This window comes from Phacochoerus africanus, chromosome 3 (assembly GCF_016906955.1).
Source record: "Phacochoerus africanus isolate WHEZ1 chromosome 3, ROS_Pafr_v1, whole genome shotgun sequence".
Taxonomy (NCBI): domain Eukaryota; kingdom Metazoa; phylum Chordata; class Mammalia; order Artiodactyla; family Suidae; genus Phacochoerus; species Phacochoerus africanus.
The window spans coordinates 190110760-190182848 of record NC_062546.1 but is presented as its reverse complement, the minus strand read 5'-3'; the positions used below and the strand labels follow the sequence as shown (position 1 = coordinate 190182848).

At 43.0% G+C, this 72089-nt stretch overlaps 2 protein-coding genes across 3 annotated transcripts; both read right to left on the bottom strand.

Annotated features, from left to right (window-relative positions):
- Positions 1-22908: 22908 nt before the first annotated feature.
- Positions 22909-62971, bottom strand: MOGAT1 (monoacylglycerol O-acyltransferase 1). Of its 2 annotated transcripts, XM_047773626.1 has the most exons (7): positions 62689-62971; positions 43366-43544; positions 42541-42745; positions 36799-36973; positions 35270-35469; positions 27491-27610; positions 22909-24647 (listed from the first exon to the last, which is right to left on the bottom strand). In XM_047773626.1, the coding sequence occupies exons 1-7, from the start codon at positions 62780-62782 to the stop codon at positions 24550-24552; spliced, it is 1071 nt and encodes a 356-aa protein (XP_047629582.1). In that variant the 5' UTR covers positions 62783-62971; the 3' UTR covers positions 22909-24549. The 2 variants fall into 2 exon arrangements, with proteins under 2 accessions (XP_047629582.1, XP_047629583.1); XM_047773627.1 differs by lacking the exon at positions 22909-24647 and having other exon boundaries at positions 25220-27610.
- Positions 62972-64200: 1229 nt separating this feature from the next.
- Positions 64201-66153, bottom strand: LOC125122280 (glycerol kinase-like). Its single transcript, XM_047770493.1, has one exon. It carries the CDS (start codon positions 66031-66033, stop codon positions 64372-64374), a length of 1662 nt encoding a protein of 553 aa, XP_047626449.1. The 5' UTR covers positions 66034-66153; the 3' UTR covers positions 64201-64371.
- Positions 66154-72089: the final 5936 nt, after the last annotated feature.

The following is a 72089-nucleotide window of genomic DNA, read 5'->3' as shown; positions in this document are numbered from 1 at the left end:
CTTTGCTTGGCCAACAATTTTCTCTAGTGGCTTGAAGAGCCAAGAGTTCACAAGCACTTCTTAAGAAAAACAGGGACGGGAGCTCCCATTGTGGTGCAGGGGAAATGAATCCAACTAGGAACCATGAGGTTGCGGGTTCGATCCCTGGCTTCGCTCAGGGGATTGAGGATCCAGCGTTGCTGTGAGCTGTGGTGTGGGTTGCAGACGCGGCTCAGATCCTGTGTGGCTGTGGCTGTGGCGTAGACCAGCAGCTACAACTCTGAATGGACCCCTAGCCTGGGAACCTCCATATGCCGCAAGTGTGGCCCTATAAAACAAGAAAGAAAAAAAAAGAAAGAAAGAAAAAGAAAAACGGGGATGAACAATGAAATAAATGACTCTCCTAAAAATGGAAATAAGTGGTTGTTTCAAGTCAAGAGGTGGAAATGTAAAATGGTGTGACCACGATGAAAAGGAATTCTACACTTAGAATTATCATACAATCCAGCAATTCTGCTCCTAGATATGACCCCAAATAAATTGAAAGGACTCAGGTTTTGGTACGTCCATGTTCACAGTGGCATTATTCACAAGTGACCATTGATGGGTGAATGGATAAACAAAAATATTCTGTATACATATTATGGAACTTCATTCAATTATAAAAAGGAATGAAGTGCTGATACCTGCTACAGTATGGATGAACCTTGAAAACATGCAAAATGAATCAGGCAGACCCACAAGGACAAACACTCTATGATGTCACTTATATGAGGTACCTGGAATAGGCGAATTCATAGAGACAAAAAGCAAGTTAGAGGTTCCAGAAGCTGAGGAGAGAGGGAATGAGGAGTGAATTTTTTTTTTTTTTTTTGGTCTTTTTGCCTTTCCTAGGGCCACTTCTGCGGCATATGGAGGTTCCCAGGCTAGGGGTCAAATAGAAGCTATAGCTGCTGGCCTACACCAGAGCCACAGCAATGAGGGATCTGAGCCACGTCTGAAACCTACACCACAGCTCATGGCAATGCCGGATCCCTAACCCACTGAGCAAGGCCAGGGATCGAACCCGAAACCTCATGGTTCCTAGTCGGATTTGTTAACCACTGCGCCACAACAGGAACTCCTGAGGAGTGGCTATTTAATGAACACAGAGCTTCTATTTGGGGTAAGAAGAGTGGCGATTGTTGCACAACATTGTGGATGTGGTTAATACCACTGAACTGTACACTTAAAAATGGTTAAAATGGCAAATTTGTGTTCTGTGTATTTCACCACAATAATAAAAATACAGAGTGTTTTCTTTCTTCACGTTTTTCCTATATATCCCCTACCTCATACTCCTGCATGACAGAGTTTATGGAAAGAAGAACACAGACCTCCTGAATTTAAATGCTTTCAGAAGACTAGGCAGGTAACATAAATAACCAAAACCAGCTGAGTGTTTACATTCAGAAGGAGGAATTGTGGTAAACTAGAAACACATGCTCTTTCTTTTAGGCACACCCACAACTCACCCCCGACAGCTGTTGCCAAAGAGACGTGTGGGCTCAGACTGACAAGACTTTCCAATTTTTCAAGAGACCCTGGAAATCGGGATTTATATGGAAAAGTTTCCATTTTAAATCTCTGTGCCATTTAGAACTGGTCAGTGGGCAGATTTAGACGGAAGCTTCCTGTTTGCTATTTCTGGTCATCTGCCTACTGATCTGACCTGAGCTTCCAGCTGGTCTTGTGCCCCCATTTGATGGTTGTCTGAGTCAGGAAAGTGTATTTTTCTGAACTGGATATATAATCAGCATTAACATTTACCAAAAAGGAAGACAGGTAGGTAGCTCCTTATATTTGTCAAGAGCCCGCCCCTCATTCTCTTTTTCTTTTTTTAATTGACGTTTCTTACATGCACAGTTCTGTTTCACATTTCTTTAGCATGTGCAAGCCTGGCATGTGCTATTATAACCTCCTACCTTCTGAGTCCAAAGAGATGGTAAATGCAGAAAACCCTCACCAAAAAGGGAAATCAACTTTCTCCTAAACTGTCTGTTCCTTGATGATCTGACCTATTTTTTCCCATGCAAGCTTGTCACAGCAACTCATGCTACAAAGACAGCTGCAAATTCCATACTGTCTGGTTATCCAAGTCCAGCCAATGGCCGACTCATCTCCCACCTTCTTTATTGCTGGCAATTGGAGGAGCACTTGCAACAAATGGTTTGACTGACCAGTGGGCCCACAGTCACAGGCAGCCTTCCAGGTTTAAGGGAACTGATGTGATGAGAATGAGAAGGAACTGTTATTTAGAAAGTAAATAAATAAAGGAAACAATTCAAGTTACTGCTACATCAAAATCTGGGCGATTTCCATAAAAAGATGTGGGTTGTGTTTTCCACTAGAAAATCTAATATTCGTGCCTTACCGATTGAGAAAAGAAATGCTTTTCTGGGCAGGGTCTAGAAAAAGGGTGTTACATTAGGAAATACATAAGAACTCGAGTTCCCACTCTGGCGCAGTGGGTTAAGAAATCGACTGCAGTGGCTAGGATCACTTTGGAGGTGCAGGTTCGAACCCTGGCCAGAACAGTGGGTTAAAGGATCTGGCATTGCCGCAGCTGTGGGATTCACAGCTGAGGCTCGGAGTCAATGCCCGGCCCAGGAACTAATATATGCCATGGGAGCAGCCATTAAATAAAAAAAGAAGAAGAAGAAGTTCCCGTTGTGGTGCAGTGGTTAAGGAATCCAACTAGGAACTATGAGGTTGCGGGTTCGATCCCCGCCCTTGCTCAGTGGGTCAAGGATCCGGCGTTGCCATGAGCTGTGGTGTAAGTTGCAGATGAGGCTCGGATCCCGCATTGCTGTGGCTCTGGTGTAGGCCGGTGGCAGCTCGGATTAGACCCCTAGCCTGGGAATCTCCATATGCCATGGGAGTGGCCCTAGAAAAGTCGAAAAGACAAAAAAAAAGAAAACCTGAAACATGCCATGTATCAGATAATCTTGAAAAAAAACCATTTATGAGGCTTTAGAAGTTAGCAAAATGGGGGACAGGAAATACGTCTGGGAAAAAAATGTGTCACTAACGAAATGATTTTTAAAAGGAGAGGAAGGATCTTTGACACCCAGAGGAGCCATAGTAGGGGAAAGGCCCAGTGTCTATATTTTGAGGGCCTGAATGGTGGAATGCCTGCCCCATTACACAAATTTTTTTGTATATAAGTAAGATATTCCTTCGGAGAAGTAATAGGTGGTTAGGCTGTTATTTCTGCTTTCAGCAAATTGGTAGATGTCTACGGAGGTGGAAGGGACAGAAATGCCACATAGACGCAAAGTCTGGGAGCAAATATCACATTCTTTCTTAGAATGTTTCTTGAAGAAGTGCTTCAGCCAAATGAAGGAATTAACAAAGCATAGAATCCAAAAAAATAGCGAGTCCAATTACAGAAAGTGGTGAGAGATGGCTTTAGAAGGAGAGCTGAGCAGCTGGCCTATTAGTCCTGATTGGAACAGAAGGATGGAGGGAGGCCATGAAGGAGGCACTTGAAGGGGGGGGCGGTCCTCAACCTTATATCTAATTGGTAGAAAAGTATGGGGGGGGGATTGTGTTTGTGATTCAGGCAAACAGTGCAGGATTTAAAGAAAGAATAAAACAGACACCATTAGAAACTCCAGGAAAGATTAAAAAGTGGGCGAAAGAAAATGTAATCAGTGTAATCAGAGCGATGTGCTGACTCTGCAGTGAACGTTTTTAAACAGACATCATCATTTAAACCCTACTGGTGGAGTTCCTGTTGTAATTCAGCGGTAATGAACCTAACTAGCATCAGTGAGGACGCAGGTTCGATCCCTGGCCTTGCTCAGTGGGTTAAGAATCCAGTGTTGCCATGATCTATGGTGTAGGTCACAGACACAGCTTGGATCCTGCATTGCTGTGGCTGTGGTATAGGCTGGCGGCTAGAGCTCTGATTGGACCCCTAGCCTGGAAACCTCCATATGCTATGGGTGCAGCCCTAAAAAGCCAAAAAAAAAAAAAAAAAAGAAGAAGAAGAAGCAGGTGGAAGGACGAAGGACAGCTAAAAGAAAGGTTAGGGGGTTTTAATGCCCTCTTTTGATAATGAGGGAATCACAGGATCTGGCTGAGTGGAGTAAGAAATAATGGTGCTTACATATTCTTCAAACCATAAATGTAACTTGTTGACAGACCATAAGAAGTGATACCATTTTATATGTTGAGAGAATGGGGAAATGGAGAATCAGGAACAGAGCCCGGGAGTTCCTACTTCGGTGCAACAGGATCAGCTGCATCTCTGCAGCACCAGGACTTGGGTTCCATCTCTGGCCTGCGCGGTGGATTGAAGGATCCAGGGCAGGTGGCAACTGCGGCTCGGATCTGACGCCAAAAAGGAAAAAAAAAGGAAAAAAAAGGACCAGAGTCCAGTAGATAGTGACTGAAACTGATGAGTCAAAAGAGCAGAATTTGGGGTTCCTATTGTGGCTCAGTGGTTATCGAATCTGGCTAGTACCCATAAGGACACGTGTTCAATCCCTGGCCTCGCTCATTGGGTTGGGGATCCACCATTGCCATGAGCTGCTGCATAGGTCACAGATTTGGCTTGGATCCAGCATTGCTGTGGCTATGGTGTAGGCCAGCAGCTATAGCTCCAATTCAACTCCTAGCATGGGAATCTCCACATGCCATGGGTGCGGCCCTAAAAAGACAAAAAAAAAAAAAAAAAAAAAGGCAGAATCCCAGAATTCTCCTGTGACAGAGCAGATTGGGGATCCAGAGTTGTCACTGCATTGGCTCAGGTCGCCACTGTGGTTCCATTTGATCCCTGGCCCAGAAATTTCTACATGCTTTTGGCGCAGCCCCCCCCCCCCCCCCCCCCCCCCCCAAAAAAAACAAAACAATCCTATCACTTAGCAGTTTTGGAGATATCTACCAGAAGAAATGACTAAGAGAGGAAAAAGTGATTGCCTCTGGGAACAAGGTAAGGAGGGGCCGGCATAGATCAAAAGGCTATGATTTTTCACCATAAATATTTACTTCTATTTGATTTGGAAAATACAATTGTATACCCAAATGGTTTTGATTTAAAAAATCATATATTAAAAAATCTGTAATATGAACAAGGCCAGCAGGAATGTTTCCTTCTCATCACACCCCTTGCTTCCTTAAAATTCACCTCAAAATATAATAGAGCTTTTTACAAGTATGCTACCAGTTATGTAAAAAGTTGGAGTGTGTGCATGTTGTGATGGTTAATTTTGTATGTAAATTTGACTGGACTAAGGGATGCCCACACAGCTAGTGTGTCCATGAGGGTGTTTCTGGACGAGACCAGCATTTGAAATGATGAACTGAGTAAAGCAGGTGGCCCTCTCCACGGGGGTGGCATCATCTAAGGCACTGAGGGTTCAAATAGAACAAGAAGGCAGAGACAGAGCAGGCACACACACTCTCTCTCTCTCTCTCTCCTCTCTCTCTCTCTCTCTCTCTCTCTCTGCTTGAGCTGAAACAGCCATCTCTTCTAGTTCTTGGACTTGGCCACTCCTAGTTCTCGCACCATCGGTCCCCCAGTTCAGGCCTTCAGTCTTAGACTGATTTCTACCACCAGCTTTCCTGGTTCTCCAGGAAAATGCTGCTCTACGAGGAATTTACCTGCAATATGGGAGTCCTAGAGGGAGTATGACACACGGGGATGGTGTTGATGGAGGAGGCACAGAGTCCTAAGGAAATCTGAGTGTCCCTGGAACTGTCACTAATTCGTCTGGTGACCTTGGTCAAAAGTCACTCAATGGCTCTAGGTTTTCACTTTCCTGTAAAATAAGAGAATGAGGCTAGATGCACAGTTCTTAATATTTTTGGCATTAAAGACATCTTTGAAAATCTGATGAAATAAATCTAGAGATGCATACCATCAAGAAGAATGCACATTGCACCTAAATATTTTGAAAGGGATAAAAATATGAAATTACAGGAGGTTACAGACTCTCCTCCTCATTTCACATTCTAAAGATGCTGGATTTGTTCTCCTTGCCTCGGGGCCTTTGTTTTACAGATCAGAGTGATGTGTAGAAGGGAGAATCAGAGGTAAGAAGAGAGGCTGGATTGATTTACCTAAGGGCCAGGGCACTAATGTAGAAGGTTGTTTAGAATAGATCTGGGGTAGACAAATTGTACTTTATCAAAATTAAAAATCTTGGTCCTTTCAAGGACATCATCACGAAAATGAAAAGTCAAACTTACAGAATGCAAGAAGGTATTTGCAACTCATATATCCGGCAACGGACTTATGTTCAGAATATATGAAGAACTCTTAGAATTCAACAGCAAAAAAACAAATAATCCAACTTACAAATAGGCAAAAGACGTAATCAGACATATCGCAATGTGCTATGTCAGTAACATCATGGGAAAAGATGCTCAGTGTCATAAGTCTCCTTAGTCATTAAGGAAAAGCAAATCAAAACTACCATCAGATACTACTTCACCCCCACCTGGATGGCTATAGTAAGAAAGATGAACAACAGCACCTGTTGGTGAGGATGTGGAGATGGGAAGGAACTTTGGAGATGGTCTAATAATGACTTCATTCCCTTCATTGCACAAAGGAGGAAATCGATATTCAGGGACTCAGCTGATGTAGCCAATTTACTGAGTCATCATTTACTAGTCCCAGAGCTGGGGTCACAGTCCAGGTGCCCTAAGTCTGGGTCCATGCAGAAGCCTTCATTGAAAAATAATTGGTATGTTAATGGAAGTTTGTCCATTTACTAAGTCAAGGACCTAAAGTTCTCTCTGAAACAATACACAGCTTCTTTGTTCTGCCTCTACCAGTTAACGATAGTGAAACAGCATTTTGTTTGGTGATTTTTTTTTTTTCATTTATTCGGGTTCTCAATGCAACAGAACACTGTTTCTTAATTGTTTTATCAGTTAACAGTAAGGATTGATTTTTTTTTTTCATTCATTCAGCACAATGCAGGCGCAATTAGAAACAGGAACATCATTCAGATAGAACCCAGACCTCAAAAACATCCAAAGGAGAAAATAAGACTTGTTCACAAATGGAGTTCCCGTCGTGGTGCAGTGGTTAACGAATCTGACTAGGAAGCATGAGGTTGTGGGTTCGGTCCCTGCCCTTGCTCAGTGGGTTAACGATCCGGCGTTTCCGTGAGCTGTGGTGTAGGTTGCAGACGCGGCTCGGATCCTCAGATCCCGCGTTGCTGTGGCTCTGGCGTAGCCGGTGGCTACAGCTCCGATTCGACCCCTAGCCTGGGAACCTCCATATGCCGTGGGAGCGGCCCAAAGAAATAGCAAAAGGACAAAAAAAAAAAAAGACTTGTTCACAAATAATTAGGAGTTCAGGCAGATTTTGCTAACTACATCAGATGCTACCATGTGTCAGGGGGTCTCAAAGGAAAGCAGGAAAATATACTCTGACTTTGCACATCTTCAGAGAAGTAACTTCTGGAGTTTGAGGAAGTCGTTCAAGTCTTCGGACAACAAAAAACACATAAACTTGGAAGGACAATCAGCAATTTCTTAAAAGTACCCCCAACAAACTGTCTTTAACCATTGGACATTGGCTGATGAAACTTTTAGAATATTAACCAACACTCAGGGCGAATGTCTATAATTGCACCCAGTCGACTTCAGTTGTGTCAACACCTAGAATCAGACTAATGTACTTAAAAAATTCAGTTCATTCTAAACTTTAGCCTTCATATTTTAAGTTGGCCACTATAACTGTGTAAGGGCCTTTTCAAATGATAGCATTACATATGTTTAATGAGACTTGAGAGTTTGAAATGGAATAAATGTCTTTAAAAACCCTAGGGTTGGAGTCCCATTGTGGCTCAGTGGTAATGAATCCAACTAGGGTTCGATCCCTGGCCTTGCTCAGTGGGTTAAGGATCTGGTGTTGCTGTGAGGTTGCTGGTGTAGGCTGCAGATGCAGTTTGGATCCTGCATTGCCATAGCTGTGGTGTAGGCTGGCAGCTATAGGTCCAATTTCGACCCCTAGCCTGGGAACTGCCATATGCTGTGTGTGCTGCCCTAAAAAAAAATTAAAAATAAAAAATAAAAACCCTCAGGTTTTTTAGTTCATAATTTATTTACTTTATGTGTTTATTTAGCCACACCGTGGCATGTGAAAATTCCCAGGCCAGGGATTGAATGCAAGCCACAGTGGTGACAATGTCAGATCTTAAACTTTGGGCCACCAGGGAACTCCCAGGGTTTTGTTTTTTTTATTTTAATTTTTTTTTTTTTTTGGCTTTTGTCCTTTTAGGGCTGTACCCTCGGCATATGGAGGTTCCCAGGCTAGGGGTCTAACTGGAACTATAGCTGCTGGTCTATGCCAGAGCCAGAGCAACGCCAGATCCGAGCTGCGTCTGAGACCTACACCACAGCTCGCAGCAATGCCAGATCCTTAACCCACCGAGCGAGGCCAGGGATCAAACCCACAACTTCATGGTTCCTAGTCGGATTCATTTCTTCTGCGCCACGACAGGAACGCTCCAGTTTATTTAGATGGAGTACAATGCACCCTTTTCGGTGTAGCTCCATGAGTTTTCACAAATGGGAGGCTTTTATTGTGATTCTTACAGCTGGTTATCAGCACAGGGAAGACTAACAAACCTGAACAGAGAGAAACAGACCAGGAATCAGTGATAACATAAAGCCAACATCTCCACAGGTACTGTGTGCTCAGGCAGCGGAGTGTGCCCTTTTGATGAATCGTGGCTCCTTTTCCCATAGAAAATGCTCTTATAATCTCTACAGATGAGAAAACTGAAGCTTTGGGGAAACTAAGTGTTTTGACGGAGGTCATATACCCAGGAAGTGGCAAACCCCCAGGAGGGAAGAATTCCCTGCCTCTTTCACCAAGCAGTTTTGAGATTTGGGGAAACCGATTCAGCCTTTTGGGGGCTCTGTTTTTCTCATTTGCATAAATAGAAGGTTCTCCTCGCTCTCTGTTCCCCTAGAAGACTGATTCCCTTTCAAAGCTCACCAGCTTGGTTCACAAGTGGAAATAAAACATGTGACCAGCCGCAGCAGCCCCAGGGCTGAGCGTCTCAGACAAACAGCCCTAGAAGTTAAAGAAACAAGTAAGCCAGGCCACACACCCTTGGCTAGAGCCCGGCCTGCACCCACACAAACCCTTCCCTGCTTTCAGCAGCTGGCACGGGGGTGAGGACAATGCCATCTAGTGGAGTTCAGGAGGCCAGAGCAACAACCAGGGAGGAAGTCCATTCGGCCTCGGTCCAGCAGGGCAATGTGGGCACTGTCTTCTGTCCTGGCTTCTCTGGCCTCATCACATCTTCACAGACCATGAATAAAGGGCCTGCAGTTGGCCGAGCCACCCTCATTCTCTCCACTTTGTTCCGTGGTTGCCAAGCCAGCCTCCAGCACGTCAGCCCATCAGCTGCATCCTCCCACCTCCCTCTCAGCAGTAAAAGGTGCTTATTGTCCTGTTGCCCCTCCAGGGGACGTGGCAACGTGAGAATGGAGCTGGGAATAATAAATGTGCAGCAGAAGAGTGAGTGTGGAGACTTGCTTCCAAATTCTGCTGTGAACTAGGGCGCTCCCTTATCTATTATCTTTTTTTTCAATTGTGACTGAAGTCAAGAAGTAAACTGTGTCTTCTGTACAGTAATTTCTTTCTCTTGGGGGTGCTGATGCTGAAGGACCTGGGGAGGAGTACTGCTTCCTTCTGACCATTCAACACCCTGTCCTTCACGCTTGAGAGCAGCCTTTATCCACGTGGAACAAAACAGCATCACGCTAGGCACCAGCCTAACAGGCTGAACCCTTTTCTCCTTTTTGTCTATTTCTGGCTTGTGTTTCAGGAAACTTCAGGTCACAGAGTCTTCTTTTAGGCCTTAGGTACAACTGCTGATTGTCTCTCATGGGTAGCCACAGAGAAAGATGAAAATGACCCAACCCTAGCAGTGGGTAATTTTAAAAACTTGATTTTATAGGATAAAGTTCTTTTCATAGAATGTCTGTTTTTTTTGTTTGTTTGTTTGTTTGTTTTGTCAATTTCTAGGGCCACTCCCGTGGCCTATGGAGGTTCCCAGGCTAAGGGTCTAATCGGAGCTGTAGCCACCAGCCTACTCCACAGCCACAGCCACGTGGGATCCGAGTCCCATCTGCAACCTACACCATAGCTCACGGCAACGCCAGATCCTTAACCCACTGAGCAAGGCCAGGGATCGAACCTGCAACCTCATGGTTCCTAGTCGGATTTGTTAACCACTGTGCCACGACGGGAACACCTGATTTTTTTTTTTTTTTAATCCCCAAATATCTAACGTACCCAGGGATTCTCTTCCTACATTTGGAGGAGGAGATTAATAATCAATTCAGAAGGCTCCTGCAAAGACCAAGAGAGAGGATGCACCTAAAGACCAGGTGTGAGTTCCAAAGCATGCCTTCTGGGCACATTTCGATTGATGACAATGAGAGTAAAGATGATATTTGTACAGTGCATTGCGAGTAAATGGACAAGGCAGCCAGATGGAGTTCTCACTGCCCCAGGGGCTTCAGCAGCCCTAAAGTTCCCTACTGCTCCATATTTAGAATGGATAAGCAATGAGGTACTGCTGTATAGCACAGGGAACTCTATCCAATCTCATGATAGAACATGATGGACTATGAGAAAAAAGTACGTACGACTGGATCGTTTTGCTGTAGAAATTGACACAACATTATGAATCAACTATAATTTCAAAAAATTCAAAAAAAAGATTCCTACGGGAGTTCCCATCATGGCACAGTGGAAACGAATCCGACTAGGAACCATGAGGTCACGGGTTTGATCCCTGGCCTCACTCGGTAGGTTAAGGATCTGGTGTTGCCGTGAGCTGTGGTGTAGGTCGCAGACATGGCTCAGATCTGGCATTGCTGTGGCTCTGGCATAGCCTGGCAGCTATAGCTCCGATTAGACCCCTAGCCTGGGAACCTCCGTATACTGCGGGTACGGCCCTAAAAAGTCAAAAAAGACAAAAGACAAAAAAAAAAGATTCCTACTACTCCAGACCCCAAAGCAACCCCCAGGGATGAGGGAATCGATAACTGATCACACCTTCAATATCTGTCTCAAGGCACAAATCTTGAGGAACTGTTTTGGATTTTCAGATACTTGTCCAAATGTAATAGAGTGATGATACTGCTATTGCTGAGTGACATTTTACCTTCCTTCTCTCAGTTGCTACAGAGGACACTGCCTAATCAGTGAGATCACAATATTATTTGTAAACAAACAAACAAACAAAACACAATGACATGTTTGGGCCAATGGTGAAAGTAAAAATGCGTTTTTGTTTTTTGTTTTTTTTGGTCTTTTTAGGGTTGTACCCACAGCATATGGAAGTTCACAGGCTAGGGGTCAAATGAGAGCTGCAGCTGCTGGCCTACACCACAGCCACAGCAACACAGGATCCAAGCCAAGTCTGTAACCTACACTGCAGCTCACAGAACGCCAGATCCTTAATCTACTGAGTGAGGCCAGGGATCGAACCCTCATCCTCATGGTTTCTAGTCAGGTTCGTTACCACTGAGCCACGACGGTAACTCCGAGAAAAGTTGTTAACAAGAAACCCCCAGAAAACCAGATTCACCTTGGCTTTTTTGTTCTTGATAACAGGGAGACCTGAGTTAGACAGTCCCTGGTCTTGGTTTGGGATGGGTTGATGCCACGCTTTGGAGCAGTGCCTTTGGAAATCCCTGTGGCCTTGCCTTGTGGTGGCAAGATGACCACAGAGAGCTCGAAAATGACGTCACCCTCTTCTAGACCAACTCGCAAAATCTCTCTCCCAGGACCCCAACTCCTCATCAGGAGGGTCAAAACTCGCCAGAGGTCCTTTAGCAGACTCTCTTATACCGCACTGGCCAGAACTGGGACACACAGGCCCTCCTAGCTGAGAGGAAGACTGAGAAAGTAAGTGCCCTTCCTGCTTCAGGGGACGCCACGCAGGGAGAGGGGGCTTTGAGAAGCCAGTTGGTGGCATCTGGCTTGCTGCTAAGGCAAGGCATTTCCGGTTATAATTCAAAGGGAGAAGCAAGACTTCATTTCTCAATATTATCCAAACAAACAGATTTTATTGAAATAAACAATTTTTTTTAAAAATAATGGCATCTGTAATGTCTACAACATCTGCTGACCCTGTCTCTATTTGGCAGCTTGGTCTGTAATGGCTTGCTCAGATTTCTTAAAATAAGAGTTCTCACTTTATGTCCTGAAAGTTCCAGGGTTCTTTCAAATGCTTTCATGTCTTCAACCCATGAGCTCCCTTGTAAATAGTTTTTTCCCCCTGGTCCATCTGTGCTGCACTTCTCACTAATTACCTAACACTGAGACTTCTAGTACATTTATATCACATCTCGTTGGGAAGGAGTCTTTGAGATACGAGATATTACCATTTTTAAATATTTTAAACTATAAAATATTTTAAAATAATATTAAACATGTTAAAACTCGTTTTTTCATGTTATATGCATGGATTCATATATCAAATAACTATTGGCTTACAATAAAAAGCAGCATTCTTTTTTTTTTTTTTTTTAGGGCCACACCTGCGGCATATGGAGGTATGTGGATGTTTCCAGGCTAGGGGTCGAATCAGAGCTACAGCTGCCAGCCTACACCACAGCCACAGCAACTCAGGATCCGAACTGCATCTGCAACCTACACCACAGCTCTCATGGGAACACTGGATCCTTAACCCACTGAGCAAGGCCAGGGATCAGACCCGCATCCTCATGGATCCTAGCTGGGCTCGTTAACTCCCCAAAGAAGCATTCTTCAGCTCCATTTTCACCACCCTCAAGTCCCACTTCAAGGCAGTAGTTTTCTACTTATTTAGCTTTCTGTATGTGTTTATGTCTATATTCTAAATTACATGCTTAAATTGCTATTTCTTGACATTTTTATGTTAGATTCCATCTGTTGGCTCTCTTTGCAAATAGGAGAATCTGGCTCCCTCATACACTCCTGCACCTGTTTTTCTCCTCCTATCATCCCTGTATGGTTATATCACTTTCTTTTTTCTTTTTCTAATTTTTTAAAATTTTTAAAAATTAAAATGCAGTTGGAGTTCCTGTCGTGGCGCAGAGGTAACGAAACCGACTAGGAAACATGAGGTTTCAGGTTCGATCCCTGGCCTTGCTCAGTGGGTTAAGGATCTGGCGTTGCAGTGAGCTGTGGTGTAGGTCGCAGATGCAGCTTGGATCCCGAATTGCTGTGGCTGTGGCAGAGGCTGGCAGCAACAGCTCCGATTAGACCCCTAGCCTGGGAACCTCCATATGCCACGGGTATGGCCCTAAAAAGACAAAAAAAATTTAATTAAAATGCAGTTGATTTATAGGAGTTGCTGTCGTGGCTCAGCAGTAACAAACTCAACTAGGATCCATGAGGATGCTGGTTTGAACCCTGGCCTTGCTCAGTGGGTTAAAGATCTGGCATTGCCCTGAGCTGTGGTGTAGGTTGCAGATGCGGCTCAGATCCTGAATTGCTATGGCTGTGCTGACAGCCGGCAGCTGTAGCTCCAATTCTACCCCTGGCCTGGGAACTTCCATATGCCATGGGTGTGGCCCTAAAAAGCAAAATAATAATAATAACAATATAATACAGTTGATTTACAATGCTGTGCCAATTTCTTCTGTACAGCAAAGTAACCCATCCATACGTATATACACATTCTTTTTCTCATATTATCCTCCATCTTGTTCTATCACAAGAGACTAGATATAATTCCCTATGCAGTGGGACCTCATCACTTTCTTTTTTCTTAATGTTTTTTTACAAGCATTCTGTTCTTGTTTTATTGTTGCAAATTCTCCTCTTGTCTCTCTAAAGCTATAAACTACCGTTAAGTTTTCCCCCACTGTCTCCATCTGTCCCGTGTTCCTCGTTTGTTATATTCGCTCCCGTTGAAGGCTTTTTTTGTTTGTTTGTTTTTTTGTCAGTCACAGGAAAGCTCAATTTGTGTGCAACACCCTATTCAGCTTTCTCGAACTGTCTTGCCATTCTTGGATGTCCATTACTATCACTGAAACGCTGACCAGCAGCTCTACATAAATAAGAGTTTATTCATTGGTCCATCCCATTATATTTTGGCAGATGGGGAGCCATAAGGATTGGAATCTATAGGTCTTCTCTCTTGGGTTGGTTGACTTCCCAAAAGAGGAATTCTCCACTCTCCTGTGGGGGACAATATAAACCCGGCCGCACAGGATTATGGGAACCTAGTACGGGAAGGGGGCTATGGGAAGTATCATTCTATATAAAGATTGTCACTCAGTGTGCTTTTAGGGCACCTCACCACCCCAACTCCCTCCGTTGAGCCTGGTTTCCCAAAACTCAGAGTTCCCCTAGAATTTCCAAGAGCAAAGTTGTGCTATATTCAGGGGATGTAGAGGCTGCAGGGAATCTGGGAGTGGCCCCTTCAAGAGACTTTCAATTGATTTTTTTTTGTCCTCTTCACATCTGACTTTTCATAGCTGGTGCCTTTCATGGTTTGGCCTTTTCTGCAATGGGAATCAGCTTTCCTCATACCGGCCATTCCCCATCACCCTCTCTGGCATTAAATTTCTGATTTTTTTTCTGCTCTGCCAAGTCAGTTACCACTTGTCCATCTGTTTTCCATTTTGCAAAATAGTGTTGACATCACTTTCTCCTCTCACTCCTCCCTTGTTCTCTTGGACTTTTTGACTTTTCACCATTTTATTTTATTTATTCTTATTTCAGAGCAGTTTCATGTTTCACTGAAATAAATGTTTTATTTTTAGGTGTCTGATATTAGCTGGACATATGCCCACTTAGCTATTTATGTACATATGTGAGTGTGTGTATTAAGAGACAAGACAAAAATATATTCATAGCTTAGGTGATAGAAGGACTATACTTTCCAGCTTCCCTTGCAACCTGCTATGCCAATATAATGCAAGTGGAAGTCATGTGTGCTCTTTTGAGCCATGGCCTTAACAGACTCTGTGCTTCTCTGCTCTTGGTTTTCCCATGGGCTAGAGTGTAAATGTGGCAGCTTCAACTCTTGGATTCTGATTCAGACAGTCCTGGGTAAGGAATGGAAATCTTTTTTTTTTTAATTACCTAGAATTTTTCTGATACATTGCCAAGTTTGTGAATCACTGACCTTGCCCCATTGACTACAAAACATTTTCTTTACATTCTCAAGTTCTCCCATTCCTCATTCCTTTTCCTTGAGTCTCCTCATCCTCTTCTCGATCCCTTTGTTAAAAGTCCAATGTCCATGCCTTCAACTGTCTTTCCAGAATCCATTCACTCTGATTTTCCTTTGGGGACCCATTCATCCTCTACTCTCTGACCATGTGATTCAGGCAAACCAGCCAGTTCCACAAGACCCCCGACTCTAGGGAGGGACACTCAACCACACAGCCCAAGCCAGGCCAGTCAGCATATTCCAACCTCTTGACCATAGTGATGTGTTCAGGAGTGAACACATGATCCAAGTAAGTTCAATGGAACTCCAATCCTGGGAAAAGGAGCAGCTCTTTTTCATCTGGGAATGCTGACCTGGTAGGAAGTGTGCCTGAATCTGCTGGTGCCCTTTTTATCACCGAGAAGGGAGTCTGAGCATGAAGTCCACACAGTGGGGAGAAGACGGGAGAGATGGAGCAAGACTAGTTTTTTTTTTTTGGTTTTGGTTTTGTTTCTTTTTAGGGTTGCACCTGCAGCATATGGAAGTTCCCAGACTAGGGGTGGAATCAGAGCTGCAGCTGAGGCCTACACCACACCCACAGCAATGCCAGATCCAAGCTGCATCTGCAACCTACACCACAGCTTGCAGATCCTTAACCCACTGAGCAATGTTAGGGCTCAAAACCACATCTTCAGGGAGATGACATCAGGACCCTAACTCACTGAGCTACAACAGGAAATCCTTTTTTTTTTTTGCAAGACTAGTTCTGATGACATCACTTGAGCCATAGAGTGATGGATTCATCCCTGAATCCCTAGACTCTCCAGCTACATAACACATTTCTTTTTTTAAGAAGGACACATCCTATTACATGTATATATGTATAATATATCTCTAGGTTATTCATAGTATACATATTATATTAGAATTATATCCTATTAAAAATATATGTACATGTTTTAATACTTATGTAGAAATATACCTTCACACAATATAATTATAAAATTAACTATGAAGTTCAAAAGAGAATAGAAAGTGTCTAAGAAAATGAATGTGTAAGATTTTAGAGATTCTTTCAAATAATCATTACATCAGTGTATCTAACACATCATTTTCCTGTTTTAAACAGTATCTAGGGTAATTTTAGCTCTGAATTTTTATGAGGTTGATGCAAACAGACCTTTGAGCAATTATGCAAATGCCTTTGTGAGAGTGTCAATAATTTTCTGGTTACAGTTCTAGATTTTTCTAGCATCTTCTCACATAGAGTCCAATTCAGTTTTGCAGTCACTACAGGGCAACTTAAGACAAAATGCGTAAAATACATAAGGTCTTCTGACCCAGGAGAGCAGCAGTACAGATTTTCTGAGTTAAAGGTATCTGGTCAACTTTACTTTGTTCATGACAAAGAACGTGACTGGAAAGCAGGCGTTTCTTATTGCTCTCAGGGAAATTAAAGTTGGCTTGATAGATTGAGCATGTCATCACTTTGCAATAATCTATATTCGAAGTGCAGAGCCTAACTGCCAAAGCACATGGGAGGCCTTCCAAAGCCATTCACACCCTCCTCTGACATAGGGGACTCAGATCCTGTTTTTGCAGAGCCTGGGAGCCAGTTGTCTACAGCTGAAGAAAGATCGAGAGGAAAATGATATTTCATGAGATCACCTGAAATTCAAAATTCACTGTGCATAAATAAAGTTATTTGGAACACAGCCACCTTCATTTGCATATACATTATCATCTGTGGCTGCTTTTGCATTACATAGCAGAATTGAGTAGTTGTAGACAGAGACCAATGCCTCTCAGTCTTTATATTTGCCAACCCCGGCTACAGAGAGTAGAAAATCAATACTCACTTTCCCAGCCATATTTGTCAGGGAAGGGGGAAACAAGGGACCTGGTTCTGGCCAAGAAAACATCAAAGCTTGCAAGAGAGATTGTGAGGAAGATAGTGTAGGTCCTAATAAAAAGAAGAGAGATGTGATGTGATGTCCGGAGCTGTGGTGACATTTCTGTCACCAGGATGAAACAAGCATGAGGTTGACTGCATTTCTATCGGATATATCACTTGTTTGGTCAAAGACCTAAGGCTTTCTTGGGTCTCTGGAGTTGGAATTGATTTGATGAAGTCTACAGTTTTTTTCTAACTGTAAGTCTCAACAATGGTCACTGGGGAAAGAATAACTTAGACAGATGCTTCCCGTAAGAAACTTTCCTGTTTCTTTAGGAATTTGATTGTGGTCATGTAACCTAGCCTCCAATTGAGGGGAGTTCAACTTTGCAATTGCGGCTCGGATCTGGTCCCTGGACTGGGAACTCCATATTCTGTGGGGCAACCCAAAAAAAAAAAAAAAAAAAGGAGTTCATTGCGGCTCAGTGGGTTAAGAACCTGACTAGTATCTATGAGGATTTGGGTTCGATTCCTGGCCTTGCTCAGTGGGTTAAGGATCCAGCATTGCCATGAGCTGTGGCTAGGATCCCACGTTGCTGTGCCTGTGGTGTAGGCTGGTAGCAGCAGCTCTGATTCAACCTCTAGCTTGGGAACTTCCACATGCCACAGGTGCAACCCTAAAAAAAAAAAAAAAAGAAAGAAAGAAAAGAAAAAGCTGCTCTCTGGAACATTAAAAAATACATGCACAAATAAACAAACAAAAACAAAGCCAAAAACAACAAAAAACAAGCACAACAAAAATGCTTCCTGCCACCCCTTCTACAGGTAGAGGTAGCCTCTAGCTCTGCCTTTCCACCTTGGGTGGCCAGTCGTCTCACTTTGCTTAAGACTGAGGGGTTCCTGGGACGGGAACTTTCACTGCTAAAACCAGGAAAGTCTTGGACAAGCTGTGACAAGCTGACCACCCTATCCTGACACCTCTGTCTGAGCATCCCGTTTGTGCTCATCTAGCACTTCCTCAGCCTTGCAAGCCCAAGTTGATTCCATTTCCTCGCTGACTCCTCCCAGATCCTTTAGCCAGAATGCCTCTCTCTGCACAGCCAAAGCTCTGCTCTTATGACATCTGCTTCCCTCTCTCTCCTATGAAATACTTTCCAATTACGGCCCCAGTGAGGGCAGAACACACTTCTTGTGCCTTGGTTCTTTTCCCTGAGTCAGTGCTTGATCAAAATTGTCTAACTGCTTGGGAAAATGTTCAGAACTGGGCCCTAAGCATCTTCCTCCACACTGCACGTCAACTTCTTGCATTTACTGGCAGAAATGCACCTTGCAGCCTGGGCCTTCGCGCTTCCACCAGAATCTTTGAATTGCTGGGAGATGTAGGAAATTCCAATTGACTTTAGTAACCACAAACAAAGCTGAAAGCAATTCTTTAGTGGATTCTTGCCAAATAATTCTGGCAGAGAATAACCCTGATGGAACTCAGTGAATTAGCAGAAAACACATTACATACCCCAGATAGAGGATCAGACTGAATTTACTACCTCCCTCTGTTTCGCAAAAACTAGAGCCCAGAGCAAAGAGAAATCACAGACAGGATGGAAGAAAAAATTTCTCTTTTGAAATAATAGCCCTGGGGCAGTTTCTAAGCCTATCAAGATGTGGAAAGGAAAATATTATCTGCAATAAAGTCAGGTCAAGAGGATGGGGTAACAGCTTCAGAGCAATTAGAAAGTTCAATATCAATAGTTCCTTATGAAAAGAGATCTCTGTGGCCACAAATGACCGCTTGGGCACATTGCTTTTGCCAAGGCTCTGTCATAGAAACATCTACACTCAGTGACTGTAGCCAAATTATCCTGATGGTTTGTTTCACAGAACTCTCAGCAATAAATATAAATATATCATTCTAATGGTCACATTGCCAATGCATATTTAAACATCATCTTATCACTCTGTTATCACTTGACTGCTTGATCTTTGGGCTAGTTGCTAATATCATCTGTCAAGTTGGCATGTTATTAGAGGACAAATGGGCTTTCAGAGTCTCCCATATTTTCAGATAAGATTTTCAGCTGTCTAGATGTCTAGGTGAGGCAGGAATCACTCCTTCACATTACCAGGAAGGAGCTGAGGAGAGGACAGATCTTCCTTCAGTGGGGCACCACTTCTTTTTTTATTTTTTTGGCTACACCTGTGGCATAAGAAGTCCCCAGGCCAGGGATCAAATCTGAGTCACAGCTTTGGCAATGCTGGATCCTTAACCCACTGCACCACAGCAGGAACTCCAGTGGAGCACCATTTCTTTCTTTCTCTCTCTTTTTTTTTTTTTTTTTTGTCTTTTTAGAGCCCACACCCGCAATATATGGATGTTCCCAGGCTAGGGGTTTAATCGGAGCTATAGCTGCTGGTCTGCGCCACAGCCACAGCAACACCAGATCCGAGCTGCGTCTGTGACCTGCACCACAGCTCAGGACAATGCTGGATCCTTAATCCACTGAGCGAGGCCAGGGATCAAACCCACATCCTCATGGATACGAGTTGGGTTCATTTCCACTGTGTCACAATGGGAACTCCAGGAGCACCATTTCTGAGATAAGATTTCACTCTAGCAGCACTGGATGTGTTCTTGTCACCTGTCACTAACATGAAAATCCTCCAGGACAAGGACACACCATGGAAGGGAATATGAACAGTCCTTTCGTGTAAAATGTCCATGTAGCCCCCTTGCTTCCTTATTAACTACTCCCTACTTTCACAGTCCTTGACCTGACCTCTGACAGAAAGTAAGTTTCTTGGTTGCTTCTTGGAATTCAACTTGCCCCCTCACTTCCTCTTTTCTTTTTCCTAAATTATGGACAAAGTAGAAGCCAAAGTTTTTTTATTTTTCTTTTTTTTGTGTGTGTCGTGCCCACAGAATGTGGCAGTTCCCAAGCCAGTGACTGAACATGCGCCACAGGAGCAACCCAAGCTGCTGCAGTGACAATGCCAGATCCTTAACCTGCTGAGCCACGGGGGAACTCCTAAAAGCCAACGTTTTGACAAAACCTGAACAACAAAAGAAGACAGGAAAGGGGAGCTATGTGGGTGGGTATGTGATCAAGATTGTCCCTGGTTCCAAGGGCCACCCCTCCCTCTGCAGTACTTTTCTTTTTGTTTTTTTTAGGGCGGCACCTACTGCATATGGAAGTTCCTGGGCTAGCAGTCGAATCGGAGCTGCGGCCCCCAGCCTAAACCACAGCCACAGCAATGCAGGATCCAAGCCACATCTGTGACCTACACCACAGCTCATGGCAACGCTGGATCCTTAACCCAATGAACAAGCCCAGGGATGGAACCCTCATCCTCATGGATTCATTACCACTGAGCCACAATGGGAATTCCCAAGCCGCAGTTCTTTTGGGACAAAAATAGTACCAATCCATAGGGCTATTTTAAGAGCTAAATGCCATGATGTACACAAAGTACGTAGCCCTGAATCTGGCACACTGGAGGTGGTCAATAAATATTGATTATCATTACATGACGTATTTACTAGTCTTTAGCTACAGTATAAACAAAGTGCTGGGAAAAAATTAAGTCAAATGGTATTTTACACAATAAAACAGTGTGGTAGTTCTCTTGTGGCACAGCAGGTTAAGGATCCAGTGTTGTCACTGCAGGGGCTTAGGTCACTGTTGTGGCATGGATTCGATCCCTGGCCCAGGAGTTTCTGCATGCCATGGGCGTGGCCAAAAAACCCCAAAACTCCCCCCAAATCAGCATGTTCTTTATCCAATGAAACACTTTAAAAGAGTACTGAAAACATCTATTTTGATAATGAAGCCAGAAACACCAATGGGTTTCAAAAATCAAGGCATGAACTGTCATCCAAAGTGCTGGCATCAAAGGGAGGCAATTTCATCTTTGACACATAAAAAAGGGAGATTTAGTTTTTAACTTCTTCCTTTATTTTGGCAAGTGTCTGAGTGACTTGAGTTTATAAAATACCTTTTGATTTGATTTGATTTGATTGATTTTTGTTGTCTTTTCTAGGTCCACACCTATGGCATATGGAGGTTCCCAGGCCAGGGGTCTAATCGGAGCTGTAGCTGCCAGCCTACACCACAGCAGTGCAGGATCCGAGCGGCATCTGTGACCTTCACCACAGCTCACGGCAACACTGGATCCTTAACCCACTGAGCGAGGCAAGGGATCGAACCCGCAACCTCACAGTTCATAGTCGGATTCATTACCCACTGAACCACGATGGGAACTCCAAAACATTTTTATTGAGATATAATTCACATACCATAAAACTCACCCTAAATGTAGACTTTAGGGGTTTTTCAAATATTCAGAGAGTTGTCCTATAGTCACCACAATCCAATTTTACTTTTATTTTTTTAGGGCCACATCCACATGGCATGTGGAGATTTCCCAGGCTAGGAGTTGAATCAGAGCTGCAGCTGCTGGCCTACACCACAGCCACAGCAATGCCGGACCCGAGCCGCCACTGTAACCTACACCACAGCTCCGGGCAATGCCGATCCTTAACCCACTGAGCGAGGGCAGGGATCACACCTGCCACCGCATGGTTCCTAGTCGGATTTGTTAACCGCTGAGCCACCACAAGAACTCCCGCCACAAGCCAATTCAAGAACATAGGCCTCATCACAAAAGAAACCCCGTACCCACTAGCAGGGATTCCCTTGGTGAGGAATCTGGAGATTTTTTGATCAGTGTTTGAATATTCCTGGATTTGAGAGTTTCACACCAACTCCAACCACATGCGATGACAGCAACTTCCTGACTTCTTGCCTCTTCCTGTCCTCTGTTCTTGCTTCACCCTGCACACCTGCACTTTCCTGTCAGCCCTGCCCCTGCTTTCTGCTCTTTTACCCATCAAGCGAATTTAAAGGTTTGACCCTTCGGTATGAGAATTGGCGATGCTCACAGTTTCGCTGCAATTCTCTTGTTTGTATTGACCCCAAGTCCAAGTTAATTCAGCCTTGTCAAGGTATCGGAAAAGGAAAACCATTCGATCCAGGGTGAAATATCACACCCACGCATTGATAACTCGGGCGCAGAACACATTTATTGGTCAAAACTTTACAAACCGAGAGCTTTCAAAAAGTGCACAGCCACACATACAATATAGAAAACAGAAAACTTCACCACCATCTCCTACGAAGAGGTTAACAAGTAACAAACGGTTATTCCTTAGTTTTGAATACTACAAAGGAGGAAAGCTCTTGGAGAATTTTCTATTTTTACTTAGAGATGTATGTTATTTCCTTAGAAAAATACCAAAAAAGTCAGATAATCATTTGAACTCACTGCATGTCTTGGAGGAACACGAGTGAGGAGGGTACAGGAAAAGGAAAAGTCACCAGGTAAATCTCCAGCCAGATGTCATTACCATGGCAGAAAAAGCCAGGCAGTGACCATAGAGACAGAGCCAGAAGAAATCTTGGAGATGGTTCACTCCTAACTCTATTTACGTAGGAAGCCCCTAAGTCCAGGTCACTGGGCCAGTTAGGGCAAGTCCAGAGGCTGAAGGATGATTTGAACACAGAAGCCTGAGAAGTAGAAAAGACTCGAGTTTTCTCTGGTAGTGTCAACATGACTGCACCCCCATAAAAGAGGGTTTAAAATCCAACCAGAGGAGTTCTTGTCATGGTTCAGCAGTAATGAACCCATCCATGAGGATGTAAGTTCGATCCCTGGTCTCCTTCAGTGGGTTAAGGATCCAGCTTCGCCATGAGCTGTAGTATGTTGCAGATGCGACTTGGATCCAGCATTGCTGTGGCTGTGGCGTAGGCAGGCAGCTGCAGCTCCAATTAGATCCCTAGCCTGGGAATTTCCATATGCCACATGTGTGGCCCTAAAAAGACCAACAACAACAACAAAAAAAGAAGAAATCCTACCAGGCTCCAAGTTGGTCTGCAAATGGAATAGGAAAGAAACACACACTCCTTGGGAATAAAACAAAGGGAAGATTTATCTTTATTCTCAAGAGAGCCTAAGATCATTCTTAACCAGAATCTAAGAGCTATTTAAAAAAAATTTTTAAAGCAGCTATGACAATGCAACTGAATAAGGCTGGATCCAGAATGACTCTGGACTTGGGGCTGTCCATAGGTGACAGAATCTCTGCTTGCACCTTTGTATGAGTAGTAGGGTTACTTTGGTGACATTAATGATGGCAACACAGCTGAAAGGAAAGACTCTGGCAAGGTCTGCCACTCTCCCTAGGCAGGAGGCACCTTGCCCTACCCTGCTGCTCTGATATATAAGGCTTCAGTGGCTAAGCTTGTTGTTGGAAACTTGGACTTTGCCCAGGATGTATCCCCAAAATAGCTCTTGCATAAGGGAAAATCAACAATGCCGTGTACTGATCTCAAGAAAGAAAAATGGCCTCAATCTCAATAAGACACAGTTTGCTGCAGAGTTGTTAAATCCCTTGCCTTAGGTGTTGTTTTTTATTGTACTCTATTTTTTGATACTTTCGCTTTATAGGAGGATTGTTGGTTGATTAATCAACAGTCATGGGAGAGCAGGACCTCCTGTTTAATCTATAACACGGAGTTAGTTCCAATCCATATTAAACCTCACTGGGGTTCAACCGCTTCATCAGCAGAAGGAATAACTGACAGGCTATGACATCCCTTCTGACTCTCAAATTTGGCTTCCATGGCACCGTCCATCAAACTGCCAGGTTAGTGCCACAGGCATTCATGGAGAGGCATGAAAGTCTATCCTCTCGGGGCCAGGATCAAAACTCACACAAGACAGTGAGTGATTCTGCCAGGAGGAACTCACCATCCCATGACTGATCTATGGATTGAGATCAACTTTCTTCTTATATAAGATAGTAAGGCACCAAGCTGAAGGTGTTTGGGAAGGAGTCATTAAAATAACTAAAATATAAGGCATTAGAGAAATCCCTTTGTTTCAAGCATCAAGAACTGCTGCTGTGTTTGCTACCCTAGAGAAACCGGAGTAACTAGCTGGTTGTTTTGAAGGTGCCTGGATTTTCTCCTCTAAAAAGATATTCAAATTCTATTTGAAGGAACTCTCCCAGCCCCACAAATAGACATTTTATCACTTAGTTTTAAAAACAAATGTGAGAACTAGCAACCTTGGGCTGTTGGCAAAAACCAACCAAATGACAAAGCCCATCAACACTGTCTCTTATTTTAGAGGAAAAGAAGACAGAGGTGAACACACCCCAAACTTATTTTCGTATTTATCACAAACTTGGTGATCTGCACCAGTGAGGTAGTTTGGAATCAAGGTAAAGTTGTGGAAATAAGGACAATGAATCCAGATTCCACTTCCTGAGCTTCCCAGGACAGAAGTGTAACTTGAGGAAAGTAGGGGTTTTACACATAACCCGACACTCACAATAAAGGCATAGATGTCCCTGAAGTAGACAGACTTTGATTGTTTTCACGGTCATGGTGAAGAGTTTGTGTAAATCACAAAGCATCCCTCATCCTGGTTCCCCGTGGGTCAGAGCAAAACTGGCTGGCTTTCCCAAGCACCAAAGCTGCAGCTTTCTTGTGAGTGTGATAGACCTGGCAGGGTAGAGACAACTTCAAGATTTCTAGCTGCAAGACAAAGGAAATGACTCAGCCTGCACCCAGTGTGCAAAGGAAACGCAGGAGAAAGAAATGTCCAAATCCGACAGCATAAATGCGCAATTTCTCTCCCGGCCCAGCTTCTCTCCCGGTGTTCTGAGGTTATTTTTGTTGTTGTTTTGGTGTCATTGTTTTACTGTTTAAATTTTATATGCAATTACAGATTAGATGAGAACCTTTAAAATGGAGAGCTCCATCAAAATATACTACTAAATGCAATTCATGACTCACGTTTATGTTGCAGCAAAAATTCAGAACATTCATTTGCAACCTGTAGGACTATATGGAACTGATGCTTTGAGTTTATGAAAGGACTTCTAGGGAGTTCCCGTCATGGTTCAGTGGTTAACAAATCCAACTAGGAACCATGAGCTTGAGGGTTCAATCCCTGGCCTCGCTCAGTGGGTTAAGGATCTGGTGTTGCCATGAGCTGTGGTGTAGGTTGCAGATGTGGTTCAGATCCCAAGTTGCTGTGGCTCTGGCGAAGGCCAGCAGCTGTAGCTCTGATTAGACCCCTAGCCTGGGAACCACCATATGCCTCGGGTGCAGCCCTAGAAGATACAAAAAAAAGAAAAAAAATGTATGAAAGGAGTTCTGGCCTGGCTGGATTTAGACCTTTGGAGACCCTAAGAAAGGAAGAGGTAAACTCCCTAATACGTACTTAAAAATAAGATTTTGTGCAGGCCAAGAATTAAAGTTGCTGATGTCTAGATTTTGCAATGGCAAAATTCTAGATAAATTCATCAGAGCAGAACTTTTCGCATTTTTCAGTGCCTCTGCTTTACCCTATATGGGCTTTCACTGTTTTCTAGGTGATGCAGTGGAAGTTAGTGGTCAGTCAGGCCCTGACAGTACTGAGTGTGAGATTAAAAGTCATACATACCTTTGCGAAACTGCGAAAAGACTGTGTCATGAGATTTTCATAAACTGCTCCAAAGGAATGAAAATCATGGGTTTTATAATAATATAAAGGCCTTTAGTTGCTGTGGTTATCTGGGCCACAGAGTCTTCTGAAATACTGACTTGTGACCAGCTAGGGTGTAATTTTATGTAAGTGGAGCTTCTTTTACATTTGTTTGGTATTGAGTAATACTCCAAAGGATTTATAGTCAAATTAGCCACATCTACCAAAATGTGTCCTATTTCCTGCTTTGACAAAAAAAAAAAAAAAAAAAAATTTGATGTCTTTTTAAGGCCATGGGTCAATGGACTCCTGGACTGCTCTACCACATGAAGCCAGAGGGATGCTGGCCAAAAAGTCCTATATGGAACAATTGAGAAGGTTCACTTTTTTGTGTGTGAAATCCTTTTCTACTCAAGACGTTACCCAGCATGAGTCTGTTTTACTGTTGCTAAACCCTATTTGCGCTCTAGCCCATGGCTTGATGTTTTAAAAATCAGTGGCTTTAACACATATTACCAATAAGTTATAACAACTGAAGGTAGTTGCCCCCAGATATGGAGAATGGAGGAGGTGAGAGGTAACAGGCAGCGGTGGAGATGATTGGGAAACTAGACATTCTCTTACTTATTGAATAATTAATTACCTAAGGCTTAGAGACTGAGTCTCAGCAACCTCCTTCTGACTTGCTCCTGAGAAACTAACCTGCGGCATTGTCAAGTACTGGCATGGGACCATCAGCCCTAGCAAATTATCTCCTGAAAATGGGTCTTTTCCTAGAATTGGTGGCATCCTATAGCATAGCTTTAAAGACACATCACCTTCTGGCAAAGCTTATGTGTTCACCTAGGAATACATTCATGAAACAAGGACTTATTTCATGCCTACCAAGCATCATGAGCTGACCCAGGCCCTGGGGGACATCAGGGAACAGAAGGGAAGGCTCACGCTCTCTTGGACCTAACGTTCTGGTTCCCAGGAGAATCATGTAACCTGTGTCAGCTATGAACCAGTCACCTGTCCCTAGAGAGGGCACTTTCTTTCAGAGCTCACCTTACCAGAAGAGGCCTTAAGGGAAGAAAATTAAGACCACTTCCATTACCGTGAAAATCTTTTGGAATTACAAAAAGTCTTAAAACATGTCAAAAGTATGTCCTCCAAGAGACCTCTTTGCCTGTAGTAAGTGAATGTATTTCTAAGAAAATGACACGGATGAGTATTTCTAAATATGATTAGAAGAGAGAAGACATATTCTTCTCCACATGGGTCTCCATATGGTAGATTCAGTCCATTTCCAAAATGGCAAAAAAAAACCCTCTTTAATATTGTGTAAAATGCATTGGTTGCTATGACCTAAAGGACCAAATGAACTAAGTCTTAAAGTCATATTACTGGCTAACGAGTGGACTGTGCAAGCAGGAAAAGAAAAAAAAAAAAAAATGCCTCTAGCTCTACATGGCAAATTATTTTACATACTGTTTCGTAAATGTTCCAGCTGTGCTAAACAACAGCTGTCGTACTCAGCAAAACCACATTAAATTATTGTGATATTTAGTAAAAGAGTCTAATTCTTTTTTGAAGCTGCCATTTTTTAAAGCATATGTATAATTATAAGCCTTTTCTTAACTTGTAAAACAAGTTTTATCTTCCTCCAGAAAGAAGACTTTTGAAAAGGCTGTAATCATCTCCAACTTTACCATACAGTCGCCCACCAGATTTTTAGTTACCACAGACAAAAACCAACATCTGCCACCATACAAAATACCTCTCAGTTACAAATCTGATTCCACAGTCAAAGAAAAAAAGTAACTTATTTAAATTATTTGTTCTTGCAACGCGATGTTCTCTAGCCCTCTTGTATGCGTCTAAGAGGAGAGTTATCTAAAAATGAGAGTTTCATGCTCTGGAATACCGTATTTCCCTTTGTGCGCCTCAAATAATTTCCTTAGCTCCTCCATGTAGGTCTGATGCAACTCTTCAATCTGCTCTGAGGTTGGGTGCAGGGTCTGAGGAACTGGGATGGGGCGGCCCACTGCAAAAAACAGAGAATACATCATGCAGAAGAAACCAAAGCCACTCCACCACAGACTCCTGTCTCTAATGGACAGCCCTAGAAAGATCTGCCCAATCAGAACACGTCAGGCCTGCCAGCGCCCCTCCTTTTTCATTTTACTGGCTGCCTGCAGTGGTCACACCACCCCTTTTGATAACAAATAAAGAGCGTTCCTTCTCAGCAGACGCTGGATTGTCAGGACCCTGGTGGTTTTGACTTTGAGTCAAATGAACTACTGTGCTGACTGCAGCTGTAAGAGGACAGAGCTGTGTGTGTGCACGTCACCAGCTCGCTCCCTCGGGTACAGCTGACAGCCAGACCACAGTGCCCTATTATCACTACCCGGGAAATCTTGAATCATGAGATCCTGGCTCTTTGTAATGTCATCCTAAAAAAAATGAAAAGAATATGTATCTTCACTGCTAAGTGTCTGTACTAGAAAACACACTTAATTCATAAGGATGCCACTGTTTGGAACAGTGGAAAACAAAAGCAACCAAAAGTTTCAATAGAAAGATTATTAAGTGAACCACAGACCATTCATTCAATGGAATCCTTGGCAACAAATTTTTTTTAAATAATATTTTTCAACTATGTATGGTGACATATAAAATAGACTTAAGGTGGTGATCATTTTACCATATGTACAAATATCAACTCAACACTTGAAACTAAGCTGCTATATGCAACTATATCTCAGCTGAAAAAATGAAATAATCATGTGTACACATACATAGATGGCTAAAATGTAGCAGGTAGGGGGGAAGTTGTAAAATAATATAGTACGATTCTATTTATTTAAAAAAATTCCAGAAGTTCCTGTCGTGGCACAGTGGTTGACGAATCTGACTAGGAACCATGAGGTTGCAGGTTCGATCCCTGGCCTCGATCAGTGGGTTAAGGATCTGGTGTTGCCCTGAGCTGTGGTGTAGGTCGATGACGCAGCTCGGATCCCAAGTTGCTGTGGCTGTGGTGTAGGCCGGTGCCTACAGCTCCGATTAGACCCCTAGCCTGGGAACCTCTATATAGCGAGGGAGCAGCTCAAAAAAAGGGCAAAACGACCAAAAAAAAAAAAAAATTCCATTTCTAGGTGCATTAGAAACTTTTAGTGTAGCAAGAAAGTCTGCCAAGAAAGACTGATAACCATTACCTGTTACCTGGAGGGAGGGAGGGAGGGAGAAAGAGATGGGGGAGCTTACATTTTATCTGCATTGTATGAATTTTCTATAAGAGAAGGCATTGGTGTTACCCGTATAATTAACAATGAAGCAATTTTTTAAAACCTAGAAACTCCTACATGTCTTTTAAGGCATTTATATAATAAATAACTTTTAGCTCACTCGTCTCAGATTTTAATAAAAGACTAGATACAGTGGCTCCAGCATCTGCTTTCCTGGGTCCTCTGTGATACTCATTGCGCCCTCTGCTGGGCTGATGCTGATACTGACGCCAAGAGTTGAACATGTACCTGATGTTCAATGACCCTCTGGGCAGAAAAATGCTTCTTATTACCTTTGATTAGCTTGGGCGTGAGGTCAAATGGGGCTGCAGGTAACAGAACAGTGCTCCCAGGGTTTCCACTGGCTACCCTGGGACTCCCCCTGCTACATCCAAGGCCCAGTCCACGCCAATAACAAAAGGTGGTTATTTAAGAGGAAACCAGAGGAAGAAGGAAGTGTGACAACAGTATGGGAAGTGAGGGAGCACAGAGAAGGGCGTGATATACACACATAAAACACACACACGGAGTTCCCGTCGTGGCGCAGTGGTTAACGAATCCGACTAGGAACCATGAGGTTGCGGGTTCGGTCCCTGCCCTTGCTCAGTGGGTTAACGATCCGGTGTTGCCGTGAGCTGTGGTGTAGGTTGCAGACGCGGCTCGGATCCCGCGTTGCTGTGGCTCTGGCGTAGGCCGGTGGCTACAGCTCCGATTCAACCCCTAGCCTGGGAACCTCCATATGCCGCGGGAGCGGCCCAAGAAATAGCAACAACAACAAAAAAAGACAAAAAAAAAACACACACACATATCATAAGGTGTTATATATGTGTGTCTAAATACACAAAGTTATACATGATCTAGGATATAAATCTCCTCATCGCAACGTTAATAGTCTCAAATTCCTAACTTTTTAACCAGATTTAGCCTCAAGAAGCTTATGTGCAGTTTTCCTTGATAGCCTGAATGTCAAACTTAGATATAGTAGACATGCGTCCTTTGTAATTCAACATAACCATCTTGCTTTCAGTTGTGGTTGAAATACAGGCTAAGAGAGGCTGATGTGACGGGGGCTCATGTTGCACAAGAAGCACAGGACTGGAACTGACCAGATCCAGCGCTAACTCACCAGCAAGTACCCCAAGCTAGGAACTACGTTTCCTCTCTGGCCTTAATTTTCACCTGTACAGGATAACAGCATAACTGATCCTGAAGCTTCCTTCTAGCTCTGAACTTCATCATTGTTTGAGGGGAAAAAAAACAAACAAACAGCAATTTACATGCAATTGAGAAAGCTACCTGCAGACCTACTAACAAGTTCATGGTTTTATAGAAATAGCTTCTGTTTTCTTCGTGAAATCTTCCCAAGGAGAGGTCAGGTACAACTATTCCTGGTGGGAGCTGGGACTTACAAAGAGATAACAGCAGTCTAAGAAGATGAAGCATTTTGTTCCTGGCTTACTTCAGTTAGGATTTGTGAAGTCTGGATTTTTTGTTTTAATGGCCATACATGGGCCATATGGAAGTTCCCCGGCCAGGGACTGGATCCAAGCCACAGCTGTGACCTACTCCATACCTGCAGCAGCACAGGATCCTTTAACCCACTGTGCAGGGACAGGGATCAAATCTGTGCCTCCGCAGCTGCCTGAGCTGCTACAGTTGGATTCTTAAGCCAGTGCCACAGCAGGAACTCCAATTCTGAATTGTTAATTGAGTCTTATTTCCTATGAGCTTTCCTCCAGTTAATTTCAATCCTGTTGCTTTCCTAGTGATGGTTTTATTATATTTCAGAGAGTTCTTCTAGAGAGCTCAAACATACTTATATGTATTGAATTTATCACCATAAGACTTTTCCCTTTAAACTGTGAGAAAGACACAGTTATACTTGTCTTGTTTCTAAAATACATGCACATAGGAGTTCCCGTCATGGCTCAGTGGTTAATGAATCTGACTAGGAACCATGAGGTTGCGGGTTCGATCCTTGGCCTTGCTCAGTGGGTTAAGGATCCAGCATTGCCGTGAGCTGTGGTGTAGGTCGAAGATGCAGCTCAGATCTTGTGTTGCTCTGGCTCTGGCGTAGGCCATCGGCTATAGCTCCGATTCAACCCCTAGCCTGGGAACCTCCATATGCTGTGGGAGCGGCCCAAGAAAATGGCAAAAAGACAAAAAATAATAAAAATAAAATAAAAAATAAAATACATGCATACACACACACACACACACACACACACACACACACGGAGGAAATTAAAGATTCCATCACTCCTGCCCTCATTAATAAGTGAACCCCAAACTGGACTTCCCATTGTAGTGCAACAAACCCAACTAGTATCCATGAGGTGTGGGAATCCCTGGCCTTGCTCAGTGGGTTAAGCATCCAGCCTTGCCATGAGCTGTGGTGTAGGTCGCAGATGCTGCTGGAACTCCACGTTGCTGTGGCATAGGCCAGCAGCTGCAACTCCAACTCAAAAACAAGCCCGGGAACTTCCATGTGCCATGGGTACAGCCCTAAAAAGATGAAAATAAAATAAAATAAATGAACCCCCAACTGGATTAGAGATTAAGAAACCTTTCTCAATTACCTTTTAGGGATAGAGACAGAGGTAACAAAACAAAAACTTGCAAATCTGCCAAGAGTCCCCAGAGTCCTAGAAGATCAGGATTCCTTCTCTCTGCGACAGGATTTTTAACTACTCAGAAGAAGAAAGTTGTTTTCAACCTAAGACTAAGCCACAAACTGCAGCATGACTGCTTTTTATAACACAAAGGAAAAAAAACAGCTGCATCGGGCTGCTCTTGGAGGTAGAACTCCTTGCCTTGGAAAAATCAGCTAATATCCACTTGCGGTAGAGTTGCGAATCTCAGCTCTTGTTTATGTTTCAGTGCTTTTTATAGCTGGCATGCTCCTTTGTTCCTTTCTCTAATTCCATCCAGCAATTCAAAATGAATGATGTCACTATCGCCTTACACAACAGTCTTGCTCTATTTTGCAGTGCTGTGCTGTATTTACCTATGATGAAGAATGAGCAGCTTTGGGAACTATTGTATTTCCAGCTGGAGAAGAGCTTGGAGATGGGCATTACTTTCTTCTTGTGGAGGCAAGGAGTAGATCTTTCACAATAAGTCTTTGTTCTAGCTTTCCATAATCATGAAAAGTCTGCATAGTTCTCTAACGATCTCACACAGAACTTACTTTTTCTCTACATCCTGCATGGCTGTACACTAGAGATACCAGGCAGAGAGCTGGGCAGAGGGGAGTGGCAAAGGGTCAAGACCTGGGTTCAAGGGCAACCTCTGGCTTATGGTGGAATCTCAGAAGATGCCCAATGTAAGCATGTGTGTATAGATACGTGTGTGTATGTCTGCATGTATGTGTTCACGCGCGTGCATGCACACACACACACACACACACACACTCTCATGAATATTTACTGAGCACTTAATAACCACATTTAATGTGGTGTTATACCAGACACCACACTAAAATCCCCTTAATATTATTATCCCCTTTTATCCCTACTTTACAATTAAAATTTAAACTAGGTTCCCCTTCCTTCCTTTCTATTCCAGAAAATCCCTTAGCCTGCTTTTCCCCCACCAGGAATAGGATGATTTGAAACAAAATGGACTACTTTTGTCCTCAAGTGGTTCCAAACCGGTTTTATTTAAAGAAGGTACATTCCCTTCTCTAACTTTTTGATCAAAAAAAAAATTCTTTTTTTCAGTAATTCCCATTCTGGCTCAGCAGGTTATGAACCTGACTGGTATCCATGAGGATGTGCGTTCGATCCCTGACTTGGCTCAGTGGGTTAAGGATCCTGTGTTGCCACAAGCTGGGTGGAGGTCACAGATGTGGCTCGGTACCCATGTTGCTGTGCTGTAGCGTAGGCTGGCAGCTGCAGCTCCAGTGTGATCCCTAGCTTAGGGACTTCCATATGCTGCAGCAGCAGAACTAAGAAAAAAAAAATTCAAACCTACAGAAAAAATAATGCAATAGGTACTTGTATGCCCTTCCCCTACACTCACCAATTTTAAACATTTTGCACACAAATGCACACATACAACATGTATATGGCTAATACACATTAGTATTATTTTTATTTATTTACTTATTGCCTTTTTAGAGCTGCACCTGCGGCACATGGAAACTCCCAGGCTAGGGGTAGAATTGGAGGTACAGCTCCAGGCCTATGCCACAGCCACAGCCACATGGGATCCGAGCCATGTCTACAACCTACACCACAGCTCAACAGTAATGCCAGATCCCCAACCCACTCACCGAATGAGGCCAGGGATTGAACCCGCATCCTCATGGACACTAGTCAGATTCGTTTCCGCTGTACCACAACAGGAACTCTGTATTATTTTTATAGAACCATTTGAAAGCAGACATCATTGATTTGATCATGTTCTCATCCCTAAATATTTTAGCATGTATACCCAAGAACAAAAACCCTGTCCTATATAACACACCATCATAGTCACTTCCAAGGACTTTAACCTCCATGCAACATTATTTTGTACTTCATCTACATTCAACTTAATCAGCTGTCTCAATAATATCCTTTATAGCTGTTTCCTCCCAATCCACCACAGTTGTTTTTTTAATTTAATTTTTTTTTTTTTTTGGTCTTTTTAAGGCTGCACCCACAGCACACGGAGTTTCCCAGGCTAGGGGTCCAGTTGGAGCTGGAGCCGCTGGGCTATGCCACAGCCACAGCAACACGGGATCCAAGCCCCATCTGCAACCTACACCACAGCTCGCAGCAATGGCGTATCCTTAACCCACTGAGCAAGACCCACATCCTTATGGATACTAGTTTGGGTTCATTAACTGGTAACTACGATGGGAACTTCTTAAAAATGAAAAACAATTTTTTTAAAATTTTTATGGCCCTGCACATGGCATATGGAAGTTCCTAGGCCAGAGATCAAATCCAAGCTGCAGCTGCAACCTACACGACAGCTGCAGCAACACCAGATCCTTAGCCCACTGTGCTGGGCCAGGGATTGAACCTGTGCTTCTGCAGTGACCCAAGCCTCTTCAGTCAAATTCTTAATCCAAGGCACCACAGCAGAAACTCCAAGTATTCTCTCCTTATGGTCTTTGACAACATTGATTTTTCTGAAGAATCCAGGCCACGAGTTTTCTACAATGTCACTCAACCAGAATTTGTCTGATTATTTCCTCATGGTTTGATTCAGATTAACATTTTAGCAAGAATGTTTACAAAGAGAAATTGAAACACTATTGGATATCCCTTAACAACCTGCTCAGGAAGCATTCTACTCTGTTTACTAACCCTCACTCGCCTAGCACCTGGGAGGTACAGACAGCTTTCCCACGTATCGTGTCATCTAAGCCCCAGGGTCACCCTGAAAAGATGGGACAGTTTGAACAGTCTCCTCTTGAAGTTGTAAAATCTGAGGCTCAGAGAAGATAAATGAAGCATTCAAAATCATCCCAAAGCCACACCACTTCCTTCTGTACATTTGGCTAGTATGTAATAAACATCTTCTTAATGTCAGTATTGATTTCTGTGCACAGCTGATACATGAGTGTTAGTGGCAGCCGTCATGTCAGGTGTTATAGGGATTGTTTGCATTTTTTCAGTGTCGCCATAAGAATAAAAATGAAATAAACACTTCTGTCACATCCATAATCAAAAGATAAGCTCAGACTATTCACAATAGCCAAGACATGGAAGCATCCTAAATGTCCGTCGACAGACGAATGAATTAAGATGTGGTACATATACTCAATGGAATACTACTCAGCCATAAAAAAGAACAAAGTAATGCCATTTGTAGCAACATGGATGAAACTAGAGATTCTCATACTAAGTGAAGTAAGTCAGAAAGAGAAAGATAAATACCATACGATATCATTTATATGTGGAATCTAAAATACGGCACAAATGAGCATAGCTCCAGTGGCATAACTGGTTAGTGTGCAGTACTTACAAAACATGGCACAAATGAGACTATCTATAAAACAGAAACAGACTCACAGACATAGAAAGCAGACTTGTGGTTGCCAAGGGGTGTGAGGGAGGGAGTGGGATGGACTGGGAGTTTGGGGTTGGTCGATGCAAACTATTATACATAGGATGGATAAGCAATGAGGTCCTGCTGTATAGCCCAGGGAACTATATCCAGACGCTTGGAATTGATCATGATGGAAGACAAAATTGGATTCTATCTTTAGCTCTATAACAATATTTTTAAAAGTAATCAATTCCCATTCAAGTGGAAAATACAGTCATTTCATAAATAAAAGGTATGTTGTACGTGAAGCTCAAATAACATCTATAGGACTACAGGAAGTCCTTACTCAAAGCTACTTTAGTAACAATAAACATTACTCAAAATAAGGTAATCCTTTTACTCAATTTAACAAGCCTCTAGTCTGCTGTACATACCAACAGTATGGATGGGTTTCCTATAGGGCATCAGGCCAAAATTGTATTGAAAAATTCCTCTGGCATGGAACAGTGGCAAAGCAAACCCCATGATCTTCTGTAGTTTCTCCTGCACAGTTCGAAGCCAGGAGCCTTCAGGGTTGCTAATTTGTTTAAACAGCTCATTTTCACCAAAAGAAAACACGGGCACCAAATAAGCACTGCAAATGACAAGGGGGAAGAATGAGAATTTTGTTTTTGTTTTTGTCTTTTTGCCTTTTCTGGGGCCGCACCCTCAGCATATGGAGGTTCCCAGGCTAGGGGTCGAATCGGAGCCATAGCCACCAGCCTACACCAGAGCCACAGCAACACCAGATCCAAGTGAGCACCACAGCTCACGGCAACGCTGGGTCCTTAACCCACTGAGCAAGGCCAGGGATTGAACCCGCAACCTCATGGTTCCTAGTCAGATTTGTTAACCACTGAGCCACGACAGGAACTCCCAAGAATGAGAATTTTCTTTTCTTTTTTTTTTTTTTTTTTATTTGGGCCGCTCCCGCGGCATATGGAGGTTCCCAGGCTAGGGGTCGAATCGGAGCTGTAGCCACTGTCCTACGCCAGAGCCACAGCAACTCGGGATCCGAGCCGCATCTGCAACCTACACCACAGCTCACGGCAATGCCGGATCCTTAACCCACTAAGCAAGGGCAGGGACTGAACCCGCAACCTCATGGTTCCTAGTCGGATTCATTAACCACTGCGCCGCGACAGGAACTCCAGAATTTTCAATGAAAAGGATTTAAATATTCCATTCAGCCCAGCTGACTTTCCCAACAGATTCCTAACAATTTTTTTAATGTTCCCAAGCCCCCATATCACTAAGTTCATGTTCCATACATGGAAACTGACTTACACCTGAAGTACTTCAGTCTTAGCAATTTGTGGAATTTTATTCTATAGAAAAATCAAGATTCCAGGAAGCTTCTGTTTCATCTCTGGCTTTGGTCATGGTTCACTGGTTCATTTGGCTGGAAATTTACACTGAGTATATAAAATTTTGCCTTTTTTGTTTTGTCTTGGTTTTTTTCTTTTTAGGGCCACACCCATAGCGCATGGAAGCTCCCAGGCTAGGGGATGAATCAGAGCTGCAGCTGCCAGCCTACACCACAGCCATAGTGATGCAGGATCCGAGCCGCGTCTGCAACCCACACCACAGCTCACTGCAATACAGGATCTCTGACCCACTGAGCAAGGCCAGGGATTGAACACGCATCCTCATAGATCCTAGTTGGGTTCATTACTGCTGAGGCACAATAGGAACTCCTTGTCTTGCTTTTAAAGACAAGTTGAATAGCTGGATCCCATGACATTGAACTAGGTTAGTGGGAAGGCTGGACTCCATTCCCCATAAATATTCATATCTATTTTCTTTGGAAAGCCAATTAGGATGTCTGTCTTTACATGCCAGAAAAATTACTTTACTTCTTTGTGTTCATGTAATAATGTGTTAACTTCCCTGACCCAGTTCCCTGAAGTGAAAAGCCACTTACCCATGGGTCAAGGCCATTTTCACAAATCCCTTCCGCTGGCGGATGAACAGAGTGAACTTTCCGGGATGGGCATCCAGGGATTCTTCTGCTCCCCCAAGCACGATGACAGAAATGTTCCCACCTCCTTCCTTTCGTAGCACGTGGGACACGCTTTTCTTAGAAACTGAGACTGGCCCTCGGTGAATAAAACAGAAGGTGTTAACTAACGACCCTTTAAAATATTTACCATAATATTCTATGGCACCGGCAAATATTTAACAAAATGTCTATGCTGCTTATATTTGGAGCATTTTGCAGGTTTATCATTTTTTCACAGCCAAATCTTTGGTAATCAATTCTATTAATAAGATCTAACATTTTGGCAGGTGATGGGTTAGGTCTTTAAAATATCACTTGATCATTTCTAGGTCTACTACTTGTTTGGGTAGGTTGTGTACTGCTCAATTCTATAGACTCCATTCACACTGTATCATGGGTAAAAAGTGCCCCCAGAGTTGTTCAGTGCACAACCTGCACAGCTGTATGTGGGGGTCTTGATCATACCCGGGCAGATCCTTGCTCAGAACCCAAAAGTACATCCTCCAAGAGGCGGCACTGGATCTTCTGAACACACAATGGCTAGTTTTCAAATAGCCTATATGGATTCTTATTTCCCAAATGTGGATTTATAATGCAAATGGTTTCAAAAACGTAGACATTTGACAAATAACCTACACCAATTGCCAGATCTGTGCACAGTTCCAAAATGTCTACTTTGACTTTGGTAAATTTTTTATTTAAGACATAGTTACATAATTGTTCAGTCTTTGTATCAGACTTTCCCATGTAAAAATAACTTTAAAGACTCCTTTTCAGATTTTAATTGTACTCTGTACCCTTGAAGAAAAATACTACGAACTCCTGAAGGAAAAGTATAAAGATGGAAACAAACCATGTATAATCTATATTTCAGAGATAACTGCTTTCTAATGTTTTATTACTTTCTTCCTTTCTTGATTTTATCCATTTTTTAGTCATTAAGAAAGGTGTTAGCTTTATCAAGACATAGCACCTCATCTCTCAAAGGAAATTACTGGAGGGACATAAAATTAGGACAAGATTCTGAATGATCAGCCATTCTCTTAAGAGAAGACGCAGGAGATCTCTGATGGCTCAGAAGATTAAAGATTTGGTGTTGTCACTGCTGTGGCTCAGGTTCTCTTCCTGGCCTGGAAACTTCTGCATGCCATGGGCATGGCCAAAAAATAATAGTAATAAAAATATCATTTAGGGAGTTCCCATTGTGGCTCAGCAGGTTATGAACCCAACTAGTATCCATGAGGATGTAGGTTCAATCCCTGGCCTTGCTCAGTGGGTTAAGGATCCCGAGTTGCTGTGAGCTATGGTGTAGGTTGCAGATGTGGGCTCAGATCTGGCATTGCTATGGCTGTGGCATAGGCCAGCAGCTGCAGTTCCGATTTGACCTCTAACCTGGGAACTTCCATATGCTCAGGTGCAGGCCTAAAAAGAAAAAAATTAATTAATTAATAAATTAAGTACATCCTTTGCAGTTCCCTGGTAGCTCAGAAAGTTAGGGACTGGTGTAACTGCTGTGGCTCAGATTGCTGCTGTGGCACTGGTCCTGGCCCAGGAACTTCTGCATGCTGCAGGTGCATGCAAAAAAAAAGAGAGAAAGAGAGAAGATGCAGGAGTTCCTGTTGTGGCGCAGTGGTTAATGAATCCGACTAGGAACCATGAGGTTGCGGGTTCAATCCCTGCCCTTGCTCAGTGGGTTAATGATCTGGCGCTGCCGTGAGCTGTGGTGTAGGTCGCAGACACGGCTTGGATCCCACGTTGCTGTGGCTCTGGCATAGGCCAGTGGATACAGCTCCAATTAGACCCCTAGCCTGGGAACCCCCATATGCTGCAGAAGTGGCCCTAGAAAAGGGAAAAAGACAAAAAAAAAAAAAGAGAGAGAGAGAGAGAGAGAGGATGCAGAGGAGGGTGGGTTAGAGGGTAGAAAACCTGAGCCCAGACGGGTATGAACTTTCACTGAGCTCAAGGCATGGCCATTCTGCTCTGCATGCCTTGAGAGCCAGAGGCATCACTTCCATTGGAATGAGGGCCTCTGGGATTTCCAGACATGGGGCAGTCTTCACTGATCTCTCGACTCTTCTCAGTTTTCTCCTTAGAATTCCTTTCTTCAGGCCATCCGTAAATGCTATTTCTTAGGGCTGTCAGACACTGAACATTTACATTCTTTGAAAATTCATTTGTTGAAATCCTAATCCCCCATACCATGGTATTAGGAGCTGGGGTCTTTGGGAGGTAATCGGGTCATGAGAGTTGGGCCCTCATGAATGGTATTGAAGTCATTATAGGGAGAGAAAGGGAGCTAGCGTGCTGTTTCCACCAAGCAAAGATACGAGAAGATGCATGCCTGCAAACCAGAAGCAGACCACCACCAGACACAGGATCTGCCAGTGCCTCAATCCTGGACTTCCCGGACTTAAGACTGTGAGAAATACATTTCTACTATTCTATCACACCCAGTCTATGGTATTGTCTTAGAGCAGCTAAACTAAGATGGGCTCCCTCAGTGTCTCTACTGCCTCTACACATGGATTCAAATACCGCTTATGTGTGCTGTGTTCTCCCAAATCCATCACCTGCGAGTCCTTCCTCCCGAGCACCAGGCCCACACCTCCAGTAGCTCAAAAGACAGGCCTACCTGGACAGCTCAGAGACACCTCAAACCTCACGTTTCCCAACCTCGTGCATTTACTTCCTCCACAAAGTTGTTTTTCTTCCAACATGACCTATCAACGTGAGTGGCATCCTCGCCCAGCCGGTCACCCCATCAGGAGTGTAGGAATGTAGATATCATCCCTACATGTCCCCCGCTTCTCAGCCACCATGCGGACTCATTACTCACTAACTCATTCATTCATCCCAGAACAACTACTGAGTACAATCTTGATATGATGACAAAATGCAGTTGCTGCTTTCATGAGGCTGAATCAGTCCACTAAATCTTTGTTGAATCTACCAACTACTTTTCACATTGATGCCTTGTTTTGTATTTCCACCCCCATGGCCACTGTGCTAGTCTGGCCCTCATCACCTCTCCCTTGATCACTGACTGCAATAGGTCCCTTCCATCGTCACAGTCTCCAGGCTCGCCCCCCTCCCACCCATCTCCCAGCTGCTGCCTGAATGAGCTAACATGCAAAATCAAGTCTCTAGTTTGCTCAAAATCCCTGTTAGGTTTCTCATCAATAAGCTACAATAAAAAGCTGAGCGATAAAAAAATCTACATAATAAAATCTAAAGTGTATAAGAGATAAGGCTGTTGTGATCACATCTCTGCTACCTTCTCACCATTAATGGGTAGACGGAAAGGAATATGAGCCTTGAGACACAGGGTGTGCTCTACCCGACAACTGCTGGGTGTGGATTCACCAAAATGGGCCAAGAGGAATGGGTTAGATGTCCGACTTACAAGAGCTTATAGCCACAGAAATCTTTTGGGTAAGAGCAAAACAGGAGTTCCCATCGTGGCGCAGTGGTTAACGAATCTGACTAGGAACCATGAGGTTTCGGGTTCGGTCCCTGCCCTTGCTCAGTGGGTTAACGATCCGGCGTTGCCGTGAGCTGTGGTGTAGGTTGCAGACGTGGCTTGGATCCTGCATTGCTGTGGCTCTGGCGTAGGCCGGTGGCTACAGCTCCGATTCAACCCCTAGCCTGGGAACCTCCATATGCCGTGGGAGCGGCCCAAGAAATAGCAACAACAACAACAACAACAAAAAAAAGACAAAAAAAAAAAGAGCAAAACAGACACCTGTCAGCAAAGGACTTCTGAAACCCTATGGGTCCCTTACTGCATGAAGCCTAGGTCACATGGCTGTCTGTCTTTCACACCCAGAGGCAGCCACTGAGGCAAGTGCAGAGTAGAAGGGTGACCTTGGACCAGGAGCTGTCCTAGGAAGCTGGTTCTGGGAAGGCCAGAGAACTCTTTAAAGACATGACAGCCTAAGTTTACACTGGCTGCAAGTTTGGATGTTTTTATTTAGCGCTAGGACATCTCAGGTTACAGCAAAGGAGAAGAGCTCATGATGTCTAGTAGACAGGCTTTATCTCAAATGCCAATTCTAGTAAATGGCAGTGGCTCCACATGGAGAAAGAACCTAAAGTTGGTTATTTGTATCTGACATGGCCAGGAAGAGGGGTTGCTCCTGCCACGAATTTGCAACACCTGCAGTTACACCATCCAAACCCACCTATAGCTAGACTTTGAATCAGCAAACAGTATACAGCAATATATTTCTGTGAATTTTCTTTAAAAATAAAATTTTTAAAAATTCCCTGGAGTTCCTGTGGTAGCTCAGCAGAAATGAATCTGACTAGCATCTATAAGGACACAGGTTCAATCCCTGGCCTCGCTCAGTGGGTTAAGGATCCTGAGTTGCCATGAGCTTTGGTGTAGGTTGCAGAAGAGGCTCGGATCTGGTGCAGCTGTGGCTGTGGTATAAGGTGGCGGCTACAGCTCCGATTTGATCCCTAAGTTGAAAGCCTCCATATGCAACAGGTACAGCCCTAAAAATAAAATTTAAAAAAAATTCCCTTTAATTTTCTTCCAAAATTCTCACCCAGTGTCTGCAAAACTAGAAACAAAAGAATTTTTTTTCCCCTTACTTCAAGAGATGGGGGAAAAGGTGTTAGTGCGCCCTCTAGAGGCCATATACAGTGGCAGCCTGACCTGGGCTCTGAGCTCAGGATTACATAGATGAAGGTCCATAAATGGAATTCGAAAACCCAGCTGTGGATGCTGGTCCTTTGGTGCTTAGTGATTTCCTACCAGCTATATAATAACAACAGAGAATTGAGAAAATAATAGAAAGTAATAAAAAAAAATCTGGAAGACCATGAACAATTCTATCTCCGACTATGCCACTTACTGATTTTGAAATTACAATTTGTCTGAGGGACTATCCATTTCTTTACAGCCAAGAAATGCAAAGGCAAAAATAATTAACCTACACAATGATCATTAACATAAAGCACTATAGTTCATGCTTATAAATGGGTCAAGTTGGAAAATCAAACAAATTGAGACTCTTAAGTTGAAATAAGAGCTAATAACACAAGCTTAGCCTTCTGCGCATATTCATAGAGCATCTTTATAGTAGCTTTCCTGAATTTAATTCTCAGAATTGGTAGAATTATGTTTTCACTAATCACAAAGTCTTCCACTAGTTCAGAGGAGCAGAGTAGAACAGACTCTTATTTCTGAGCCAAGTTGTACTTAATCTGGGAGGTAAAAGACAAGGGACTCGGGATGTTTAGTTTATAAACCGCCTTAACTCCATCTCTAGTCATCATAAAAACAGACAAAGCGCCTCTCCAAAGGTGCAATATATCACTTGTTTGAGCCATGATTCTTTCCTCCACATCTGCATATACACAATGCATTCATTACTTTATATTTTCATTGACTTCTATTGGCCATCCCTAAATTCCAGATGCAATGCTAGATACATGGAGTGTTACAGAAAAAAAGAAAAAAGACAGCCTTTGTTTCTTCCTGGCACTCCCAAACCAGTGGGGAGGCAAGAAACATCCACACATATGAAGGGTCAGAGAGGGATAAAGACGCAGGATTTTACTCTAAGAAGCCGTAAACCCGACTCCTTAGGGAGGGCATATTCTTTGTGGTCCTGCCAAACCAGAACAATGTAGAAATAATGATCTGCCTTCACTTACCACTACTCATCAGATATTCTCGGAAGAAAGGGCACCGGAACCAAAATGGAAGCACGTGGAGATAGGCGGTAAAGCCAGGAAACAGTTCCTTGAATTCCGAGTAATTTGTACAAAAGTTTCCAAAGGCGCCAACGACCAGCACTCCATGGGGGTGAAACCCAAATATGTAGTTGTGACTTGGATCCAAGTCCCAAGTTTTGACGAGCTGCAGTACATTTATATTGAGATTAAAAAAAAAAAAAAAAAAAAGGTTCCCTGATTAGTTTCCAATAAGAAACAAAAGGACTCAGAATTAGTTCTATGTTTAAGGGGAAATGGAGAACATGACTCATCTGAGTTCCCTGAGGTAGAGCTGTTTCCAAAATTTTAAATTATTTCCTGAGCCTAGAGCCCTTCACACATAACCTTCTGATTTCAGTCAATTTCACGTAGACTCCATTTAGTAACTTGGGCTGAATTATAGGCTTTCTCCCTCTGAAAAGGGAAAAGCTTGGGAAAATATGTGATAAAAACAAATTCCCATTCTTCCCCAGCTCAAAACCATGCTACATAAAATAATTCTACTCACCGGAGTTCCCGTTGTGGCTCAGTGGTTAACGAACCTGACTAGCATCCGTGAGGATCCCTGGCCTCGCTCAGTGGGTTAAGGATCCAGCACTGCTGTGAGCTGCAGTGTCGCAGACATGGCTCGGATCTGGCCTTGCTGTGGCTGTGGCGTAGGCTGGCAGCTGTAGCTCTGATTCAACCCCTAGCCTGGGAACCTCCATATGCTGTGGGTGTGGCCCTAAAAAGACAAAAAAAAATAGTAATAACAATTCCACTCACCTGAATTGGAAAATAGTCTTTAAAGTACCTCCAAATGGTCCAGCTTCTGACCCAGTCTGATCTCCTGCCTCCTTGCTCTGGGGTTTGCCAGTCAAAATAAAGCCAGGTCAAATAAGGGATATAGAGGAACCAGTAGTTATGTATGATCAGAAGCACAATGATTCCAAGGCACACCTGCGCTGTAAGAAAGGGGAAGACCTGAGGAATCAGGGCCACTTAGCGCCTGCCCACTCTGCTGTACCACAGTGATGCTGTATTGTGATGCTGTACCATCGCTGGCCCATGGTGGTGGAATCTAAGACATGCAAGCCAACCCTCAGTTCCAGGCGGGTAATGTAACAAGACAGCAATGGTATATAGCACTACTTAACATTTCTTGGATATTTACTATATGCCGAGTAGTGTATCATGGACTCCACTAAAATATTTTTAAATTGAATCCTCATATAACCACATCATCAAAGAAGCAGCCCTAGCACCCCTACTGTCCTTTTTACAGTAGGGGAAACAGTGTCTTAGCGAGGTAAAGTGACATTGGCCAAGCCACATGAAATGTAAGTGGTTGAGCCATCTAAACTCAAGGTCCCTTCCCACTGCCCCTGGCCCTGCACCTCCTCAACTTGATCCATGAAGGGACCATCACTGACAGGAGGGATGTGGAGGACTTCCTACTACAAGTTCACTTTGATTGAGAGCCACTGATCATGCCACCGGCAGCCGGAAGTGTCTGGGCCAGGGACTGAACCCAAGCCACTGCAGTGATAAAGCTGAGTCCTTAACCATGAGGCCACTAGTGAATTCCTGAGCAACCATTATTCATGTGCCCATGAAGAAGGCACATTCCACTCACAAACTTCTTTTTCAGGAACTCTATTACCAGAGTTAGAAATAGCATAGGAGGGACTCAACATCTTTGCTTGTCTATTACACCTTGTGACATTTCATCATGACAGAGTAATCTTAACTGTTTACCCACCTAATGACATAGCTTCAAATACATGAAGTAAGAACTGACAAAATCTGACCTGGGCAGTAGTGACAAGAATATGTGCCTTAAAGTAATACATTAAACTAAACTGGACATTTTCTTTTTATGGCTGTGCTATGTATCATACTAAAAAATATTTATAAGAAGAAATTAATATTTATGGGGAGGGACACAAGGACATAAAGCCTGACGTACGAAGTGCCCAATAAATGCCAGCTGTTACTATTACCTTAAGGAGTGTCATGGCCTCTTTCTTTTTCATTATGTGCTGTGGTCCCTAATCAAATATTGAGTCCAGTGCCCCAAACTCCTATCTACTCCCTGTCAGCTTTGTTAAAAAGAGCTTTGTCCCCAAAGAGAATAGATGTGTGTGTATATGCACAACCGAATAACTTTCCCGTACAGCAGAAATTATCACAACTTTATACATCAACTATACCTCAATAAAACTTTAAAAAAACAAAAATGAATGCTGCAAAAAAAGGAAAAAAAGAGATTTGTCCCCAAATGATCCACCATGGCACCAGAGTAAGAGCTCCTTGATCTATTATTGTTTTATAGGTATAGATGTAGAAACAGATTTTTTTTTCTTTGCAAAATCAGAACATGTGTTTATATTTCTGGAAATATATATCAATACATTTCCCAATGTATTGATATATAGAATTGATATATAGATATACAGAATTGAGTCCCATCAGAGGGCTGACTTGCTCTCTCCAGGGTGAGTTAAAGTTTAAAAGTGTGTGAAAGGTTAAGGAAGCGTGTGCCCTTCACCGCTCAGTGGGGTGTTTTGTTGCATTCTGGAACTGCCAACAGAGTTTCCACAAGTCCATAAGCAAGGCCAAAAGAGTGTCCTCTGCCCTCGTTCCTGCAAGATCTTTCTATTTTGCTTTTCCAGCATGAAGTTTTTCTTGCTGACAATGTAGCACCATTAATTAATTTTCTGTTTATTTTATAAAATGTACAAGACACATAAATAGGTATTATTATGCTCTACTCCAAGCTAGTTCAGGTGAGCTATGATGCAGGAGGGGAGGGAGAGACTAGCTAGTGAGTAGTGACCATCTCCCATAGGCAACCTCATTTGCTCCTCCTTGCAACCCTCAAGGCACACATTTCTGTCCCCACTTTGTAGTTGTGTAAATTGGGGCTCAGGGACTTTGGGTGTCTGAAGGACTTCATCCTGGGTCTGCCTAATCCTTAAATCCAGGCTTTTTTTTTTTTTAAGTGGCTGCACCTGCAGTATATGGCCATTCCCAGGCCAGGGATTGAATCCCAGCTGCAGCTGTAACCCAGGCCACAGCTGCAGCAATGCCAGATCCTTTAACCCACATCACTGGGCCAGGGATTGAACCTGTGCCTCTGTAGTGAACTGAGACCCTGCAATTGGATATTTAACCCACTACACCCCAGCAAGAACTCCCTAGTCACTTAAAAAAAAAAAAAAAAACTAGCTAATGAAGATAATATCATAATAACCCCATAAACTTGTGCATGTCTTTTACAAGTACATAAGCAGGTTCATAAGCATAAAGAATCAGACACATGGAAGTTTTCTTTACTATAAAGAAGGAGAAACTGGAGTTCCCTGGTGGCCTAGAGGTTAAGGATTCAGCTTACTCAATCCTTACTCAGTGATTCACAGAGGTTATCACTGCTGTGCTCAGGTCACTGCTGTGGCTCAGGTTCAATCCCTGGCCTAGGAAATTTTATATGCTATGGGCACAGCCAAGAAAAAAAAAAAAAAAAAAAAAGAGGAACAAAGACCGAAGGCAAATTGACTTAATTTCCATCATAGAGTAAATCAAGAGCAGGTCCAGAAACAAAGTCCTCCAGGTACTAATTCAATATTCCACTAACTGGAGTTCCCATTGTGGCGTGGCGGAAATGAACCTGACTAGGAACCATGAGGTTGCTGGTTCAATCCCTGGCCTTGCTCAGTGGGTTAAGGATCTGGAGTTGCCATGAGCTATGATGTAGGTCACAGATGCAGCTCGGATCCCGAGTTGCTGTGGCTGTGGTGTAGGCTAGCAGCTACAGCTCCGATTGGACCCCTAGCCTGAGAACCTCCGTATGCTGTGGGTGCAGGCCTAAAATAAAAAGACCAAAAAAAAAAAAAAATTCTGCTAACCAATTACACCTCCTCTAATTGAATACACACACAGCATACCTCTAACATTAGTTATATGTTTCGCATGTACAATGGCTAAGATGTGGATCTGGAATTGGACTCCTTATTTTGGAATCTGCCACCAACCAGCAATCTGACCTCAAGTGGGGTCTTTTATTTATTGAGCCTCAGTTCTTTTACCTGTGAAATGGGCAACAACACCCCTCTCCAAGAACTGCTGAGAATAAACATAGAAATGCTATAGTGCCCAGCACAGAGCAAGCACTTGACAAATGGGAGCCATTTTTATAATAACTGTGTTTACTATGACACACGTGACAAATGCAAAAAAGGAGAAGCAGACAAAACATCCCTCACATTCTTCCAACCTAGAAAAATTACTATTAAATTTTCCCTTATGGTCTTTTTTTCCATCAAACAGGTTATGTTTCTTTAACATGGTTAATCACACATTTGTTTTACTCTGTATCTGATCACTTAAGGATAATCTCACATCAGCTGCTTGGAATTATAAATCTGGCATTATAACCTCCTCATAAATGTTCCTTTTGATGACTGAGCAAAATTCCATTGGTTGTCAGTATTAAGTCAAATTGTTTTTTTGAACTTTTGGGCAACTTTTCTCAAAAGTAATCTTGCATAGGAGTTCCTGTCGTGGCGCAGCGGTTAACGAATCCGACTAGGAACCATGAGGTTGCGGGTTCGATCCCTGCCCTTGCTCAGTGGGTTAAGGATCTGGTGTTGCCGTGAGCTGTGGTGTAGGTTGCAGACGTGGCTTGGATCCCGCGTTGCTGTGGCCCTGGCATAGGCCGGTGGCTACGGCTCCGATTCGATCCCTAGCCTGGGAACCTTCATATGCTGCAGGAGGGGCCCAAGAAATAGCAAAAAAAAAAAAAAAGTAATCTTGCATAAAGTTTCTCCACATTCTAACATCCGTCAGACAGTAAACACTTGTTCACTAAGTAGAAACATCTTTGCCACCCGATACACATTAATATCTTAATGTCCAAAGGAGCTGTTCTATTTTAAACCGCCACTCCACACATTGCATACATTCTTTTATATTTCATACCATAAACAACACCAAAATAGTTTCTTAATCCCTTGACCCTGAATTGGATCGAATGCAGAAAACACTATAAAAACCAGGTGACTAGAGATCACCTCTATTTTCTGTCTTTATCCCACCAAGCAATTCAGAGCAACATGATTCTTCTAAACTGGAGGCCAAGGAGAAGAGAAAGGTATAAAAATTTACTCCAAAACATTGTGCAGCTCTCAAAACTGATGTTGATGTTTTTAAAAACTGTCTAGGGAGTTCCCGTTGTGGCTCAGCAGTAATGAACCCAACGAGTATCCATGAGGACACGGGTTTGATCCCTGACCTTGCTCAGTGGGTTAAGGTATCCAGCATTGCCATGAGCTATGGTATAGGTTGCAGATGCGGCTCAGATCCCACACTGCTATGGCTGAATTCGACCCCTAGCCTGGGAACTTCCATATGCTGTGGGGTAGGGAGGGGGTGGGGACTAAAAAGACAAAATAAAAATAAATAAATAAATAAATAATTGTCTAGATTCACAAACCAAGTTACACTGAAGACCTGAACTTCAGCTGCCTTGACTTGTGTAAATTCTGGGTGAGAGACCGCAAGTCAGCCCCCATCACTTCCACTCTATATTTACGGAACTGACGTAGATTCCACTTCCTCTACATCATTGAGGAAACTGCCTCTCACTCACTATATTTTTTTTATGGGGGTGAAAGTCACATAAAATAACCATTTTAAAGAAATCTGCTCAACGGCATTCAGTACATTCATGATGTTTACAAGCCCCACTTCGACTTAACCTCCTACACCCTTGGATCATTCCAAAGTAAAACCTTTACCCATTAAACAGTTACTCCTATTCCCTTCTCCCCCTATTCCTAACCACCACCAATCTGCATTCTTTTTTTGATGGATTTACCGATTCTAGATATTTCATATAAATGGAAAGATCCAACATGTAACCTTGTATAGATTTCACTTACCATCAAGTTTTTGAGGTTAATCCATGTTGTGACAGGTATTGGTACTTTACTCCTTTGCATGGCTGAATGCTATTCCCACGTGTGGATAGTTCACAGTGTGTTTATCTGTTGATGCACCTGGGGGTTGTTTCCACCTTTTGGCTACTCTGAATAGTGCTGCCACTCACTTTAACGGTGCTGAGAGTCTGAAAGGCTCAGCCAAAGCATATGCAAGGTCATCACTAACGAAGTCAAAATGACACTTGCTTCTTATTATGACTGAATACACCCCATCACCGCTGTGATCTTCTTGCCAAAAAATGACTCTGATCATGAGAACATAATTAAGCAAGTCCATACTATGGGACATCTTACAATCTAATTAGCTTGGGTTCTTATATCGATGTTATAAAAGATTAAAACAAATAAAAGGTTTAGGAACAGGTCTAGTTTTTAAGGAAAATTTGAAGACAATTAGGTAAATTTGAATATGATCCATGTATGAAGTAAGATTATTGTCTCACTAAGTTTCTTGGGTATAATAATAGGATTGCAATTATGCACAAAATCCTTGTTTTCAGGAGACACGTTCTACAGTACTTTAGGAATGAAATGCCTTGAGTTCAACAGCAACAATAACAATAAAGTGTGTGTGTGTGTGTCTAGAGAAGATGTGTTGCAAAATGCTAAGAGTTGGTGAACTAGGTAAAAAGAACGTTTATTGAACTATTCTTTAAATACTTTCTATAGGCTTGAAATTTCCGAAATTAAATATGGGGGAAATGTATGAATTGCACATGTAATTGATATTAATGCATAATAGGTTAAGCACTGCTATTTGGCTGGGAACAAGCTGGGACCTCACAGAGAGCCCTACATTTGCAGCAAAGTCTTCAATCTCACACATGCAGAGGGAATTATTGATCCAATGACCCACTTTGAGCTTCAAAGCTGCCTTCAGGCATCCCTAGCTTTATAAAAAGAGGAGTTTCAGCAAAATCAGAGATGTAAATTTCATTTTTCATAAACTAAAGATTTTTGACAAGGAGCGGTGGCAAAGTCTACAGCCTTTCAGTGGTGGTGGGTCCTTCAGTGCTGACACGGACACTTCCTGCCTCTGCTGCCTTCACCCTTTCTGGCTCCAACACACTCAGCTTAGATTCTTTTTTTTTTTTTGTCTTTTTTCAGGGGCCACTCCCACAGTATATGGAGGTTCCCAGGCTAGGGGTCTAATCGGAGCCGTGGCTGCCAGCCTACACCAGGGCCACAGCAACGCGAGATCCGAGCTGCGTCTACAACCTACACCACAGCTCGTGGCAACGCCAGATCCTTAATCCACTGAACGAGGCCAGGGATTGAACCTGCAACCTCATGGTTCCTAGTCAGATTTGTTAACCACTGCGCCACGACGGGAACTCCTCAGCTTAGATTCTTAAACTCAGTCAACAAGAGAGTACAAACGAAAGACTGAGCAAGAGACTACAAAGGAAAATGCACTGTCGTGTCTGGCCCATGCCAAATGCTCCAACGATGTTAGCAGAAACTGAAAAGCAAGTGAATTCCAGTAATGCACTTGGACTTTGGCATTTCTTCAGCCAAAGACCTGATGTATCTAAGTTGAAAAATTCCTTCAAGTTCTAAGTGTTCGTTTTCCTTTTTCATCAGTTTTTTCCAAAGTGTAAGAAGGGATTATTTATAATACGGAAAAACAACTGGTCAGTGAAACTTAAATAAAACAATATACAGAAAGCCATTAGAACAATGATGGCACATAGGAAACTCTCAATAGATGTTAGTTATTAGCCACCAGTGACAGCTTGAGACCTTTAAAAACACCAGTTTCATATGGTTCAACCCAATATGTTATTTGGTTTATTCTCCAGTGCATTTATTCCCCAGCCACCAAATATTATTTTGATAAAAATAAATGTTTAAAAAGAGGTAAGTGATGGAGTTCCCCGGTGGCCTCACAGTTAAGGACTCTGCATTGTCGCTGATGGGCTCACGTTCAATCCCTGGCCCAGGAACTTTCACATGCAGCAGGCATGGCCAAAAAAAAAAAAAATAGCTAAAGAGATGAAGAGAATATGCCAAAACATTCATAATAGTTATCTCTGGATGGAAATACACATGTATAGTCTCTTCTAAAAGCTCTTCTACTTTTTCCAGTTTTTCTAATAACTATCATGAATTATCTTATAACCAAAAACTTTTTTCTTTTTTTTGGCCATGCCCATGGTATGCAGAAGTTCCCAGGTTAGGAATCAAACCCGAGCCACAGCAGCAACCCAAGCCACAGCAGTGACAATACTGGATTCTTAACCCTCTGAGCCACCAGGGAAGCCCCCAAACTTATTATTTATTTTATTTTTTTGTCTTTTGGGGGCTGCACCCACAGCAATATGGAGGTTCCCAGGCTAGGGGTTAAATCAGAGCTGTAGCTGCTGGCCTGCCCCACAGACATGGCAACACCAGATCCGAGCTACTTCTGCAAACTACACCACAGCTCAAGGCAACTCAGGATCCTTAACCCACTGAGCGAGGTCAGGGATCGAACCTGTGCCCTCACGGATACTGGTCAGGTTCATTAACTACTGAGCCACAATGGGAACTCCCAAAAACTTATTTTTTAATAAAGAAATAAAACGGTTCCACTAAAGGGAAAAACTAAACAAAACTCTGCAGCACAAATCTATTTATGTAAAGGTATTCTCAACATGATTTCTATTAAATTTCCATGAGCAAACTGCATCATAAAAATACTGAAAACTGGTGGAGGCTTATTTACTTGCATTAAAGAGTGACCAGTGGTCAATGTTAAGAAATTAAAAGTATGTGGTGTGTGTCATTCCAGCCTGTATCTAAGAAGTTTTCATTTTTTTCCCTAAAAAAATTCTTTCTATACTTACTTTAACCATTTAACATTTTATGGAAAAACAAAATGGAATTCAGAGGCAAGCAAAATCCTTTAACACATCACATCCTTTTCCTTTTTATTCCAGAGGCATTGTGTTTCAAAACACCAATCAGTGCCATCTGCTGAGTAAAAGAATTAAGTATAACATTCTTGTGATTTTTAAAATTCCTGTTTTAAGAAAACTTGCCTCCCAGAGTTTCTTAGGATAAGGACGGTGATAAAAGACCGATCTCACTTTGCAGAATTTTGAGCTTATTATTCCTCATATGTAGGTTTGCTCCACCCTTTCTTTACAAAGTATTGCCATATAGGGGGTTGCATTTTTCCTGTTTAAAAGCAAATCCATTGTTAGACCTATTTCTTTGCCTAATGAAGTCAAATCAATTATAACAAAGATCCAGTTGAAACCAGTTCCATGTTTTCAATATTTCAGAAAACTTTACAAGCTGAAGGACAAAAGAAGCACAAATACTTTTACAGCTATAAACTGAAAACCATGGAGATAATCCATGATAAAAGAAACACGATACTGTTTATGCAAGTCCAAGAATCCAGGATGAATCACTAGAGTGAATGTTAAAATCTGCTCCCTCAAAATTGTCCAGATTAAAGGAGACTAAAAAGATGTAACTAAATACAATGTGTGGATCCCTTTGCTATAAAGGACATCAGTGGGCAACTGCTGAAATATGAATATGAATGGGGCCGCTGGATTAGATCATAGTGCAGCTTCGCTGTTATTTTCCTGATTTGGATAAACATACTGTGGTTTTATGTAAGAGGTTGTCCTTGGTTTTAGGAAACACATACTAAAATACTTAAGGATAATAGGAGGCCATACCTGCAACTTACTCTTTTTTTTTTCATTTTTTTTTTATTACTCAAATGAATTTATCACATCTGTAGTTGTATAATGATCATAACAATCTGATTTCACAGGATTTCCATCCTGCAGCCCAGGTACATCCCCCCACCCCCAAACTGTCTCCTCCAGAGACCATAAGTTTTTCAATGTCTGTGAGTCAGCATCTGTTCTGCAAAGAAGTTCCGTCTGTCCTTCTTTCAGATTCCACATGTCAGTGAAAGCATTTGATGTTGGTGTCTCATTGTATGGCTGACTTCACTTAGCATGATAGTTTCTAGGTCCATCCATGTTGCTAAAAATGCTGGTATTTCGTTCTTTTTGATGGCTGAGTAATATTCCATTGTGTGTATGTACCACATCTTCTGGATCCACTCCTCTGTCAATGGACATTTAGGTTGTTTCCATGTCTTGGCTATTGTAAATAGTGCTGCAATGAACACTGGAGTACATGTGTCTTTGCGAGTCATGGTTTTCTCTGGATAGATGCCCAGGAATGGGATTGCTGGATCAAATGGTAGTTCTATGTTTAGTTTTCTGAGGAATCTCCATACTGCTTTCCACAGCGGTTGCACCAATTTACAATCCCACCAACAGTGTACTAGGGTTCCTTTTTCTCCACACCCTCTCCAGCACTTATTGTTTGTAGACTTTTGGATGATGGCCATTCTGGCTGGTGTAAGGTGGTACCTCATCGTGGTTTTGACTTGCATTTCTCTAATAATGAGTGACGCTGAACATCCTTTCATGTGTTTCTCGGCCATCTGTATGTCTTCTTTGGAGAATTGTCTGTTTAGATCTTCTGCCCATTTTTGGATGGGGTTGTTTGTTTTTTTGGTATGGAGCTGCAGAAGTTGTTTATAGATTGTGGAGTCGATTCATTTGCAAAGATTTTCTCCCACTCTGTGGGTTGTCTTTTTGTGTTGTTTAGGGTTTCCTTTGCTGTGCAGAAACTTTGAAGTTTGAGTAGGTTCCATTTGTTTATTTTTCTTTTTATTGTCAATACTCTGATAGGTGGATCTGAGAAGATGTTGCTGTCATTTATGTCAGAGAGTGTTTGGCCTATGCAACTTACTCTTAAAGAGTTCAAATAATGATTGTGTGTGTGTGTGTGTGTGTGTGTGTGTGGAGAGAGATAAAGGAAACATGGCAAAATATTAATATTTAGGGAATCTGATGAAGGAATATGGGTTTTGGGGGAACAATTTTCTATCATCATTATTTCTTTCTTTTTTTTTGGTCCTTTTAGGGCCACACCCGTGGCAGATGGAGATTCTCAGTAGGGGTCTGATCATAGCTGCAGCTGCTGGCCTACACCACAGCCATGGCAACAAGGGATCTAAGCTGCATCTGAGACCTACACCACAGCTCACAGCAACGTCAGATCCTTAACCCTCTGAGCGAGGCCAGGGATTGAATCCAAAACCTCATGGTTCCTAGTCAGATTTGATTCCATTGTGCCATGATGGAACTCCCTATCATTATTATTTCTGAAGTTACTTCAAAATAAAAAGTTAAGGAGTTCCTATTGTGGCTCAGTGGAATATGAACCCAACTAGTATCCATGAGGATGCAAGTGCAATCCCTGGCCTCACTCAGTGAATTAAGGATCTGGCATTGCCATGAGCTGCAATATAGGTCAAAGACTTGGCTTGGATCTGGTGTCACCGTGGCTGTGATGTAGGCCAGCAGCTACAGCTCTGATTCAACCCATAGCCTGGGAACTTCCATATGCTGCATATGCTGCCGTTAAAAAAAGCAAATAAATAAATAAATATATAAATAAAAATTAAAAGTTAAAAAAAATTTTTTTCCTTTTTTTGGCCATGCCTGTGACATATTGAAGTTTTCCAGCCAGGGACTGAAGCCATGCCACAGCAGCCACCCAAGCCACTGCAGTGACAATGCTGTATCCTTAACTCACTCTCAGCACCCCAAGAGAACTCCAAAAGTTAAAAATCTAAGGACCCCCAAGAGCTGTAAAATCAAAGTCTCTGGAGAATTTGCATTTTAACAAATCCCCAGGTGATTCTTAAATATGCTCTAAAATTTGAAAACTTCTGATATAAGTAAAATCACCAGTGGTAGACTCAGCATTTTGAGACATCAATTTTCTCCAAACTAATCTGTACACTAATCTTGATCAAAAATCAATCCCAGAGTTCCCGTCGTGGCGCAGTGGTTAACGAATCCGACTAGGAACCATGAGGTTGCGGGTTCAGTCCCTGCCCTTGCTCAGTGGGTTAAGGATCCGGCGTTGCCGTGAGCTGTGGTGTAGGTTGCAGACGCGGCTCGGATCCCGAGTTGCTGTGGCTCTGGCATAGGCCGGTGGCTACAGCTCCGATTCAACCCCTGGCCTGGGAACCTCCATATGCCGCGGAAGCGGCCCAAGAAATAGCAACAACAACAACAACAACAACAACAACAAAAAGACAAAAGACAAAAAAAAAATCAATCCCAATGAGGAGTTCCCGTCGTGGCGCAGTGGTTAACAAATCCGACTAGGAACCATGAGGTTGTGGGTTCGATCCCTGCCCTTGCTCAGTGGGTTAAGGATCCGGTGTTGCCATGAGCTGTGGTGTAGGTCGCAGACGCATCTCAGGTCCTGAGTTGCTGTGGCTCTGGCGTAGGCTGGCAGCTACAGCTCTGATTAGACCCCTAGCCTGGGAAGCTCCACATGCCTCGGGAGCTGCCCAAGAAATGGCAAAAAAAAAAAAAAGTTGACAAACCAATTCTAAAATGCATATGGAAACATAAAGAATCCATAATAGTCAAAATGACTCTGAAAAAAAGAATAAAGCTTTTTATCTAACTTAATGAATTATTACAAACTAACCTAATCAAAACAACATAGTACTGGCAACAAGACAGAAAAACAGATCAATGGAACAGAGTCCAGAGTCCAGGAATAAACCCATACACATACAGACAACTGATTTTTCACAACAGTCCAAGGCCTATGCAAGAAGAGGAAAAAAAAAAATAGCTTTTTTTTTCTCTTTTAAGCCTGGAACAATTAGATTATACATATGCCAAAAGATGAACTTAACTTTGCACCATCTACATAAATGAACCCAAAACTATAAAACGTGAAGAAAATGTAGAAAATCTTTGTGACCCTGGATTAAATAAAAATTTCTTAGATATCGAAAACACAATCCATAAAGAAAATATGGGTAAATTAGACTTCATCAAAATTTTAAATTTCTGCTCTTCACAAGACACAAAAGCTAACGCACAGAATGGAAGAAGAAAAATCTGTACAAAGTATGTGCCTGATAAAAAAGGACTTGTATTCAGAAGAACACAGACTTTCAAAACTCAATTATAGGAAGTTCCCTGGTGGCCTAGTGGTTAAGGATCCAGTGTTGTGACTGCTATAGCTAAGGTTACCGCTGTGGCAAGGGTTTGATCCTTGGCCTAGGAACATCCATATGCCTTGGGCACAGCCAAAAACAACAACAACAACAAAACAATAAAAGGAAAACAAGCAAGTAAAAAAAAAAATGAGTAAAAGATTTAAACATTTACTTCAATAAAGAAAATATACAAATGGCAAAACAAGCACACGAAAAGATGCTCAACATCATTAGACATTAAGGAAATGCAAACTAAAGCTTCAATGAGACACCACTACACAGCTGTTAAAATTGCAAAGATTAAAAGGACTGTATATCAAGTGATAGCAATCATACAGAGCAAATGGAATGTTCATATATTGCTGATGGGAATGTAAAATGGCCCACTTACTAGGGAAGAAAGTTTGGCAATTTTCTAAAAAGTTAAACCTGCACCTACCATAACATGATCAGCCATTTTCATTCCTAGGTTTACCCAAGAATTAAAAAAATATATATATATGTTCATAAGACTTACAGGTAGAAGTTAACAGCAGTAGTATTCATAATGGCTACAACCCAAATATTCATCAACAGATGAATGGACAAATTGCAAATATATTCATTCACTAGTTTGACATGGAAAGACATGAAAACAACTAGTGTCCATCAAGAGATAAATGGAAAAAGAAAGTGATATATACTAAATATACAACAGAATGTTATTCAGCCATGAAAAGGGAATCCCAACATCTGTGACAACAGGGATAGACCTTGAGGGCATTATGCTAAGTGAAATAAGTTAGAGAAAGACAAATACACAATTTCACATATGTGCAATCTAAATAAACAAAAGAATAAGCTCATTTAAAAAAAAAAGCAAAGAAGAACAAACTCATGGATACAGAGTTTGCTAAAGATGGAGGTATAGGGGTAGGCAAAATGAGTAAAGATGATCAAAGGGTAAAAACTTCCAGTTATAAGATGAGTTAGTCCAGGGAACAGAATGTACCGCATGGTGACTGTAGTTAACAATACTGGAGTTCCCGTTGTGGCGCAGTGGTTAACGAATCCGACTAGGAACCATGAGGTTTCGGGTTTGGTCCCTGCCCTTGCTCAGTGGGTTAAGGATCTGGTGTTGCCGTGAGCTGTGGTGTAGGTTGCTGTGGCTCTGGCGTAGGCCAGCGGCGACAGCTCCGATTAGACCCCTAGCCTGGGAACCTCCATATGCCGCAGGAGCGGCCCAAGAAATAGCAACAGCAACAACAACAACAACTACAACAACAAAAAAGGCAAAAAGACAAAAAAAAAACAATACTATATTATATATTTGAAAGTTGCCAAGAGGGTAAATTGTAAAGCTCTCATCACAAGAGAAAAAAAACTTGTAGTTCTGTGTAGTGATTGATGTTAACTTATTGTGGATATTCTTTTGGAAAAAACATATATGCAAACACGTTGTGAACCTAAAACAAATACAAAGTTATAAGATTGGATGGCAGGCATTTAACATTTATCACAAAGAAACAGTATTTGATTTCATAACTAAATGAAACATTTAGCCATTGCTTTAAAATATCCCAAGTGCTAATATCTTAAACTCATTTGCTGATTGTGGAAGGAAAAATGCATTTCAAGACTTTAATTTAGAGACCTTAAAATACGTAGTTAATAAAACTTCTCCTGCCACCATTCGAAGAAAATATTAAATGAATTTTTTTTTTGTCTTTTGTCTTTTTAGGGCCACACCCAAGGCATATGGAGGTTCCCAGGTTAGGGGTCTAATCAGAGCTGTAGCCGCTGGCCTACACCACAGCCACAGCAACTCCAGATCCAAGCTGAGACTGCTACCTACACCATAGCTCAAGGCAACAGCAACGGCAACGCCGGATACTTAACCCACTAAGGGAGGCCAGGGACTGAAACTACAACCTCATGATTCCTAGTCAGATTCGTTTCTGCTGCGCCACAATGGGAACTGCTAAATGAACTCCTTTAAAACAATCAAGTGGAAAGAAATAAGTATTTATCCTACCTTCCCTGTAAGACTTGAATTGGGGTAGTCAAATAGCCCTAATGATGGGGGGAAATTATTCCTTGCATCAATTTTAACCAATATGTGAAGAATGAGTGATAGAATATGAAAATCACCATTCTGTAGTCTCAAATAAAACATCAATTTAGTCAAGGATCATTAATGGAGACTTAAAGCACTAGGTGAAAGGTCAACTGTTGACGGGGAACTCTTCTTTGCAGCATGCCAATTACCACCCCTTACCTTACTTCCCACCTGGATCCACTGATCGCTCCTAATAATGGGACAATTAGACATTACACACACCCTGACACAACGCAACAGGAGACAGCAGCACCTAGGAAGAGGACCTGCTAAAGATTTCACCCCAATATAATCAAGCCTGTAGAACCAACTTCCATTTTAGGAAAAATGCAGGGACTTGAGGAACAAGCTAGCCCTACAAAATAGCAATCAGAGAAATCCTGAAGGTGAGACATCTTGCAGGTCAGACAACCTGGCTTCTTCGATTGCACTGACAAGAAAACAAATGGGAGAACACTATTCTAAATTAAGAGACATTTAAAAAGTAAATGCAACCCAATGCGCTTGTTTGCATCCTGGTTCAAATAAATCTCCCATAAAAGTGTATTTTTGGCTCAATTTAGGAAATCTGAATATTAACTAGTTTAGGTGATTTTAAGCAATTACCATTAATTATGCTACATGTGACAATGTTACTACAATCATGTAAAAATACTTAATTTTATATTACGCATACTAAAGAATTTAGGCTTAAAATATGTGATTTGCTTTAAAATTTTTTTTGCAAAAGCTATACAGTTAATATAGCAAATTGTTAAAATAATTATAAATCCAAGTGATGGGCATACGGGAGTTCACGTCCTTCTACTTTTCTGTTTGAAATTTTCAGAGTAAAATTTCCAAAATATATTATACAAAATAATATATGCTCCTAGTAACACAAATGCCAAACGCATGTAATAAGAGCATTTAAATGAACTGTTGTGCCGCTGTAATTTGATTCAAATCAGGAGTGGTGGGTCATGTCCAAGTCTGTCATCCACCTACCTTGTAAGCTTGAGCAATTACTATACCTCTATCTCTGGAAAATGAGTATATGGGTAGTCCCTACCTCTAGGGTTGCTAGGGGATCCAGGTCCCTCATTGGAGACCATGGAGCATCTAAACTCTGCAGAAGGCAAATATCTATGGACTAAGAGTTCTAAAGTAGAGTCTCCTTGGGAGTTCCCGCCATGGCTCAGTGGTTAACGAATCTGACCAGGAACTACAAGATTTCTGGGCTCGATCCCTGACCTTGCTCAGTGGGTTAAGGATCTGACATTGCCTTGAGCTGTGGTGTAGGTTGCAGAAGAGGCTCAGATCTGGCGTTGCTGTGCTGTGGCGTAGGCCAGCGGCTACAATTCCAATTAGACCCCTAGCCTGGGAACCTCCATATGCCATGGGAGCGGCTCTAGAAAAGGCAAAAAGACAAAAAAATAAAATAAATAAATAAAAAATAAATAAAGTAGAGTCTCTTTCAAAGACAAGATAAAGGACTTATGCACTAAACACGTTATTCTATAAAGAGCTGCACTATGTCCCAAGGATACCCCCTTTGATATCACTAAGAAGATAACCTTGTTATTGCCTATGCCTGTTCCTGCCCACTAATCTTGTTACCTTCCTTAATCCCACCAATAATAATCTCATCACCTTCCTTAATAAAAATCATGTGGGTTAAAGTCTAGGCACCTTTGTTCTGCCGAACAAGAGTGCTACTTTCTAAATGTAAGAGTCTTGTGTGTTGTGTCATACTGTGCTGTCCCTCTTCCAGGATTCCCCGTTGTCCTGCAGCGCTGGACGCGGCAGTCCCTGAGTTAATACAAGTAGGGACATGTGGGACAGACAGCTTCCCTTTTGGTTGACAGAGTGAAGACATTCAGCCAGTACTTACTGGGTGCCTTCCACAGGCCATGTGCTGGGTGTTCCCTCACAGAGCTTGTGCTTGATGGGTTCCCAGGAGGATGGAGACAGACCTCAACCCCCCATATGTGATGGTTCAACTTGGAGACCTGCTGAGGACAAGATCTACACCTGTTCCCGGAATGTGGAGGCTCAAGTTGGGCAACAAGAAACAATGGCCTGTGGAAAACAACTGCCCTGTGTCATGGGACTCGACCCCCTACCCTTCTCTGGACCTTTCCCTCCTCTTTCTTCGTCGCTCCTGCCACAAGTTTCTGCCATGAACTCCAGTCACAGATTCCTGATACAGACCGTTTATAAGCCTAGCACCTCCTCACAGTCAAGGCTGGTGCTACCTTGAGCTCAGCCCGTCCCCCCAAATGCCTTTATAAATCTCTCTTGCTTTACTAACTTGGTCTTGCATGTTCCTCCCTCGGCAAACCTCACAGTGCTCTGATGTTTCAGGGAGGAAGAAATTCTCCTCTACCCTCCAAGATTCTTTGGGCTGGTCTAAGAATTAAACGGACAGAAGATGAATTAACAGGAGAAAATCAAACAGAATTTTAATAATATGTATACATGGGAGAGATCCAGGAAAACTAACTGGCCAAAATGGCAGAAACCTTTTCCTTAAGTACCATCCTCAGCTAAAGACAAAAGGGTGTTGGGGGTGGGGAAAGTCAGTTACAGGAGATTATCAGAAAAACACAGTACACAAGGGTAAGGTTTCATGAAGATTTAAGCCTCTGCCTTTTCCACTGATAAATTTCCAGAGATGCGGTCATCCTCTTCTTCCTGGTACAGCAAGGGAGACACACCTACAAATAGATACTTCCCTTATAAATGTAAATGTTTCTTAGAAAAGGGTAACTGCTCCTTGGTTTTCAGAGTTTTTCCTATGTCTGCTGTAGCTGTTTAGAAAATAACCAGCTTAGGAGTTCCCTTCGTGGCCCAGTCGTGGCTCAGTGGTTAACAAATCTGACTAGAAACCGGAGGTTGTGGGTTCAATCCCTGGCCTTGCTCAGTGGGTTCAGGATCCGGCGTTGCCATGAGCTGTGGTGTAGATCACAAACTCAGCTCGGATCCTGCGTTGTTGTGGTGTAGGCCAGTGGCTACAGCTCTGATTAGACCCCTTGCCTGGGAACCTCCATATGCCACAGAAGCGGCCCTAGAAAAGGCAAAAAGACAAAAAAAAAAAAAAGCTTACAATAATTAATAAACCAAAGAGACATGTTTGGCGATAGCAAATTCTGCTCCTGTACAGCTAGCAACACAGATCTTCCTTAAAAACGCTGGACAGACATAAATCCAAGCCATGACAAGGGCCACAAAGGAGAAGGCCATTAGGCTATAGAGATGTGCTGACAGATGAGTGAGAAAGTCAGTGTCCAGGTTCTAGACATTAAATCAGACAGCACTGTGGGTAGAATATTTGGGTTTGTGCACAGTTCCTCTACCTCCTGCTAACTGTGTGACCTTGAACAATTCACTTCACCTCTTAGTTCCCTCATCTGCACAGTGAATGCAGGAAGGCACACTCCTACCTGAAATGGCTGTGAAGATTGCATGGTTAAAGTGTTTAGTGCTTAGAATAGTGCCTGATACAAACTAAACTCTTGTTGGAAAGAGTAGCTATTATTATCTTCATTGTCCTTTGACCCTTAACAAGTATACCTGCTATTATCTTGATGGTCCTTTGGCCTAGGGCAAAACAAAGTATAACTCTAACAACCCTGTCTCACAGGTTGACCTCTGAGGACTTAATGAGTTAATGCTTTGAATTCTGTTTTTCAGGAAAATCTGGCTGCATGGTACTCTCTTGGAGAGTTTGTTTAAAAAAGAAAAAATCCTGATGTGCAGGTTCCATTCTGAAACAAATGAATTCGAAATTCTAGGGAGAGAGCTAGGACCTCCTTTTCTTTAGAAACTCCTCCAGTGATTTTACTGTGCAACCAGGGTTGAGAATCTCCGCAGTGCAATGACTTCATTATCGCTGTTATTATTGTGGCCTCAACAGTGTACAACCCAAGATCTAATGACTTTAGCCTTCCGAAGAGTTTAAGTTCCCAATAATTCCTGTCCTCTCCTCTCACACCTTCTTCCCCTGGTTTCCCCCAGCCTTTTTCTTCTTTTTTGGCCGCCCCGCCGCATAGAGAGTCCCGGGCCAGGGATCAGATCCGAGCCGTAGCTGCGACCAAAGCCACAGCTATGGCAACGAAGGATCTTTAACTTACTGTGCCGGGGGCAGGGTGTCGAACCTATGTCCCAGCGCTCCCAAGACGCAGCCCATACCCCTTTGCCAGGGCGGGAATTCCCCCACCACTTTATTCCAAGAGCAGAACAAACATCAAGAGAAAAAGCGCTCAGGTAAACCCCTCCCGCCCCAAATCATGACCGGCGCCCGTGTTTCTCTGGGGGCTTAACTGGGAACCGCCTAGAACACACTGCTGAGTCGAATTATTGACAGAGGCCCCCCAACCCAACCCAATGTGTGGTGCAGTCTTTACAGCAAGGTACCTTTCTGCATCCGGAAAATCTTAAGCCCGTAAAAGCTTACACCGGTATCTGTCACGCGGCGGGGGGGGGGGGGGGGGGGGGGGGGAAGAGGAAGGAATCAGGTTTTAAATACTTGGGCATTGTTTTTCCATTTATGAATCGAAAACCCAAGAAACGAGTTTATGCACTTTTGAGGGGCTTAAGCGAGATATCCTACAGCTCGATAGGGTAGTGATTACATTAAGATGCATAATTTGTCAAAACTCATCGAGCTGTGTACTTACAATCTGTACCTTTTATTGTGGGGAAGGTACACCTCAATTTTAAAAAACAGCATAAGGTAAAATAAAGTTGGCAAACAGTCGTTTGCTACGAGGTTCACGTGGAAAAATGAATCGAAGAGGAGTCCCAAGTTCGCTACAAACGCTCTCAGTGACCTGCCTGCTCTAACAAGGGAAATAGTTGGCGGTTCTAAGTCCGTCCTTGGGTGGGTGGACAAGGACTGTCCGGGAAGGAGACCGAGCCCCACGCACCGCGGAGTTTTGCCTGGATCTTGAGCGCCCGGGCGTCCTTACCGAGCAGCAGGAAAGACAGGACCCACTGCAGCACCGCCGCGGTCTGCAGCCGCCGCGCCAGCGGGATGTTGAGCGGGGCAAACTCGACCTTCATGGCCCGGCCGAGGCGAGGATGGCTCCGAGCGCGGCCGCCTGGGACCTCGCTGTTTTGTGGCGACTCCGGGGTGTGCTCGGCCTTCCCGCCCGGTGTGGGGCACCGAGGCGCAGAGGAGACGACGGCGTCTGCGGAGACCCGGGAGTGGGCGCGGACTGGACTTGGTCTCGGGTGGGAGGGCGCGCCGGAGCTGAGGCTGGGGGCCGCCAATCACACGCGCCGGGGCGGGGGAGCAGCTGCGGCGCCCGGGACGCATTGGCTGGCGCGCCCAGGCGCTGGCGAGAGCGTGCCGCGCTGGGCACAGGAGACAGAGAGCGGAGTCAGCTGGCAGCCTGCCCCAACCCGGCAACGCAGGTTCCTGCAACCTCGCCAGAGAACTGGGATCTCCACCCGGCTCTGATAATTGTTCAGCTGATCGATTAGTGTGTGCTCAGCTTCAGCATCCGCCCTTAAACCCACCTCTTCCTCCAAAAGTCTGCAGCTAGGAAAGGGTTTGTTCAGGGATCTCCCACCAGATGGAGGAAGCACAGGATGGTACCCATCTGTTTATTGGTCTATGTTCTCCACCCGACCCTCAAACTCTGGGGCTTCCTCGTTTTTGTGTCTCAGATTCCTACACGAATCCTGGAAACCTTTCACTTATTCATTCGAAGGACACTTACTGTCTCCCACGAGTCCGCGATCATTCTGGGCGCTAGCGATACACCCAGCAACCAAGCCATTCATTGATTTTGCTCTCAGAGAGCACAAATTATGGGGACAAGACAAACATAAGAAAAATAACCACACAATTGGGTGTGTAATTGCAAAATGAAACCCTTCTATGAATGAACGAGAAGGTTGTAGGACTTAGACTGAAGGGTTACTGAAGAAGCTACACTTTAATTATAATAGTTAATCTAGTCCGAGAAAGGGGAGGCACATGTGCAAAGGTCCTGTGGCTGAAGCGCAAAGAAGACCAATATAATGGGAGTTCAGGGAACAAGGAAGAAATGGGAGGGAGATGAGGCAAAAATGGTGGTAAGCAACCAGATCCTTGCAAGTTGTGTTTAGGGTTCAAGTCTTTTACCTAAAGACTTGCCACTGAAAAATTTCAATTATGATGTGTTAAACAGATCCTAAATTGTGCCTCATTCTGTGAGCACCCACTACATTTTCTTTAGAAATCTTACTTACTGCATAGTTGACCAATACCAAGTGGCAGGGAGCTGTCAGATCATTGCTAGAGGGAATCTGGAACAGGGCAACACAACAGAGCTGACTACCCATCCCCCCACCGTGCCCCTTTTTACTTCAACATTTTAATAGAAAGTTAGATTAAAACAATTGCCTGGGTAGTTCAGGGCGAGTTGTGACTTTTTGTGTGCAAAATTTGCTGACTTTTTCCTAATTGAGAAATCACTTTTTTTTTTTTTTCTGCCGCATTTTCTTTATTTCAAGCCACAGGTCTACCTGGAGGGTCATGCAGCAAGTGGCTCATAAATAAAATCAGAGTCTTTGAATAGTGTCATCACATTAAAAGACAGAACTGCTGGATTTTCCCACTGCGTAAAGAGCCTGCATCTTTGGAATCCATGAATTGGTATTATTTATGCCACGCCTGAGAGGTACCTTGCTCCAATTAACATTACCATACTACTCACTATAAAAAAGCCCAAGGGTAGGCTACTGAAGATACTAGGGTCACCATTGTCTGGATACTGAGTTGTAACCCAACCCATGGACTTCTTCACAGCTTTCTTCCATGTGGAATAACGAATTTCACTTTCCTTAGCATTGATCTGAGGTTCAAACCGCTCCATCGTGACAGCTGATAAATCCTCAGGTTTGAGACTCCAAACGCCAACTCCTTCTGCAGCCCCTGCTGCCATGGCAGCTCCCAAGGCAGTTGTTTCTGGCATTGAGGGCTTCACTACTGGGATATACAGAATGTCTGCTTGTAGCTGCATAAGAATTTTGTTGTTGGTCATTCCCCCATCTACCTGCAAATGGCTGAGTGGAATTCCACAGTCACGGTTCATGGCATCCAAAATCTCTCGGGTTTGGAAACAAACAGCTTCTAACGCAGCAAAAGCAATATGGCATTTATTGGTGAATTGAGTGAGCCCACAGATGATCCCTCTTGCACTGGGCTCCCAGTAAGGTGCATATAGCCCTGAAAAGGCTGGGACAAAATAACAGCCATAAGAAGTACCTACTTCTTTAGCAAGTTTTTCAATTTCCTCTGAGGTCTTTATAATTCCAAGATTGTCTCTTAGCCAGCGAACAACAGCACCAGCTATAGCTACTGAGCCTTCTAATGCATAATACACTGGTTTGTCTCTGCCGAGTTTGTAAGCCACTGTGGTCAGAAGGCCATGTTCAGAAAACACACACTTGTGGCCTGTATTACATAGTAAGAAACAGCCTGTTCCATACGTGTTTTTGGCCTGTCCATCCTGGAAGCACATTTGTCCCACCAATGCAGCAGACTGGTCTCCCAAACACCCAGATATTGGCACGCCTTCCAAGGCCCCAGCTTTCATTAGGCCATAGATCTCAGAAGAACTCCGGACATTTGGCAGAATTTTCATTGGAACTTCAAAAAATTCACAGAGCTCTTTATCCCATTCCAAAGAATGAATGTTGAATAGCATCGTCCTACTTGCATTTGTTACGTCTGTACAATGAACACCTCCCCTGGCTCCTCCTGTCAAGCTCCAAATAAGCCAGGAATCAATGGTCCCAAAAAGAGCTCTATCTTCTTCAACTGCCTTTTGAATTTTTCTCACATTATCAAGGAGCCAACGAAGCTTCACTGCACTGAAGTACGTGCTGAGTGGAAGGCCTGTCTTGGTCTTGACAAAGTTATTATTCACTGGAATGATTTTACTAAGGTTCTCAACGGTAGACTGGGTTCTTAGATCAAGCCACACCACAGCATTGTAGAGGGGTTCTCCGGTTAACTTGTCCCAGACCACAGTGGTTTCCCTCTGGTTACTGACACCAATAGCTTTTATGTTGGAAATATCAATATTGAGCTGATCAAGTTTCTCACACGTTTTCTCTATACACTCATAGACGGACTGCAGGATTTCCTTAGGGTCTTGTTCCACCCACCCTTCTTTTGGAAATTTTTGTTTTATTTCCACTTGATGATGACTAAGTAGTTCGGCTGTTTTTGAATTGAAAACCAAAAAGCGCGTCGAGCTGGTGCCCTGGTCCACTGCTCCCACCAACGGCCCCAAAACAGCTTTCTTCGAGGCTGCCATGAAAATAGCTTCGGTCGGTGGGCAGGCGATCGCGTCCCGTTTCCCGGGTGATGGCAGCGGCGCCGGGGGCGGGGCGGACGGCGAGTCCGGAGGGTCAGGCAACGCGCAGCCGTAGAACGCCGATCAGCGCCGAGCTTCTCACCCCGCCCCTCCCGCTTCTCCCGTAGATTTCTTCCCTGAACTTTCCCTCAGTGCTTGTAGGGGGACACTGAGTAAACACCGCGTAAAACATTGTGCAGAGCCCTTCACCAGCCTGAGCTTATCCTACGGCAACGCTGCGAAATAAGTATTTGCTCATGTGGCAGTTTGCGAAGGCCAGGCTCAAAGTCACACAGCTGGCAGAGAGAAAACTCAAATGCAGTTTTGTGTCCTGGAGAGAAGAGTCATCCCTTCAGGTGACTCAAACGAGGAACAAGTATTTATGCAGCGCCTGCTTTGCGCCGGGCATTGCCCTAAGTGCTGATAACACACGGGTGAATTAAGACAGGGACTCTGCGCCTTTGGGAATTCACCGCATTCGTTCATTGGCTATGGAAAGGCTTCTTCGGGCTAAGCACTAGGTAGAGATTGTTGAGGGGCTGAGTAGCATGGGGTGAGTAAGAAATCTCTGTTATGAGGCTCACTGTCTAGGAGAGACACAGAAAATTACGGCGTAGATACATAATGACATGTGTGCTAGCGCCCTGAAAGAAACATAGTTTCCAGTGATAGAGAATGAGCACCTAGATTAGAGGTAACAGGAGTGGAAGTAGAGAGACCCTACGGAGGCTCTAGGAGGGTGAGAGCAGAGGATGCTGACTTGGTCTACTGTGTTAGCAAAGGAGAAGAGAGATGGATTTGGCATAAGCTTGGGAGATGTAAATAGGACTGACTGCTTCATTAGATTCACAGTCTATTGTTCTACAGGAAGAGCAGGATACCCAGAACTCGTAATCAGTTGGTGCTCACTCTACGGAATCAAGCCCTTGTTACTTTCCCAGAGCCCTCAGCAAGTAGAAAAGAATTGTCATATCCCATCACAACTCATTTAAGCAAAGCAGGGACCCATGAGGGTCCATCACCATTTTAATCAGCAATTAAATCATACACTCATTTGTTTGACATTCAACACATGTTGACTGGTCTATATATTGTGTCCCAGGTTATTAGATTTAAATGATCATTGGAGTTAAATGGTGAGAAAGTTTTCATTCATGGATTTTATTGATCTCTAATAGGAAAAACTAGTAGGAAAACATGAACCTTAGACATTATCTTTCGAAACTATACATCTTGTGGAGTACGAAGCACAGAGTAGGGAAGTTGGGTGATTTGTCCAAGATACCCCAGCCAGTTACTGGCAAAGAGTAAACAGATCTTTTTACAGCTGTTCTAAAACAGATGAGGAGAAGCATTGTCTTGTAGGACAATGGTTTCAAACTTTGATTTTAACAGGGGGATTTTTTTTTTTTTTAATCCTCAAAGTACTCCAATTTACAAAGGAAGTCAATGTGAAACTGCTCTTGTTGGAAAGGAACCGGGACCCTGACTTTCACCTTCTCAGCATCTTCCTCCTTCCCAAGGTGGCTGTGTTTTTAGCAAAATGAAATTGACATCAAACAATTACAGAACCTCTGAGAGATCTACAAAACCCAGGTTGGAAACCACTCTTTTTTATTGGGGGGGGGGTAGCCTAATATTTGGAGAAATACAAAGTTTAAACAGGGTTGCAGTTTAAAACTGTATATAATGTATCAACTTTACTCAGCGCTTACCACTACCAGGTACTGGGCTTCCTGCTTTATATGCTGTGTTTGATTTAAGCCTCACAACAACTCTCTAAGATAGGTACTATTATTTCTTTTATCAAGAGTAAAGTGAGGAGTTCCTGTAGTGGCTCAGCAGAAACAAATCCAACTGGGTAACAATGAGGTCGCTGGTGTGATCCCTGGCCTTGCTCAGTGGGTTAAGGATCTGACGTTGCGGTGAGCTGTGGTGTAAGTTGCAGATGCAGCTCGGATCTAGTGTTGCTGTGTTTGTGGCATAGGCCAGCGGCTGCAGCTCTGACTGGACCCCTAGCCTGGGAACTTCTGTATGCAGCAGGTGCAGTCTAAAAAGCAAAAAAAAAAAAAAAATTGTGAGACTAAAGGTCAAATTAACTGTTCACCTACTAAGTAGTAAAACCAAGTTTCTGTTTTTGGAAAATAGGTTTATTTCTAGAGCCTGAGCAAATAACTATACCTAGCTATTCCTCAAGTGATATGATGAGAAAGGAAGAGAATATTGGTGAAACAGAAGAACAAGTCACTGAATGGTGGGAATGCAGAGGACCAATTTCGTCATAGTCTGGGTTGGAGTTAGTTTTTCATTCAGTCAACAAATATTTACCAGTCACATACTAGGTGATTGGCACTGGGTATAAACAAGCGAGTAAAACATACATAACTTTTCAATAATTCAACAAAAAATATATCAGGCACCTCGGGGAGGGGGGGGGGGGAGTCCTGACGTGGCCCTGGTGATAGGAAGTCAGCACTGTCCTGATTGAAAATCTGAGACTCCAGCAACCAAATGTGATTCCTCTTTCCACTTCTCAACTCTAATTAAGAAGTGAGAATGTGGGAGGGGGAGGGAGTAGGATGGACTGGGAGTTTGGGCTTAGTAGATGCACGCTATTGCATTTGGAGTGGACGCAATGACAGATCCTGCTGTATAGCACAGATAACTATGTTTAGTTACTTGTGATGGAACATGTGGAGGATAATGTGAGAAAAAGAATGTGTGTATATATATATATGACTGGGTCACTTCATTTACAGCAGAAATTGACAGAACATTATAAATCAACTATAATTTGAAAAAAAGAAAGCTTTTAAAGCTTCTGGTTAAAAAAAAAAAAAAGAGGAGTTCCCATTGTGGCGCAGTGGTTAACGAATCTGACTAGGAACCATGAGGTTGCGGGTTCGATCCCTGGCCTTGCTCAGTGGGTTAAGGGTCCGGCGTTGCCATGAGCTGTGGTGTAGGTCACAGACATGGCTTGGATCCCGCGTTGCTGTGGCTGTGGCGTAGGCCGGTGGCTACAGCTCCGATTGGACCCCTAGCCTGGGAACCTCCATATGCCGCGGGAGCGGCCCAAAGAAATAACAAAAAGACAAAAAAAAATTAAAAAAAAAATTGAGAATGTGACAATTTAGATTGCCTCATAGATTACGAAAGCCTACCTTTGGAAGTGAATGACTAAAAGTCACTTCCTTGTCTTATTTTTTTTTTTTCCTGTGTGTTCTACGATAACAAATTTCTACTAGTAAGAAGATGATAGTTTTATTATAACATGACATTTCACTGTAATTTAAGTTAAAATGTTCCTATTGTCATGTTTAAAAGGAAATAGCGTTCTTTCTAGGTTGAGAATCCTTAGAGGGAACAGTTTAGGACAAAGGTCACTGTTTTGGTTTTCATAAGGTGTATTAATCATAATGGTAAATATTTCTCTCTCATTCACACACACCACACACATAAATTCCAGCTGTCACGGCTACCATAAGTCATTGAGTGACCAGCTTGGGTTAAAATCACATCGAGGACCATAACTATGGTAGTTCAATAGATCATCCTTCACAAAGTTCTATTTTCAAGGCTCTTTTGAACAAAGTTCAAGAAATCTATCCGGGCCCCTCTGTTTTCTTGTCTCCTCAGTGAACTAGTATATCCGTATGGCAGGGCTAGAGTGTGTTTGTTCTGGGCAAAGTATCAAGAGTCTTGCCTAAGATGGTGAGACTTTGTAGCCTCCATAATAATGGTCCAAAGTCTTCCTTTCCTCTGTATTCTTGTTATAGGCACATACAAGAATGGTGCTACCCACCAGGCTTTCCTTTCACATTCTCCTTGGAAAGCTGCATTGATATAGATTTAATTCTTATCTTTCCAGTAGTTAATGTTAGTATTTAATATTTGCTCTACAAAGTAGGTGCTTCCATAGCTGCTCTTTTAAACTTTTATAACAACATGAACAACTAATCTCAGAAATTATTATAGTGGAGTTCCCATCATGGCTCAGTGGAAATGAATCCAACTAGGAACCGTGAAGTTATGGGTTCGATCCCTGGCCTTGCTTGGTGGGTTCAGGATCCGGTGTTGCTGTGAGCTGTGGCATAGGTTGCAAATGCGGCTCGGATCTGGAGTTACTGTGGCTCTGGCATAGGCAGGCAGTGGTAGCTCCAATTCCACCCCCAACCTGGGAACCTCCTCAAAAAAAAAAAAATTATTACAGTAATCGCTAATATTTATCAAATGGCCTTTCTCTTCCTATGACCCTCACTGGCATTTTGTTTGCACAGGACTTGGGAACCTACTTGGGGCCTCGGAACACAAACAGGGAAGAAACTAGGAGAAGGTGATTGGGAGGGCCTACTGCCTCTGACCTGGGTCCAGGGCAGCTCTTGAAAGAAGCAGTCAGCCATTCAAACAGCAGCATTCCTGGAGGTGTGGCAAAACAGACTCCATCACTTTAGTTCCAGTTTCCAAGAAAGTCCAATTCTGCATGTATCTTTCTAGTTGTTTATGTCTACTTGGTATAGGACCTGTTGAATCCTCTGGTCTATTATTACTTTTTGTCCCCAAGCACATGCCATTTCCCACGTCCTGGCTGCTGTCATTTCTCCTCTGGATTATTGCAATCTCCTAAGTGATTTCTGTGTCTTGAGTTTTACCACCTGGACCAACACCCCTGATTCTTCTCCACAATGTACCTAAAGTGATCTTTCCAAGTAGTCATGCCATTTCTCTGCTTAATATCTTTAAATTTCTCCCAATGCTCTTCAGATAAAGTAAAAAAAAAAATTTTTTTTTTTTTTTGTCTTTCCTAGGGCTGCACCTGTGGCATATGGAGGTTCCCAGGCTAGGGGTCTGATTGGAGCTGTAGCCACTGGCCTACACCACAGCCACAGCAATGCCATATCCGAGCCAGGTCTGTGACCTACACCACAGCTCATGGCAATGCCAGATCCTTAACCCACTGAGCAAGGCCAGGGATCGAACCTGCAAACTCATAGTTCCTAGTCGGATTCGTTAACCACTGAGCCATGACGGAAACTCCAGTCGAAAATCTTTAATGCAGTTTTGGATCCTGCATTTTAGGACATCTGCTTACCTGTGTCTCAGCTATAACCCTCCAACTTGCACACTCTAGGTTTTAATCCTTTTGAACTTCAAGCTGCTGAACTACCAATTTTTAGGAAGAGGAGAGAGAGACATCTGGGTCTTAAAAACAATCAGATTTAAATGCTTCTATGTTTCTTTTCATTACCTTTTCTCTTAGTGTCGGTATCATTTTAGCTCACTGCAGATTCTTTTTCTTTGTATAGTGGGAAAGGTGGCCACCAATGGCTCCAGATTTGCACCTTACTTTTTATAGAATTTTCATCTGTGACTAATTTATAGAACTCTTAACACCACACTGTATTCCTCTCAGATGATGATAGTAGAAACATCCAGGAAGCTAAGTAGAGGAGTTGGGAGTCAGAAAAACTAAGAGATTTTCAAGAAAGAGGGACTGGTCAATAATATTAAAAGTCTAATAAGTTTTTATTTTATTTCATTTTTATTTTTGGCCGAGCTCTCAGCGTGCAGAAATTCTGGGGCCAGGGATCAAACCCACACCACAGCAGTGATCAGAGCCACAGCAGTGAAAACACTGTATCCTTAATCCACTGCACACCAGGGGAACTCCCTAATAAGTTTATTTATTTGTTTTTTCTTTTTATGGCCACATCCACAGCATATGGAAGTTCCCAGGCCAGAGATTGAATCTGAGCTGCAGCTGTGGCAACACAGGATCCTTTAACCCACCACACTGGGCTGGGGATTGAACCCTAAGCCTCTGCAGTGACTGGAGCCACTGTGGTTGGATTCCTAACCCACTACACCATGGCGGGAACTCCTAATGAGCTAATTTTTAAAATACAATTTAAAATGATGGGTGGCTTGACAATTAGGAAGTCAGTGCTAATCAACCTGATTCTTGGCAGGTCTAGTAGACCTTCTTGATTTCAGAAAGATCCATCAATAGAAACACAAGA

Coding starts and splice junctions, on each gene's coding strand:
- LOC125122280 (XM_047770493.1), bottom strand. CDS start 66,033: ATGGCAGCCTCGAAGAAAGCTGTTTTGGGGCCGTTGGTGGGAGCAGTG.
- MOGAT1 (XM_047773626.1), bottom strand. CDS start 62,782: ATGAAGGTCGAGTTTGCCCCGCTCAACATCCCGCTGGCGCGGCGGCTG. Junction 43,545..62,688: donor CCTGTCTTTCCTGCTGCTCG/GTAAGGACGCCC, acceptor CCTTTCTTACAG/CGCAGGTGTGCCTTGGAATC. Junction 27,611..35,269: donor GAAACCCATCCATACTGTTG/GTATGTACAGCA, acceptor TGTTTTTTGCAG/TGGGCCGCCCCATCCCAGTT.